The sequence below is a fragment of the Microcebus murinus genome, chromosome 5 (genome assembly GCF_040939455.1).
Source record: "Microcebus murinus isolate Inina chromosome 5, M.murinus_Inina_mat1.0, whole genome shotgun sequence".
Lineage (NCBI taxonomy): Eukaryota > Metazoa > Chordata > Mammalia > Primates > Cheirogaleidae > Microcebus > Microcebus murinus.
The window spans coordinates 24,073,293-24,134,240 of NC_134108.1; the positions used below are offsets into that span (position 1 = coordinate 24,073,293).

The 60,948-nt window shown below is 38.7% G+C and overlaps 1 protein-coding gene across 1 annotated transcript; it reads left to right on the forward strand.

Moving 5' to 3' along the window:
- The first annotated feature begins 14,620 nt into the window (after positions 1–14,620).
- Positions 14,621–56,866, forward strand: TXLNB (taxilin beta). Its single transcript, XM_012748066.3, has 10 exons — positions 14,621–14,867; positions 17,137–17,559; positions 25,706–25,797; positions 32,318–32,488; positions 39,839–40,033; positions 41,819–41,938; positions 44,737–44,811; positions 51,179–51,271; positions 53,423–53,518; positions 54,768–56,866. Exons 2-10 carry the CDS (start codon positions 17,151–17,153, stop codon positions 55,554–55,556), a joined length of 2,040 nt encoding a protein of 679 aa, XP_012603520.2. The 5' UTR covers positions 14,621–14,867; positions 17,137–17,150; the 3' UTR covers positions 55,557–56,866.
- The last annotated feature ends 4,082 nt before the right edge of the window (positions 56,867–60,948 follow it).

A 60,948-nucleotide genomic window follows, 5' to 3' on the forward strand; every position in this document is an offset into this window, starting at 1 on the left:
CCTTGGTGGGTCCTGGGGAGGGCAGGGAGAACTCTACAATCCTTGGGCTGCTGGAAACGACCTTAGCCCATGTAACTTGATATCTAGGCAGTCCCCAAGGCTGTGGAGCAGCCTGCCACTTGCCTGGCCCCAGCTCCGCCCTCCAGGCCCCAACTGCCTCTTACCTGCTCAGCCCTGACCTGACCCTCCAGGTCAGATCATCTTGGCCACTCCTAAGGCCCTACACCTAGCTACAAGGCTCTGCTCAGGAGGCCTGCTTCTGGCTCCTTCCCTATCCCAGCTCTGAGGTTCTCATGACAAAGCCCAAGTCCCCACCCCTGTAGCACCAGAGCTCTCACCAGACCTGGGACATTGTCCCTGAGATTCTAGCCCTGCACCTGGACCCAAGACCCCACCCAAGAGCCTCCACCACCACCACAGTGCCAGAGGAACTACTCCAAAGCCCAATGCCCCACCAGGGACTCCCCAGCCTTGAGCCACCATTGCAATCTGGTTTGAGCAAACACCCACAGCTCGGGAATCCATGACAACTATCTAGATATCCTCACGCAAGTGTTACTGTCACACCCATGGGGAGACCCTGGATAGAGAAATCCCCACAACAACAGGCTAAGTGAAGAAGGTCTCATCCAGCTCCCAACTCAAATATCTTACAACTCTCTGGTGCACAACCCAATACCCAACACAAACAGCATTCAGCACAGGTTTGAGCAGAGGCAATCACAGGCAAGTGGAATAATCAGAGCAGCTGCATTATAGGCTTCTAGTGCACATGCCCCTCTTCTTCCACATCAATATTTCAAAGTAGGGGGGAGGGGAAAGCACCGTCTAGGGAATGCCCCTTCTTCTAATCAAGCAGTAGAGTTCTCAGCAAGGAACAACTGCCCTGCAAACGTATTAGCTCTTGAGTTGAGAAAAAAGATTTAAGATGAGAAGAAACCAGCAAAAGAACCCAGGCAACATGAAAAATAAAAACAGATTGACACCCCTAAGGGATCACATGGAGCTACAGCAGTGAACTCCAACTACAAGGAAATTATCAAAATGACAGAAATGGAATTCAGAACATGAATGACAAATAAGATGAATGGAATTGAAGAGAAAGTTGAAGAACAACAAAAAGAAGCCAAAAAATATTTCAGGAAGTTAATGAAAAAGTCACTAAAGAACTAGACAAAATAAGGAAGGCTACAATAGAACTTAAAGAAATGAGTCATTTAGGGAATTTCAAAATTTTCAGCAATAGATTAAACCAAGGAGAGAAAAAAAAAAATCTCAGTTTGAATACAAGGGTCCTGAGCTAACCCAGTCATTTAAGGAGGCAGACAAGAGAATAAAAAAGGCAAAGCAATTGCTTAGAGAAATATGGGACTATGCAAAGCAAACTAACATATGACTTGTAGGTATCCCTGAAAGAAAAGAAGATAGAGCTAAAAGCATGGAAAATCTATTCAGGGGAATTATTGAGGAAAATTTCCCTGGTATCACCAGAGATCCAGACATCAAGATATAAAATGGTCATCAAATAAAGGGAAGATTTATAGCAAATAGGACATCTCCAAGACACATGTAATCAAGCTGGCCAAAGTCAAAATGAAAGAGAACATTCTATAAGCAGCTAGACGTAAGCAGCAACTGACGTACAAGGGAAAACCCATCAGGCTAACAGAAGACTTCTCAGTGGAAATCTTGCAAGCCAGAAGGAAGTCGATTCCCATCTTCAGTCTTCTCAAACAGAACAGCTGCCAGCCTATAATTTTGTATCCTGCAAAACTAAGTTTAACAATTGATGGAGAAATTAAGTCTTTTCGACACACAAAAAAATATTAAGGGCATTTGTCATGACCAGACCTGCCCTGCAGGAAATACTCAGAACTACATTACACAAGAATCAGCACAATATGCACCAGTATAAAATCACCCAAAATAGCCAAAGTTCAATTCAAACAACTCCTATAAAATAATAGCACAAGAAGAAAAACAAAGCAACGAGGCTTGAAGGTACCACTCAAATGACATAGGCTGGCATAATAGATGAAAAAACACAACCCAAGTATCTGCTGCCTTCAGGAGACACATCTAAACCATAAGAATGCAAAAAGGCTCAAAGCAAAAGGATGGGAAAATATTAATTCCATGCAAATGGAAACCAAAAGAGAGCAGGTCTAGCCATTCTCATATCAGACAAATTGAGTTTAAATCAACAATGGTAAAGAAAGACAAAGATGATCATTATGTAATGGTAAAAGAAAAAATTAGATAGAAAGAAGAAATAACAGTCCTAAATATATATGCGCCTAACACAGGAGCTCCCAGACACATAAAATAAATTCTACTAGAGCTAAGCAAGGAAATAAATAGTAAGCATTGTAATTTCCAGAGACTTCAACACCCCAGTGCTGGACAAATCATCAAAACAGAAAACAAATAATAAATAACGAAACAGTGGAACCCTAAATGGGACCCTAAAATAAATGGAACTAACAGACATTTATAGAACATTCTACCCAAAAACTACTGAATATACTTTCTTCTCATCAGCATATGGACATTTTCCAAGATTGATCATATCTTAGGCCACAGAACATGTCTTAATAAATATTTAAAAATTGAAAGTATTTAAAAATTGAAAGCATACCATGTATATTCTCAGACTATACTGGATTAAAATTAGAAATCAAGTCTAAGAGTAACACTCAATTCTATACAAAGTCACGGAAATTAGACAACCTGCTACTGAATGATTATTGGGTCAATAATGAAATTAAGATGGAAATACCAACAGCATATTTCACAGATCTATAAAAAATAATTCTATGCTTTGTTTGGAACCAGAAAAGAGCAAGAGGGAGGAGGGAAAGGACAAAACCCCACCTAACAGGTACAATGAACACTATTTTGGTGATGAGCACACTTACAGCCCTCCCTCAAGCCATGTATCAAAAACATCTGTACCCCCTTAATATTTTGAAATAAAAATAAATACATACATACATAAATACATAAATAAAATGAGAGTGGATGAAAATACCTCTGGATTAATAAGAAAAGATATTTGAGGACCACTGAGGAGACTTGGTTTATGCCGCTAATGGATGTGGCTTCTTTTTCATTCTCTTCATCAGGGGCTGGACTATCTTCACTTTTAGTTTCTCTGGTTTCTGCAGCATAGTCTTATTAGGATGTTGGTTAGCTACCTCTGCCTATTTGTTTCGTTTGCATTTATTTTCTTCTGAGGATTTATTTTATCCTGCTGCCTGTTGCAGCCATTGTTTCAATCACATGAGCAGGCGTGTCATCTCTTGAACTCTTCTTATACTGCCGTTTTAGTTGAAGTGACCTCCTTTTGCGCATCGTGGTGGTGTTTGCCTTTTTCATTTACCTTGAAAGATATTTTTACATGATACATTCCTTCCCATTGTCTGCATCATTTAAAAACTGAATCAGTTGAATTTTGAATACTTTCTGTGACCTTTTCCTGACATGTAGCCACAAGTTATGGAGTCTTTCTACTGATATTCCCACCTTATATCAGAAAATGCCTTTTAAGTGACATGTAGCATTACTCGTTTGTGTGTTCTTTGTGGGTACAGTAGATGAACCAATAATGCCAAATAAATAACAAGGCTCAGCAGTAATAAATTCTTCACCATCTTTTCAAATACTTTATGTTATTTTTTTCTTTTTGTTCATTGTTATAGAATCATGGCTTTTTAACAATTAAATGCATTTCAGTTGATTGGAGGATTTATTGTAACTTCTAATGGTACAACTTTGGCTAGAGGTAGCTTCTTTTAGCCATGTTCCTATGTCTTTTTTATATGACTTTATTAATCTTTGAAAGATTTCTTGCTTTCTAGCACGAGATGATTCAAGCTATCTTGTACATTTCTGAGCAAAGCAATACCTTTAGTTTCTTGTATGGGATACGACATGGGGTAACATTGTTCCTAGGTTATTTCTGTGACAAAACTATAAAATTTTCCTTCTAAAGTTTATATTGATATTTCTAATTCTGTTCTAAAATTATGTTCCTCCTTATTTGGAGCAATTCTTTAATTGGACCACTTTTTCTCTTATACGAATAAGAATAATCACTTATTTTCTTTGTTTGGTTAAGAGTTCCAAGATACCCACACCAATATCAGTATGAACAACAAAGTCCTGAACGAAGCTCAACATTTTCTATGAAGTTACTTTTGTTTTTAGAAGGGATCTGGAAAGGATATGTATTCCAACTACAGTACTTAGTTCTATTATTAGGCTCATTCCTCAGCCTTCATTCTCTGTGGCTATGTGGGTGCTTCTTTGACAGATGGTTTGTTTCTCTTGTTTCAATGCATTCAAATTTGAGGTCTTCAGCATCCTCACAGCTGCAAGTTTTGCATTCTCATTAAGTGGAGGCATTGGGCGACTACTTCTTTCTTGCACTAATAGTCACTATGGGAAGAGAATCCAAGAGCTAGTCCAGTCTACTTTGACAGGATGGAAAGAGCTTGTTTGTGGTTCACAATGACATATCGCACAATTAAAAGTGCAAATTCATTTACACAAGTTGATGCTGAGCAAATTAATTCTTCCCACTCCTCTTTAATTTTCTATTTTACACATTAAATTAAACTTTACCTCTCCTGAACTATGCTCTTATCCTAAATCTTTTAAAAGCCATCTCACTTCCTCGCCTGAGCCATAAACCCTTCCCTGTACATACCACGAAATATTTCCTTGTTCCCTCAGCAACCTAATACATCATGGAATGTTTTGTTGAAATTTTATGAACCCAAGTGAGTTGCCCAGTTAGTCCTATTTCCACCCAGTACCAGACCAGTTCAAAGTGTTTAATTTTCTGCAGGAAGATCAAGAGAAGACTTTGTCTACAAATAACATTACATGCAAATTCAGGCTTGTGAGCTTTAAACTGAAAGTCTCTCCTTTGGCACATGATCCAAAATTCATATATTTTGAATGTATCATCTGATGGATTTTCACTTCTAAAAAACACATTTGTTAATTTAATTATGGATGACAGTAGTATAGAACTCCAATTTCTCAGAGGTTTTTGGATAAATAAAAATAACCATTACTTTAATATTTTATGAATCCAAACTTCCACAGACCACTTTAGAATATCAGAAAATAAGCAGAATGTATCAAAATAAGACAGTTTAATGGAAATATTATGTACATTTACATAAGGTAATTGAATATTTCCATGTCAGTTTTTATGCAGAAATCTGAATTTGTGTTGCTTATCCTTATGGAGAAAAACACAAAATTACATTAAATTTCCCAGTTTTATTATGCAATATAGATATGATTACCTTTCAAAATTTAACAGGTTTTTAATACAAAATCACCCAATTTTGGAATAAATATTGTTGAAAACCCACTAGATTAATTTTTATTGTTGCTGGTGTTCAACCACTATCTTTCTAGAACTAGGGATTTGCTGTTAGGACAGTTGTAAAACAGTCACTTTTTTCTCTCTGTGAGGCCCAAACTTCTCATCATTTTCTTGGCCTTATTTTTCTCTTATTAGCACAAAGTTAAATTTTCTCTTTGTGAGCTTAAGTCTTCAACATACAAAAAAGTACTCATTTAAAACTGCTTAATTCATAAAATATTTAACTCTATATACATACATGTATATTGTCATCCTGTCATACATGTATATTGTCACCCTTTTAGCTAAGTATACATAGATTCATTCAAGCAAAACATTCAAATACAAATTTTTAGTATCAATATCCTTTTACCCAATAAAGCTTCATAGTATCAATTAAGTGTATTTTTTTGTTTGCATGTTTTTACCTCCCCCTACAAGACATTCATTCTTTAGATCTTGAGGTTTCTGAATTTTAAATTTTGAATTTTAAAAATGTGTAATATGTTAATAGCTTGCCAAGGATTGCTTGCTTTATTTTGTTTCTTTTGTTTTGGGGAAGAGACAAGTCTTTTTTGTTAATATGCACAGAGTTGCTTACAATTATACCTATTTGAATACTTCAATATTTATGGAGTGTGGGGAGGATTCATTCTTTTTTTTTGTTTTTTGGTTTTTTTTTTTTTTTTTGCTATATCCAGTTACTGTGACAGTAAGGTCCAGGCAGTGGAAGCACTGATTTCTGTGAACAGACATCTGGTGAGGGCTCTTTGCCCCATCCCATGTGGGATGCTGCAGGACAGCACTTCCTTTGGGGAGGACCCTGAGTATTCCAAACCTATTACTTCTAGGATATGCTCTTCTAATCCCTGGGAGACTCAGTGGTCATATTTCAGGGGCTTACTCTTCCATGCAACCTACAGAAGGTTTCCTAGCAGTCCTAGAGAAAGGCTATATGAGGGTTTGTGGGGATCTCGCAGGAAGGTAGATCTGGGGCTCAGAGCAACATTGGAGGTTGTGGAGGTTTGCTCAGGCATTCATTCACGCCCCTGGGATAGCAGGTATCATTACTTGACAGTGTCTCACTGTGTTGCCTACCTGGAGTGCACTGGTATCATCATAGCTCACTGCAGCCTCGAGCTCCTGGACTCAAGCAAACTTTACTCTCAGCCTCCTGAGTAGCTGGGACTACAGGCATGTGCCACCATGCCCGGCTAATTTTTCTATTTGTTGTAGAGATGGGGGTCTCACTATGTTCCTCAGTATCGTTACTTTTTTGATATAGCTATATTTTCCCCCCAGCAAGGTCCCTAATATAGGGATGACCAAATCACATAAGAGATATTAGGAGCAGGAAAGTCTCTGAAAGGCTAGATAGGCAAAAAGAGAGGCTCAGAAATGGCCCATTTCTGAGACAACCAAGCCTAGCAATGGACATTTGGCCTAAGTATCCCCTCAATGCAGAAGGGAGGCGAAAAAGAGACATAATCAGGAAGATAAAGAGGCAAGGTACCTGGGGCGTAGCCATTTGCTGCCTCAGTCCCTATCCTGTTGACCATCTCTGCCATTCTCGGAATCTGTGCTGTTCTAGATCTTATCAAAGCCATAGCACATTGTTGTGGAGAAAAAGAGCACGTACATAGAATTTTAAAATAGGTCCATGCTCTTTGATAAGAATTACATTGCCAAACAGGAGAAAGAGGAGTGGCCACCAGTTCATAACTAGACGGCAATGCTGTTTTCTAACACATGATAACGACAGGCTTTCCTTTAAACACAAGTTCAACCTTAGCCCCCCAGCCCAAGAATTGCTTTGTGATGGGCAGGGGAGGAGAGGCCTCATGACACTCAGGGGAGAAAAGCACTCATGACCCTCAAGAAGGAGAATCAAAAGAGCTAATGATACTAAACAGAGTAGAGAAAGTTGAACCTTGTAGTCATTAGTTAGAAAACCCCAAAAAGGCTGCTTGAAAGGGTTGCCTTTATCAAACTTTTGAAAGGGGTCACAGTGCTTGCATGGCAAAACATCATGGATTTATCATTTTTGGAGACTTTATTTCTTTATTTAACTACCAGCAAGTATTTTTGTCTTATTAGGAAGGATCAATTTTTTTTCATCAAATGTCAGGTACCTGAGGACAGATCAGGGTGGCTCTGGGACCCCTGACTCTGAAGGAGGTGGGGAGATCATCTGTGAGTTCCCTTCCTCACCAAGATTCTGCACAACCCACAGTAGCCATCAAACCCCAGGATGGGAGGAATGAGAAGAGGGGAGGGAGGGAAGAAATATCCCTGGCAGGAGGTACCAGTCCAAACTATGGGTGGCTTGGCACCCTCAAAGTTGGGACCATCGGCTGTCGACATTTCAGTTTGTATCATTGCCTTCTTCTTGTCATTAGTAAGGTTCATTTTGGTATTTCATGGCCAGAGTTCTTTCAAGTGGAACATATTTCCCAAATTTGCTGTAGGTAACATGAGCCAGAAGAAAAAGGACACCACAAAAAATGGTAACTTGTGCCCCTGGAGTCCAGCAGTTTCGGCCCCCTGGGTTATGTTAAGAGTTTTCATCAAATGCCATCTACCTAGGGACAGATCAGGGTGGCTGTAGGACCTCTGAGTCTGAGGGAGGTGGGAAAATCATGTGCGCCAAGGTCCCCTCCTCACCAAGATTCGGCACACCCGACAGCAGCCATCAAGCCATCAAGTGCCAGCAGGGCTTTCCTGCCCATGTGCCACAAGGAGATCCCTACCCAAAGGAGCGGCCTGGAACTCTCCTGGGCAAGCCAATGAGGACACATGCTTTAATCAGGACCAAGAGGAGAGACGTCTCCATTCTTCAATCATGTGGGCTTCGAGCCGTCTTACCAGCACGCAGGGGTTAGAACGGTAAAGCCTGATCCAGGGAAATGTTATGGCTGCAGTCCCTGGCAGCCACTAAACCCAGCTCAGTGGACACACTGAATGAGCAAGTCAACACACAGTCCTGTGCTCCTGAATCTCTACTACACCCAGCAAAGGCATGAGGAGGGGCTCTTCAAAGATGGGGAGGTCTGATATTACTAGCAAGCAGCACATCTTACTCTCATTTCTTTTTTGAAGAAAATATTGACATGAGCCAAATCTCCCCTATAGAATGCATGCAGCAGTACCTTGTTAATTCAGATTAAACAGAGAATCAGTAGAAAGAAGCTTAGCCTAGACTCTATCTGCATTATTTATAAGAAGAGTTCCATGATTAAATTGTTATTGTAAAATATATAAGTGTAATTTAATAAGGCTACTTAAGAGGTGGAACTCTTTCCAAGTATAAGTGTAGCACCTAATATTTATACAAATTTCAAACTATTTTATTCATGAAAGCTAGTCCACTTTATCTTTTACTAGAAACAATAAATATTGCAAATGCCTAATTCTTGCCTTGAAGTAATAAAACCAACTTCTTTTCACAGGGTGTGAATCATATTTCACTTCTGGAGGTCAACTGCATACAACCAATACAAATTAAAGAGTTGTCACCATGGGAATTGAATATTTTAACTCGCTGCATGGTTTTGTATTTAGACTAATAGAAAATAATCTCTCTTTGGCCACAAGGCTACATTTTTACCTCATTTTAGAAAAACAGAGGTGACATTTCCTGAGTAGGAATAGTGTACAAAGATTTGTGTCCCTAACCCAAGCCAGATCTAACCCAGGTCAAATACATATATACCACAACCAAGAGATGAATACAATAGACTCTCAGCCTTCAACTTGGTTTTGGGCAGCAACAGTGTGAAAATGCTATCAGTATAGGAAATATTAACTCCCATTCACAGGCTTAATTTAAACACATCGGCCGGGCGCGGTGGCTCACGCCTGTAATCCTAGCACTCTGGGGGGGCTGAGGCAGGCGGATTGCTCAAGGTCAGGAGTTCAAGACCAGCCTGAGCAAGAGCGAAACCCCATCTCTACTATAAATAAAAAGAAATTAATTGGCCAACTAATATATATATAGAAAAAAAATTAACCGGGCATGGTGGCACATGCCTGTAGTCCCAGCTACTCAGGAGGCTGAGGCAGGAGGATTGCTTGAGCCCAGGAGTTTGAGGTTGCTGTGAGCTAGGCTGACACCGCCGCGGCGCTCACTCTAGCCTGGGCAACAAAGTGAGACTCTGTCTCAAAAAAATAAATAAATAAATAAAACAAACACATCATTATTGGAATTAGTTAACAGCGATTATGTATTCATACTACGCCACATTTACTGTGTTAGTCGTATAAACAATCATATAAAATAAGTATTCCCCATTTTATACAGTAAGAAATTGAAGCTAAAGAAATTAAAATATATTTTAAGTAAAAGACATATCTGGAATTCACATGGAAGCTGCCTGATTTTAAGGCTCATAATCTTAATTATTATATGACTTCTGCTTCCCTTCAGCCCATGGTAAAAAAAAAAAAAAGCATAGAATTTATAAATTCTTCAATTGAAAGAGATCTTAACGTGAGTCATTTCATTTAATTCCCCTCCCTTCCAGAAATTTCTTCACTAGTATTCCTTAAGGAAAGAACAATCAAGTCTCTATCGCACATTCCCAGTGCTGTAGACTCTTCCTTTGGGGGATAGTTTATTTCATTACTGGACTGCTATAATGGTTAAATAGACCTTCCTGACTCCCAAATGGCAATGTGAAGATATTTCTGACTTCTTTTTACTCTAAAATTTGTCAGCAAACTACAAGAAGAACAAAAATCAGAAAAGGAAACTCTAACATCAGAAAAACACCAGAAGAATTGAGTCCATAAACCCCAAACCACAATGGATGAGGACTAGAACAAAAGACTCAGTGGTAAATGATTTAACAGAAAAAGTGTACATTGCAGGAATGGGACTGGAAGTCAGTGGGAAAGATGACCAATGATAGCAAGCTAATTTGCCTAGTAGACTCCGAAAAAAAACTAAGGAATTTGAGTTTAATACCCAGCAAGTAGAGATACTCTTGAAAGTGGTAGTAAGGGAGGAGACTATAAATAGTAGGATGTTTTAATGGATGTTGTGTTGTTTGTTTAAGAGATGGGGTCTCACTATGTTGCCCAGGCTGGACTCAATCCTCCTGCCTCAGCCTCCCCAGTGGCTAGAACCACTGGCATGTGCCACCAACACCCAGTTTGTTTGTTTGTTTGTTTGTTTGTTTGTTTGTTTGTTTTTAATTAGGAGAAGGAACAGCCAGAACAAAGAGTCCCCGATCCCACACCACAAAATCAAGTCCCCTTCAGGACATATGTAGATTGTTCTCTGGAGAAGCTTAACGAGAAAGGCTCTGCACTCAGGGATATGGAGCCCAGAGGAGGACAAGGGTGAGGAACAATGACAAAAGGGGAAGGAGGTTAAAGACATGAATCTCCAAATTTAAAAACCCATTAAGCATCCAAAATAATAAATAGAAAGACTCACATCAAATTTTATCATTGTGAAACTTCAGAACATCCAACATAAAAAGAAGATTCTAAAAGGTTCCAGAGAGGAAAACAGAATCATATGCAAAGGATCAGGAATAAAAGTAACCTTGCACTTTTAAGAGAAAAATTGAAAACTAAAAGACAGGTGGAAATGCCTTAAAAGTTTTGGTACAAACGATTTTCAAACTAAAAGTTTACATCCAGCCAAACTACCCATCAAGTAAGTAAGTATAATGATAGCAAAAAGACATTTCAGACACACACAGTCTCCAATAAATGCTTTCCCAGGAAGCCACCAGACATGTTCCACTAAATGAGGACAAAACCAAGAAGGAGGAAGAATGGGAGTTAGGAAAGGAAAGAGGTAAAGAGAATTCCCAGGATGACAGCAAAGGAAGTGCCAGGACCACAGCTGTGCAGCAGGCTTAGAAAGGCACCACACCAGGCTGGAGGAGGTCAAGGTTTGAGGGTGTTTGCACGTAGGGATGCTATCCCCAAGAAAATACTAGAATGTGTAAATTATCTGACAGATTTGACCTTGTGGAAAATTGTATGGAGAGATATTTTACAGGCCTTTTATGCAGTTTGGGAAGACAGAATATTCTCAGCACTAAGCAAATGAAAAGAAAAGGTAATCATCAACTCCAGGAAAAACAGAAAGTTGCACAAGAATGGAATGATAATCGTAGTGCTCTACCTGATTTAATAGTGAACATTATTTCCACAATGAAAACATAGAATATGAATTAAAAATTGATGTAATAAAATATGTAATTTTATTGGGCAAAGGAAGAGAGGAAAAGGGGGGAAAACTCTTCATCTGTCAATATAGGAAGATAATAAGTAATGTCAAAAATTGATGAGTGTATAGACAACAATATAGGCATTTTATTTATAAACAAGACCATAAATCTCATAAAAAATATCTACAAGGATTTAATGTTATTACATCAGGAGACCATGACAAGGTTGGAAGAAGGGGTGCAAGGGGGAACAAGGGATTATTTTTTCTTGGGATAAGCTTTTTAGCATTGTTTGATTCTTAAAATTATTTTTCTGTGGTATTTGCATAAAAATTAAAATGTTATCTTAAAAATGTATTTCTTATAATAGCTCAAAGGCTTAGAAGTATAGTTTGTAGTCAATTAAGGTTGATTTTATATTGAGTTCTGTGGATTTGTCTCTTTTATTAACCTACACTAGTGTTTTGGGCCACTATCAGGCCACAGATGGACTCTTGAGAGCCACGGTTTCGTGTGTTGGTATCCATTCCAATTGTAATTGAAAATGCACATGCCTATTCTGGATCTTCTGGGTAGCCATCTTGTAACTGTCATTTTGGTGCCTCCACTGTTATGTGTGCATCTATTCAAGCTATGGGCAAGTAGCACTACTTTAATAGTTGCGGGAAAATGATAAAGAGCACTGTCTTAGCCTGTTCAGGATGTGATAACAAAATACTATAGATTGAGTAGCTTAAAACAGAAATTTATTTCTTACAGTTCTTGAGGCTGCAAAGTCCAAGATCAAGGTGCCAGCAGATTCAGTGTCTGGTGAGGGCCCACTTCCTCACAGATGGCCATCTTCTCATAGAAACCTCTCATGGCAGAAGGGATAAAGGGTTTCTATCAGATCTCTTTTATAAAGGCACTAATCCCCATCGTGAGGGTTCTGTACTCATGACCTAATCACCTCCCAAATTCCCCATCTCCTAATACCATCACCTTGGGTGTTAGGATTTCAACTTATGAATCTTGGAGGGACACAAACATTCAGACCATAATAAGCAGTAAATGATGCATGAGTATCAAATGAAGCCCAAATGAAATCATAACAAGCCCTATGAGTAAAAATTATATTAAGAATTAGAATGGATCAAATGCTGAGGAAATTGTGCCACTTCCCAAAGCACATCATAGAAGAGTATCATGAACCCAAAAATAAAAAACCAGAAGTCAGTACCAGATTCATATTGCAAGTAACAATAGGTTTCAGGAAAACACTATCTGCCACACAAATGTATTCTTAATTTCAATTCTATTTATTGGTTTTATAGAGTTTTAAAAATGTATGCATTTTTAAATTCATGATGTATTATTACTGTAAGCACAAGAAGTACATCCTTATTTCGTACACATTGGTATAAATAATAATATAATCCTTTAAATAATTTCAACATTAAGTTATTCTGTTAAGAGAATCTGTACATTCCTCAAATTTGAGAAACACTGACTTGTTTTTTTTTTTTTTTTTTTTTTTTGGTTTTTTTTTTGTATTTTCTGAAAGATCTGATTGGGTCAGTTTGCTACAATCCAGGATGGAACACCACCACCTTGTGGCACTCACCAATACTGGTTAACTTAGAAAAAAGTACTTTTCTCTTCATCAGTTTTAATTCACCAACTTTATTATCAAATGATGTAGTAAACAGCTTCATTGTCTTCATTACTGGGATTTTGTAATCTCACCTTCTACTTGTTGGTTGCACTCACTTATATGTATCTTCTGCCTCCCCTGAACTCACAGAAAGGGATGGGAAAAAGTTCTGGGATAGAATTTAGTTTCCTTTCGCTGCTATAACAATTTACCATAAATTTAGTGGCTTAAAAACAACAAAAACGTATTATTTTCCGATTCTGAAGGTCAGAAATCCAAAATGAGTTTCACTGGGCTAAAATCAACGTGTCCATGTCCACAGGATTGCGTTCCTCTGGAGGCTGGAGAGGAAAATCCTTTTCCTTGCCTTTCCCAGCGTGGAGAAGTGTCCTGCATTCCTTGGCTCATGGGCCTGCGTCACTCTGAACTGTACTTTGGTCACCAAATCCCCTTTCCTGACTCTGATCCTCCTGCCTCCCTCTCTCATTTATATAAACACCCCTGCAGGTTACGTTGGGCCCACCCAGGAAATCCAGGAAAATCGCTCTAAGGATTTTAAAAGATCTGCAAAGTCCCTTTGGTTATGTAAAGTAACACATTCACAGGTTCCAGGGATCAGACATCTTTTGGGTGGCATTATTCTGCCAACCACAAGGGGCGCCACTATGGCCAGCCTGTCCGCAGAGCAGAAACTCCAATGGAGGAATCTGCTTTGGAAGGGTGAGAACATTCTCCAGAAACAGAAAGAAAACACCTCTCTCTCAACTTGCATTCAAGTTGAGAGAGAGGTGTTTTATGGTAAATAAGGAGGTTCTTTCTCTGAGGATGAAGGATGAAGGGTGAAGGAGCACACTGAGGATCTGGGAAGGGAGGGAAAGCTGCTGTGGAAGGTGGGAAAGCCACCAAATAAGGAAGAAAAAGCAGACTGTTTCCCGCAGGGCTTGTCTGAGACGTGAACGCAGTTACCTGCGGACGACTGTCATCCGGGGATCACGCCAGTCACCATGAAGTGACTGCATGAAGATTACACCCAACCCAGTTCCAAAATAACCACCAACATTCCTATTTCAAACTTTGCAAACAAGCCAAACAATGACATCAGAATTAAGGTGGGTTCTATCACCTCCCTGTTCTTATGCCATTGTTTGTCTTTTTCCACGATTCCTATAAGAAACCCGACACTAATTAGGCTCACACAAGAAGGAAAAAAAAACAAAAGAGGAAGAAGATGAATCATCAGCCACCCTAGAGATAAACCAAGAAATAAGAAAGGCTGATCTCTGCCCGAAAGAACAACAATGGTGAGAGACTGCACTTGCAAAAGGGGCTATATACTCAGAGTTTAAATTTTTAAAAGGACAAAATATGGAGACTCTGTCGAGATCCACCAGCTGCTTCTCTTTTCTGAGATATTTCCCCTGGAGACAGCTAGAGAAGCCTGGGTGTATTTCTCTCTTGCTGTGTCATCTGATGTTCCTTTCTCCACCCCCTCCCTCCTGCTGCCTGGTGTGTGGAAAGAGAGAGAGAGAGAGAATGTGTATGGGGTTTCTCTCTCCCTTGTAAGCACACAGCCAGCCCACCTTCTCCTGCTGTTGCTGCTCTGACTTGCTTTTTGCTGCCTCTTTCCTCTCCTCTCTCTTCTTGCTTAGCTCCTTGCCTGCTGGTAAGTATGACAAACACTCCCCCCAGCCCTGTGAGAAGATGTAGGGTGCAGTTTGTGCTGTCCGAAACTTGCAACTTTGAGGTTGCCAGTGAACTGTTGGAGAACTTTCCATTGTTGTATTTATAATTCAAACGTGTTGCTCAGGAAGGGATTGTGTGTAGGATAGCCCCCTGGGACTGCCAACACAAGTGAAAAATACTCTCCCCCTGGGGAGGGGAAAATAAGGCAATAAAGTTTATGTAAGTTAAAATTTAGAAAGAATTTATTTGCCATAGAATTAATTAATATAAAAGGGATAAATTAAAAATAACAGAGTTCTTTGACTTTGGTTGTTGTTGTTTTTCCTCTTACTGATTTGTCTCAAGGCTATTTTTAGGGATTGACTTGTCCTGGGTTTACAAGGGTTCAATTATTCTGTTTTAAAGTAAATGTGGAAAAGGAGTTTAAAGAATATCCATGGAATTAAGTATTTAAAAAAATCAATGATTGTGGCATCTGATAACGAATAAATCAAATGCAAGCAAAAAACTTGCATGTAGACTAACCACAGTAAAATTCCTATAGACAACCATTTTAAAATTCATTGTTTTGAAGTTTGGTTTACTCTAGGTTTTATTCACCTTACTATTCTTCCTAAGATAGTTTCCCCAACACTTTAAAACCCACATATTGATTTAAACCAGTAAATGTTTACTATTTTCAACTCGATTGAAAAATTATTCTTGTGATTTTCAAGGATGAAGTGCTAAATGCCATGACTCATTTTAGAATAGCTTAAAATAACTTCTGGCTGGACAGCAGGTGCCATGTGTCTTTCTCTGAGTTTAGGGAAAGCTTAAGTTATATATAGATGCGTGGAGGTCAGGGTAAAGAAATCCCAATGATGAAGACAACAAAGCTGTATACTGCATTATCTTATAATCAAGTTGGTAAATTCAAATTGGTAAAAAAAAAAAAAAAAAAAAAAACTTCCCCTAAGTTATGAGAACTTGGTTGAGCACTACAATGGGTGGCAATGTCTGTACGTTGAACTTTCCATTTCTGTTGGTGTCCAAGTGTTTAACATCTACTGCCCTGAGAATGGGAGGAGGAAGCTGTGCAATTTTTAGAGCAGTATGCTTTTATTTTCACTTTCATGCCACCACAAGAACAGAACCTGTGAATTACAAGGACCGTAGCTTCTTTTTATGCTGCTAATTAGTAACATCGCCATTAAGAATTATTTACAAAGAAGATGCACCGTAACTTAAAGATACAAGCCAATCTATTGCAACCCTAGAAATGGTATTAGCCAGAAATCGTGGCATCTCTGACTCAACTTGTGCCTTCCCCTTTCCTAAGAGCCCCTATTATACCCAAATCATTTCCCTAGTTCATCCCCTCGTTTATGAAATACTGCTATTTCTTAAAAATTATTAAGTTTTCCTAGAGCTTCTTGACTTAGAAGAAAACGTGATAATCTGTTTTTTTCTTTTAAAAAGTCATTTTTTATATTGAAATAAAAGGATACTATAGAAATTTAAGGAATTGTTATTATAAGTATCACCATGTTTCCATAGTTGGTTTATTTATGCCTTTATCCTTCCCTGTCTTATTCCAAAAATGATGCTAGTTTGAACCTCAGAAAAAAGGTTCTGTTGATTGATAATGATATGTTACGCATGTGGGAAAAAGAAAATACCAAAAAAGCAAGAAATACCTCCTGTGTTCAGTGTAATAACACATTTACATCAAAGTATTCATACTAATTAAATTTTGATTTATGGGTCAAAAGATAGTTTAGGAATGTTATTGTCATGAATAATTTTAATAAGTTCAATGATTCTTATATTATTAATAAATATCTTAACTTTGAAAGAAAACTAACAACATTTTAAATTTAAACTTTTAAAATGTATACATCCGAGTACTCCAATGATTGTGAATCTACATGGAATTATATACATAAATAATCACACAAACTGGGTAGTCTAATCAAAATGACAAATATTGCCATGAAAAACAATAGCATGAAATAGTCTTTTAATGTCAATGATAAGAGATTCTACTGAAAATTGAAGATCAACACAAAAAATATGCTAATAGTGTGACTTGATTTGGAAAAATGGCTTCCCACCGTTCCTCCCTTACTATTGTAATATCAATGGTTTGTGAAGTACATTCATTCTATGTTAAAAACCATAATTAGTTGGTATCCATTTGGGGGATATCCTTACTATTAATATGCGACTGGGTTAACTACAGAAAACCTAACTGTGCTTACCACTAGATACTACTCCCAGCATGGAGAATAATCACTCAGGACAGCTCCCAGCAGAGCCAGAGGCAACTGTCTCCCCAAGAGACAGTTTGTCATCACCCAGTCAAAATGGCCTGGAGGAGGACAGTCTTCACGCACCAGCAAAAGAGGCAAGCGGGCACCCCGATATCTCTGAAGAGTTGAATCGACAGCTGGAAGACATCATAAACATGTATGGCTCTGTTGCCAGTACCGTCCCCGGGGAAGAGGGCCCTGCCAAGGCCAAGGAGCGGCCTGAGATTGCAGAGTCACCCGACAATGAGGACGGGGACTGTGAAGAAACCAATGAAGGGGCCGAAAAAGACCCAGCTGCTCCTGGAGAGCCACACACAGTCAAAGAGCCCGTCAGCAACAAAGAGCAAAAGTTGGAAAAGAAAATGCTGAAAGGATTAGGCAAGTAGTTATGTTCTAATATATGACTTTTTGTGTGTGAATTGTTCCTAAAAAGGGGCACTTCTTGCAACCTTTACTAAAAGCCACATCTAATATCTGAATTACTTCGAAGTCTCCCTGCATTTTCTCTTGCTGTTTTCATCTCAAGCCCCTTCCCCTCCGTAGGGCTCAGGTGAACCTTTGAACATGTTACCCATCTTCCCTCTGTCCCAGTGACTTCCCAAGGCTCTTAGGATGGAGACCAAAATTCTTAACATGTTCTTCAAGTTCCTAATAGTCTACTCCTAACCAGTTCCGGTTTTATGTCACATCACTCGACTCCTAACACCCCCTTCCTGAACACTCTGCCACGATTACCACCACCACTACTGCCTAATAGCTAGTCATTCTCATCTTCTCCTAGTCTTTGAATATGCTAAGCTCCATCTGAACAAGACCTGTGCACATCTTGTTTTCTTTACCAGGAAATCTCTAGCTACTCCCCCATCCCCAGTGAATATTTATTAATTCCTAGTCTTTATGAGGCACTGTGCTAGGTGCACAAAAATAAGTAAGTCATGGCCCTTTGGTCAGGGAGCCCTGGGTATAGAGGAAAAAAACAGACATGCAAACTAATTGTCATGTAGAATAAGCAAAAGAACAGGCCCAGGAAAATTTTTAGGAGAGCATGGGGCATTGGCAGCACCAACAATGGCTATAAAAGATGGGTGAGAAGGGTGATTCTTTAAGTTATGAGTGAAAGCATGTTACTGTACATGAGAAAGTCCCTCTGCTTGTCTGCCCTGGTGGAAACACTCACTACAAATACCACCTCCTATGGGATACTTTCCCGGGCATGTCCAGGTAGAGCTAGCATCACCTTCCTTAGTTCTCCATTAATTTTTTTTTTAGTTTAGCCATCATTTTATATTCTTCCCATGCTAGATGAGGAATCTATCAAGGGCGATGGCCAGGTATTATTTATTTCTGGAAGACAATGGGGTAGAGTGAAAGTTCATGGGTATTGGAGTCAGAATTGTATCCAAACTCCAGTAACAGACAATCTGTAAACCCAGATGTAGGTCTATACTGGCAGAGGCTATTGTTCTGCAGTGAGCAGGTCTATGCAAATCTACCCCTAACGGCTAAGGGAGCCATGGGTCCAATAAAAGAGGTTGATAAATCCAATTTCTCAAAAAGAAATATTTAATAGGGACTTACAAACAGAAATGGTGTCTCAGGTGGCCGCAAGACAGTGGATCCCCACACCCACCCTCTAGAAAGCGTCCTTTACGTAGCAAGTTTTAGGGCAAAGAGACGTGCAGCTGCTCACGTCTCAGACCTTGCTGAAACTCATGATAAGCATCTTTGGGGACTATCTATGCTACAAACATTGTTTAAAGACACTGCTGCAAGACACCTTCATATGCAGGAGTCAAACTTCAGTCATCACGGTGCCTTCCCTTCCAGATGGAGTCACTCTTGCCACACAACAGGTTGTGTTCCTAGAGATATCACTATGATGCTTAAAACCCATTGCTACAATGCTTTCAAGAGGGCTAAATGACATATTCAAATAGCATCCTTGACACCCCCTAGCATAAAAGTTAAAATAACCCAGATAATACGTTTAAAGTATCTTCAAGTTCCAAAGTGCAAGGTTGGAATCACTCTAGTGTTTTGCAACATAGAGAAACATAATAGTTGTTCCATGTTGCAGAACCATTTTTTCCTTCTCTGACCAAATATCTCAGATGTGTCTCTTTGCATTAGTCATTATTAAAGTTTCCATAAGACTGTATATAAAATCTCATTCCAGAAGTGAACAACTTCAAGTGCTCCTAACCAGAAAAATATTTTTATCTTCCTAAAACTTTTGCATAGGAATCTGTGTGCGGCTGTGTGTGTGTACGCGCGCACGTGCCTGTGTGGTGTATTGAGGGGAAAGATATGAAGAAAGTAGGGGTAAAGTTAAAGATAACCAATTTGGATTTCTATTTTCTCTTCTAGGAGTTGTTTCATAATCCGTATTAACCTTATAATTACCGAATACTCAGAATTATTTTTTTAGAGTAAGAAAAAAAATCCCACCTCTCTAACTCTGCCGCTGTCTACAAGTTACCAAATTCCAACTGAATGTGTTTGACCAGAATCAATATTTGTGAATCAGAGTGCCCAGGTGGCCCACTCTAAGTGAGTGTGCAGTCTGCTTAATTTTCATGCCACTCAACATCATCAGCATATTCTTCTAAACACTCTACTATTTCAGCTACGTTATGCATTAAAATAACATTTTTAGGCTAACCTATACATGTGACTACCATTTTAAACTTTATTTCAGTTGTCTGCAAGTGGCTTTGGCAGACTTCTTGGCTATTTAACAACTAAATAGCACTGCACCATTGTCTAGCCCAGTGGTTTTCAAACTTAACTGTGCATTAGAATCAAAGGCAGAATTTGTCATAGACACTGTTCCTGTCTCTCCACATGTAGACATTCAGAATTGGTAGGTCTGGAGTGAGGCCAAGGCACCCTGGGTAATTTTGACACAGAGTGATTGGGAAAGCAATGGTTCTGATGCAGCAAAAGTATTTCATCCACTCTTTTGGAGAAAATGTAAAGTTCTGGCTGTGGTCTTCTTTTAGAACCTATTTGGGCCTTTTATAAAATTTTAATAAGTCATTCAACCTGTACCAGAAGATAAATGTTTAGATTTTGCTTATGTACTTACTCAAAGATGTCTTTAATTATTGTATTTATCAGATACCGTTTGCTTTCTTATTATGTTTGAGATGCTGAAATGTTTTGACTCCCTAATCCAAAATTTTCTAAAGTGTGTAACTTAGAATATTTGAAATTTCAGACAAAGTTACACAGTCTTTACTGCCAGAATTCTGACTATTTATATATATATATGTACACACACACTATAAATATATATACACATATATGTACAGAACATTGTATATTATAAATGAATATGTGATACACATTTCATTGAGTGAAAATCTCAAATAATGAAATTTCAAAGTTAAACAGTTACTGCCACAATTCTCTGACTTTATATATATAAGGTTGTATATGTGTGTGTGTGTGTTTGTGTGTGTATATATATATATATATATATATATATATATATGTATAGGTATGTAATGAAAATCTCAAATAATGAAGGGCATAGTTTTTATTATTTCCTAAACTTATTAGACCAACGAAACTCCTTTGCACAGAACACCTTGAATATCTGGGCAATGTCTGTACAACCCAAGCACTCAGGACTTGTTTTTCATTTGGAGGCCGTATATTCTCCCACAGTCAGCACACTATATACTGGCGCAGTTGGGGGAATATTTTGAAATCTCTTTAGCTGGTAGATGCACTTTCTTCTTGGCATCTTACCGCCATGCTCCAGGCTCACACGTGCCTTATTAATCCTTCTTTGACAACATTATGTGGGCTGCACAAGCACCACATAATAATGAGCACACAACAAGGATAAAATATAATACACCTTTTGATATGTAGGTTGTAACTGGTTGAATAGGAAATCATAGGTTTGAAGCATTAAGCCTGGGAGAAAAACAAAGCTGATCCACAGGTCCATTCTGAGCTCAGCATCCATCTAGTCAACCCATTAATTTTACAGACAGGGAAATTGAAGCCAAGGGAGTTCAGTCTGCCACAAAAGGGCACTCCACCAGTTGATGTGATTGCAAGATTAGTCATAAAGAAAGCAAGGGGCAGACGTCGTGTTGCTGACACCAAGGGACCAAAGGTGTACAGGAGCAAGCAGCGTATTGGTTGAGGAGCATTTGTGATGGCTCCGTTAGTGGATTTTGTCTTTCTAGGTACAGATGAGTTTCAGTTGTCCCTTCTGAGAGGCCTTGACCAAGATGTCAGCATTCTGAAGTGTCTTCAGACACCCATTTATTTAGTCTTCCTTTGGGTGATCACTTTCCCAGATGGTCTGTTTCATCCATTTTAGCTGGACTTCTAGTTACTCTGAGAGAGCAATCACCTGTTGCTTTGATATAAATGCTAAACTTTCTGCAGGAGATGGAAGGAGATCAGAGGAATTCAAGGGAAAGAGGAATCAGCAAAGCCGTAAAAGTCCATGGGTAGATTCACAGGGAAGCTAGGACTTAGGCCAGATCCTGACAGCAGAGAGAGTTTAGAGAAGCAGATGAGAGGGGAGAGAAAAATATCTCTTGAGCAAAATGACTAGTACTCTTTTCTGACCAGGGTAAGGAATGGATGGGTGAATACTTTACTGCTTTTTCTGATATTTTTTATTATTGCTAATCATTTAAACACACCATCAGATGACCTAATAAGAAGTCCAGGTCCACTTCCCCAACTGCGTAAGAGGCCAAAGTTCCAAATACAAATATAACAAGGTCACTAAAATACAAGAGATACAAAATGTCAGCCAAGCGAAATAACAAGGTGACTAGAAAATGCAGGCAGGGTAGTATTTTCCAAACTGATAGAAGCATTAAAACCAAGTAGAACAACCAAACAAAAACAATGACAATGAGAAGTGACAGTGAGGGGTAAGAGAATCTTTATAAATTTTAAAAGTATATTGAAACATTCTAAGATAACAAATATACCATCCAAACAATGTTGCTTTTTATGTTCTCTAAATCATGCTAAAAATGGTTAAAGCTATTTCAGTTGTGTAATCACCAAATCTTAAAGGCTAAACTCAGAATCTATTTAGAAAGAGAAACTGAGGCCAGAGAGTTTAAGAGTCTTCACAAAAGCTTACTCAACTAGTTGATGGCAGTGTCACCTCTAGAATCTAGGTTTCCTAGCCTTAAACCAGTGTGAATTTAATGATACTATACTTCCTACCTTACATACATTAATCTTATTTCCCTTAAAATATATCTATAGATGCTCATGAAATTATTTGCCTGATACTCATTATTTTTAATTATATTAGAGGGAAAACAAAATTAACATTGAAATATGAATTTGGGTCTAACTTTTGAAAGAGGACATTTATCATCTTTCCAGTTTTAAGCTTCTGCCGCAACACATAGAAATTGAAAAGAGTATAGAGAGGTACACAAGTGTGTATTCAAGACTGAATTTTAGTCCCAAAGTTGTAAAAAATAATTCTGGAAGAGAAAAAGCATAGTTTTGAACACATTAAATGTGCATAAATTGTCACCAAACTCATCATTACTCTGCTGAAAGTTCAAGAAAAACCCTGGTCCACATTTCTACAGCTGGTTTAGTTGCTTTTAAATTTAAGCTTTTTAATTTCTTTCATGTGAAAATAATTCCTTCATATGCCAATACCACTGTGCCAGTGGCCACAGCCATATGTGACACTGTTGTTCTTGCTGCACGAGTGGTTCTACTTTCATGCAGACTTCCTACCAAACTGGGCATTTTGCAGGGTGGTGGCCACATGAGCACCACATGACTTCCCCAGCTTTCATGGGGAAGAAATGAAGCTTACTTTGGAATGACCCAGAAGGGAGAAGGCAGGAGATCTCCTCCTGTTAAAATATCCCTGAATAAAGTCAGCTCTTCCTCCCGTGTCTGACACTGACACTGTCACCAAATGACCCTGTTTCCAGGGAGATGTAATGATACCCTTTCTTAGGAGATGAGCACGTCTCTCTCTCTCTATTCTCCTCCCCACCCTGTCCCACACAGCACCCTTGTCCAACAAAACCAGTGGAAGCTTAAAACTTAGGTCTCTGCTGTCACAAATTTATGAGATCTGCACAGGCTTGTCTCCAATTTCTTGGCATTATTTGTTGAAGGAAGAAATAATTTTGAAGGTATATTGATGCGTCTGAACCTTAACACCTTCTGTACAAATGACAGACTATTAGAGCAAAAAGAGACCTTAGTGAGTGTAAAGATTAAAAAACAAAACAAAATTCCTCACTGTTACGGAAAACAAACCTAAGCATACTTAATGTAGGAAGAAAGAGAGAATCACTGGACTCACTCAACTTTTTATCTAACTCCCCCTAACAAGACGTGTAATGGTTTTGTATGTCAGTGCTCACACTGAGAGGTGTCACAGCACACATTAAACGCCACAGGTGAGATGAAGGCCTGTCTTTCCTCTGGTCAGTGACAAAGCAGTTTTCAGGACAGTGTTCCTTTGATTCACATGATGCCATTTTGGTTAGGTGGTTTTGTTTTATTCTGTTTATATCAGCATTTACTGAGCACTTGCCATGATCCAAACACTGGGTAGGAGCCTGGGCCAAGACTGATCACAGTCTCTTGCCTTTGATAGATGACACTCAAGATGGTGGCCTTCATGTGGGCACCTTCTCCAGACTGAAGACAAAGGCAAAGGGATGGTCTGACCAACACAAATTCATCCCTCTGCCAGAGGAATAACTGAAGCACACACCTGGAAGGGGCGGGGGAGCTGCGATTATCAGCTCCAAAGGGTGCCACGTGGTGCCACAGGCCATAGTTGGAGAGCTGAGAGGTTCCTGGTCACACCCACTTTCCCCCTGCTTTAGGCCATGTCACTAATCTGAACTGACTCATGGGGCAAAGATAGACAAAACAAACTGTTAGAAATGAGTCATTTAAAAAAAAAAAGTTTTCTTGTATTTCCCTGGGTTTCCTTGGCATCACACTGCCACATGAGAATGGAGTGATTTAGAACAAGTAGAATAGCCTTGGGTTTAAGCTGTGGCTCTGTCAGCACTAATCATGTCACTTTGGATTTTTCTGGGCCTTAGATACTTAATCTATAAAATTAACCATTTCGTCTGGATGCTCTTTGAAGTTCCTCCTAAATCTAAAATTCTTTGATTCCACGTAAGGTTGTCAGGTTAGCAAATAAAAACATAGGATACCCAGTGCAATTTGAATTTCAGGTAATTAACAAATAATTTTTTAGTACAAGTATGTCCTACGCTCTATGATTTATCTGGAAACCCTAATTCCATGATATATCTGCCTCTTCAGGATGAAAGAAAATATTCTAGCCAAGGGGAAATGTCTGTTCTTGGGGGAAAGGTTGTCAAAGTTGTTAATATTCTTAAGCAGATATATATAGCAGGAAACAGGCTCTATTGTGTGGCTTGCTCTCCCCAGTCTGATTCAACAGTGGTTTCACAGATAGTAGAGGATGGGAAAAATGCTCCACCTCGATTGGAACGTTAGAAAAAATAGAATTAACAGTAAACATAGGCCTCAGCCTCCCACTCCTACCTCCAGACGCTCAGCCCCACTGGTTGATTGAAGACAAGATTTCCAGGCATCTGCAGAAAGGCAAATGGGCCCCTTGACCTGAAAGTTACAAAAGGAAGAACAATGGAGAAAGAAAAGAAAGAACCTGAGGCTCCCTGTTAAATAATCATGAACAGATGAATTTTTAAAGGTAGCGTAAACTCCAAGTGGGAGCAGAAAATGAAACTGCTAACAGAGTTAAGGCCTGGTTGGGAGAGAGGAAGGTCCAGGAAGACCAAGTCCAGCATCACATCACAGAGTCGCAAAAAGGCCCATGGAAAGCTTGGCTCTGTTTTCCTTTCTTATTGATTTTATTCTCTATTTGGTAGGAAATATGATCAGAGTTATTTCCATCCAAACCTAATGGGATGGGTTTATGCACAGAAAAGAGAGAATTGGTTCCTCCAAAAAGAGATACCAAAGGAACAAAAACCACAGGAAAAAACTGAGCAAACTACACCATCCCATTTCTCTGCTTTTGGCTGGAATTCCAGCAATTCCATGTGTCAACACTGGCCATTTCCTACTAGTCAGAAATTTTCATTGGCTGTTTTGCTTCTTTTTTTTGTTAATTAAAGTGGGCAAATGCATGAGTTATTCTTCCATAAATAAAGTATTTTGATTATTAGGAATACAGAGAGGAGGTAACAAGAATAGATTCTTGGGTTGAAACTTTGGGGACTACTGTTATAGCAGACATTATTTGAGAGGCCACCACGAACCTGACACTGTACCACACATTTTCACAAACTTCTCCTTTAATCTTCAGTTACTCTGTAAGGTGGGTGTCACCCTTTTTACATAAAAAGAAAATTATATCTGATAGGTTAGTGGCTTGGCCAAGGTTGGTAGCAATTAGCAAGTAGTTTAAGGTGAGACTTCAGCCCTTATCACTTGACTGCAAATTCAACACTTATTTTTTCAAATGTCTTTTTTTTTTAAGGCAAAGAAGCCAACCTGCTAATGCAAAATCTGAACAAGTTGCAAACACCTGAAGAAAAGCTTGATTTTTTATTCAAGAAGTATGCTGAATTGGTAAGATTTTTTGATTAGCTCCCTTTGTCAGAAGTATTCAGGCTCCCGTTAGAGCTGAGAAAAGGAGACTTAGTTTTTATGTGCATCATTATATAACGTGGCTAGTAACCTCAAACAAGCGCAAGCTAGCATTTATAAAAGAAAAAATTTTTAAACAAAAGAAAAGCTGAAAAATAGCAAAACAGCCAAAACGGAAGACAGCAAACAGCAAAAGGAAAAATAGCAAAACAGCAAACAGCAAAAGGAAGACAGAGGACAGAATTGGAGTTGACTCCACCTTCAATTGTATGTGTAATTTTGGGGGATGGGAGAGTGAAGTATAGATGATTGAAAATTGTGGATATTTTAAAGTTCTCTTTGCTTTGCAGTAAAACAGAAATACACTTGACATAAAGATAAATCTTCAAACTTTCGTTCAGTTCTCATACCCAGGATTTTTGAGGGGTACATAGGGAGGAATGAAAGGGGTGAGTCAATGCCACCCTCAACTCATGGCACATTCTTGTCTGGCCTGCTCTGTTTATATATTTATTCTATGTGATCCACATCCTTCTACCCCTTGCCTACAGTGGCAAAGCATTCCATGTGGATTGTTTTGTGCCTAGTTCTAAATGCTCCCCGTGCAGCCTTCCTCTGAATAAATTAAGGCCCCTGAGAGCAAGGGAATCCACTCCCAACCATCAGAGAACGTTTGAAGTGGATCGTTTCCTTACCAGCACCCTAGAATTGGCCAGTTGGAGAAAAGGAGAGGGCTTCATGAGACCAGCATCTCTGGTTTCAATGGACCCTCACAAATACCTACTGATCTGAGAATGCCAAAAACAGCGATGTCTGAGCTGATCCTGCAGATTATAAAACACACAGATTATGAGACCCACATCTGAGATGCAGCATCTTCTCCAGGAAATGGACTTCTCTTTCAATTCTGCTTCTTTTCTTAAAATTTTTTTCACTTACTTATTGCTTTTGGAGAAACAGTGACAGGTGAACGAAGCTTAACACTACACATAGCAAAAATATTCCCCCAGTCAGTAGGTTGAGCTCCCCCCAGTGAATAGATTTATCACTGAAGCTTAAACCTCAGGAGCCTGTCACTTGCATGGTCCCCTCTGAGGCCATGGACCTAATTCTCTTTTCTTCTTATTTTTTTTAAGAGGGCTTCCAAAACTGAATAAGCTTCAGGCCCACAAACCCTTCATCCCTATTGTATGGAGTAGACTTTAATGAGTGACTTGTTTTCTTTATTTTTCACTCTGACTTTAGTCCTGTGATCTTTATTTATTCTCTCCTTCCACCTTGACACATCCCATTATGCTGAATTGTCATGCGGTAGACCCAGAAAATTCTGAAACTCTGAGTGACTGGCTGATTGCTTAACTCTGCCAACAATACTTTTTAATTACTTTTTAACCACATAAACCACAATATGATGATATAAGAATGCTGAACACAGGCCGGGCGCGGTGGCTCACGCCTGTAATCCTAGCACTCTGGGAGGCCGAGGCGGGCGGATTGCTCGAGGTCAGGAGTTCAAAACCAGCCTGAGCAAGAGTGAGACCCCGGCTCTACTATAAATAGAAATAAATTAATTGGCCAACTAACATATATATATAAAAAAAAAAAAATCAGCCGAGCATGGTGGTACATGCCTGTAGTCCCAGCTACTTGGGAGGCTGAGGCAGTAGGATTGCTTGAGCCCAGGAGTGTGAGGTCGCTGTGAGCTAGGCTGATGCCATGGCACTCACTCTAGCCTGGGCAACAAAGTGAGACTCTGTCTCAAAAAAAAAAAAAAAAAAGAATGCTGAACACATAAAACAAACAAAAATATCTCTAATCCCATCATCTAAAACACAAACTTCATCTTATGCATTTTTTTCAAGTTCTACTACATATGCAGAGATACTTTTTATTATAATTACAGTCACAAGGTATACTTATATGTACCTTATAACTGTAATTATAATAAAATAATAAAATAAAATAAATAAAAATATATAAATTATATAAATAAATAATAAGTAAATAAATAATATATATAAATTATATAAAATAAAATATTATAATATAATAAAATATGTACCTTGGTTCATATGACATTTTGCCATGTAATTTACAGTCTTTATAATTATATTTTGTAAAAGTGGTGTCATATTCCATTACGTGGCTGTATCTACTAATCCACTAATTTGGAGACATTTAGATTCCTCCTACTATTTTGCTTTACCAGATATTGCTGCAATGAACATCATCATGCATGAGATTTGCTCCTTCTCCTTTGTTTTTATTATTTAAAAAAAAAAAAAACAGAAATGGGACTAAAGCAAACAAGATGAATGCTTTTTGGTTTTAAACTTTAAGGCCATATTGCTTTCCAACAGACTAGTAGAAATTTACAAAACAAGTATCAGTGTATCAATTTTATCACAACTTGTATAACATTGGCCAGTAACCATTTCAAGATCATCAACTGTTAGGTGTCAAAAGTAACATTCTCCCTCCATAGTTTGGTCCCTACTCCCACCTTTCCATACTACTCTCACCTATCCATGCTTGCCATTTTTAGTATATTCCGTATCGTTTTTTCCTTTGCCACTTTAATTCCCAAGGCCATTCATGTTTAGTTTGCAATGCAATTTTCTATACATGACTGGACTGGGCAGGATTCCACACTAGCGCAGAAAGCTGTTTGCAGTGCTGCAGTCCCATAACAGTATATTGCAGAAGAATCACTTCTCCAGTCTGACCAAGACTTTCTCTACAAGCCAGGACTGTTCCTGGGCTCAGGGAACTCTCTGCACCTATTTGTCCTCTAGCCAAGCAGTCACCCCTGCGGAGGTTATTTTTTTAGAGACTCTACTAAATTCAAGCCTTACTTCCTAAACTTTGGCATTTATATCATCTCCTATAAAACAGTTTTAAACCTAAAAGATCATTCTAGAAAAAATGAATAGGAGAAAATTGAGCCAAAAAACCCATTACATTTCCTTTTCAGAAAAGAAAAATTACAAGGAATTTTAATTTTTTACTTGGAGACTAAAGCCTATTTCCTTGCCCACTGATTTGGACATTAATATAGAAAATGTCTGAAATATAAGTGTTCATATGGAATAAATCATCAAATTCAAAGCTGTGAATTAAGCTGCCACTCCAGCTCACTCATCCTTGCACAGTCTGAATCCTGTAATACTATCTCCCATTGTAGTCATTAATAAATAAGGATAAGTTCATTAATAAATAAAGACACCTCATGATTCAATTAAGAAATGGCCTGGGAGAAACATTTTTTGCAAATTTCCTCAATTTTTATGTAGTTAAAACAACATCACTAATATGATTTTAATTTGGCACTTGGCATTAATTTTACTTTTTTAACTTAGTAAAAAAGAAAGAAAGAACAAGATAAATTGCAGATACAAATCCTATATGCCGGTTACAATTGCACACAAGAACAAGGCCCACATGCGTGCATTGTTAAATTGCAAAGCCAGCATTTGACCGAAGTTGACTCAGTCGCAACATGTTTGCTTTCGTTCATTCAGAAACTCCATGCATTCATAGGCATTCACGTGGGCCTGAAGCATTTGAACAAAATTATCCACACACTTAAAACAAAGTCAGAAAGTGAAGGGTTTTTATTTTAGAGCAAAGCAAAGTAGACCTAGCTAAATTCTAAATTTGCATGATCTTGCAGTAAAACTGAAACATTGAAAGGCCAATGAGCAAGCACAAATCATCTTTCTTCCAACTTATAAGACACGTGTAGAGCATTCAGAGAAAGCCACATAGGACCGTGCTCCCCAAACAGGGGACATTAGGCATGTCTGGAGGTACTTGGGGATGTCACAGTTGGGTGGTGCTACTGGCACATAGTGGATAGGGGCCAGAGATGGTGTTAAACAGCCTACAGTGCACAGGACAATGCCCACAACAAAAAATTATCTGGTCCAAAATGGCAATAGTGCTGAGGTGGAGAAGCCCAGACATATGGTTTAATCTTCAAAAGGTAAAGTCTAAACCATGAGGGGAACAAAAATAATAACAATATTTAAACTTCAAGAAAGGACAATAGGTCATTTAAAATCCAAATATAAGCATGAGAAATTTCACCCCTATCTAATAACTATGGTGCAAAATGAAAGGACCACATCTATCTTATGAACAGGAATTTAGCCTGGGAAATATGAAACAAAGTATCACTGATTTTCCAAGGAAGGTATCAAGGTCAATCAATATTTTTAGTAACATGGGTCTTGTTTTTTCAAATGCTAATTCCCACTAATAGGTAGAAACTGTGCATAAATATGAAGATAGAATATCATATATGCATATCCTTAGCTTAATCTGGCAAGGGTTTATAATCGTTATCTCGGTATGGGAGGAGGAAGGGAGGAAAGGAGTGAAATAAGATGTGAACTAAAGAAAGTGTGACAGTCCTGTTCATCTAGCTCAGAAAGAACAAATGCTTTTTCAAAACCAAGAAACTAAGACACATGTCCAGGTTCATGTGGTCCAGGGATCCATTTGGCTCCGTGAGGAACCGGAAGCACCTGGAGACTGATATCCCCGCTCCCCTCCCCCCACCCGGCTCTAGAGCCCCTTAATAACGTAGCCAGAACTTTAAAAAAAAAAAAAAATACACTCAGTTAAGTTGACATATCAGATAAACAACAGATATTTTTTTTTGGTAAAAATATGTCCCATGAAATATTTGGGATATACTTACACACAAAGAAATTATTCCTTATTTATCTGAAATTTAAATGTAACTGGTGTCCTGTATTTAACCTGGCAATCCTCCCCTAGAACTTTAACATCCCGAGGTGGAAAGTACAGTGGTAAATTGGTTTCATTTTCCACGCCATCCCTGATACAGTGCTTTAGTCGGGGCTGCTGGAGGGATGCGGGAAGAGCTCACCTAGGCTCGCAGGAACCAGCGTCATGATTTGTTCCCTGCAAGCGCGGAGCGGGTGGAGGTGGGTGGGGTGCAGGGCATGTCACAGATACTTGCCGTTCATATCATTGAGTTATGCAGTGGTTATTTCTGATACTTTGGTGAACACCTATCACTGCTTAGGTAGTGGAAGGCACTTTCTCTTCTTCTCCTTTTCCACACCCAAACAATCTGCACTCAAATAATCCACACCCAGAGCCCAAATATTTTAAAGAAGAGGACTTCATCTTCTGTTTACCAGGAGGCTATTTTTCTCTTTCCTATTTTAAAAAATAGTGCTATAAAAACACATGCACTCAAATGTTTATTGCAGCACACAATTCACAATCAAAAAATGTGGAATTGGCCGGGTGCAGTGGCTCACGCCTGTAATCCTAGCACTCTGGGAGGCCGAGGTGGGTGGATTGCTGAGGTCAGGAGTTCAAAACCAGCCTGAGCAAGAGCGAGACCCCGTCTCTACTATAAATAGAAAGAAATTAATTGGCCAACTAATATATATAGAAAAAATTAGCCCGGCATGGTGGCACATGCCTGTAGTCCCAGCTACTCAGGAGGCTGAGGCAGAAGGATCGCTTGAGCCCAGGAGTTTGAGGTTGCTGTGAGCTAGGCCAATGCCATGGCACTCAATCTAGCCTGGGCAACAAAGTGAGACTCTGTCTCAAAAACAAAAAAAAAAAAGAAAAAATGTGGAATCAATCCAAGTTGATTCAACCCATTAATACATGAGTGGATTCATAAAATGTGGTATACTATGGAGTCCTACACAGCCATAAAAAGGTGAACTAATAGCTTTCATAACAACCTGGATGGAAGTAGAGACCATTCTTCCAAGCAAAGTATCATAAGAATGGAAAAACAAACACCACATGTACTCACTATTGAATTAAAACTAATTGATCAACACCCATGTGCACATATGGTAGTAAAACTCAATGGAAACCAAATAGGTCAGAGGAGGTGGAGGAGACAGGTAAATTTACACCTAACAGGCACAATGTACACTTCCTTGGTGATGGGCACACTTATTACTTTGACTCAAACTGCACAAAAAGCAAAACATGTAATCAAAACATTTGTATCCCCATAATATTATGAAATATGGTAAAAATTAAAAATAAAAATAGTACTATAATCTTGTTTTGGGAAAGAATTATGAGAAATAAAAGTAACCCAGGCAGACAAACTGTTGACTATTGCCTTGTGCAAGGTATTGTCATGAATGCTGGCAGTTTACAAATTCTGAGACATGCTTTCCCATACTGGCTGGCATTGTTAGATAGACTCAAGAAAAATATTTACAGACCACCCCCAGAAAAGATTGAAGTGAGAAGAGATTAATAATAAAAATGAAAACCTATAAATGTTATGCTCTAAAAATTATATCTACTAGTACAACAAAGGTGACATTTGTGAAGTTCATTTACTTTCAGAGGGGACAGATAATAGCAAAAAAAAAGAAAAAAAAATGTATCCAAACAACCATTGAGTGATCTTTGGGTTTTGCTTGTGTTCTATCAACTCCAAAGAGATTCCTGCCATTTTCTTTCACGTTTGCACCTCTATGTCTAGCTGGATGAACATCGCACTGAGCAAAAGAAGTTAAAGCTCCTACAAAAGAAACAGGCACAAATCCAAAAGGAAAAGGACCAGTTACAAAGTGAACACAGCAGAGCTATCCTTGCTCGAAGCAAACTGGAGAGTTTGTGCCGGGAGCTGCAGAGACACAACAAGACCCTGAAGGTACATGTCACCTTGGCTCAAAACAACACTCTCTCTTGCACGGTGCACAGACATGGGACTCTGCTACTTGTGGAAAGAGTGTGAGTTTTAGAATCAGAGAGTCTTAGGTTCAAATACTGGCCCTGCCATTTGCTTACTAGTGAGGTAAAATAAACTAAGAGCTTGTTTCCTCATCCATAAAATGGGTATTACGCCAGCTTCACTGTGTGGTTGGGAAAAAATTAAATGAGGTCCCATCTGTAAGGTGCCCGCCCAGTAACTGACACGGTACAGGCCCTTCATTAAGTGTGTGCAATTCCCCTTTCCTTTTTATCACCTTGAGTTTGTTTTTAAAATAGGCCTTAGTTCTCTTTAAAACACAAATTTGTAAAGATTTGACTTTTTTTTGTATTATAATGAATTCTGCACGACATGAGAGGAATTGACACAAGGCTAGTTGACACGATAAAGTGAGATTGAGAGCCAAAATGTCAATAGTCAGCTGAAAAAAGAAGCTACTGAAAAATATCACCAAAGCTCTTCAGACTTAATTATTCAATCTAAAAATAATAGACTGATCACTTCATTCAGCCTGCATGGGTTTCATTAATTACAGCATAAGCCCCTAGCAGTGTAGTTAATTTGATTATACACAGCTCCATTCAACACAGCAAGATGCAGGGTTTTCCAAGATAATACCGTGTGCATCCACAATCCCCTTTCCAGCTAAAGATCCTAAAGCTTTTGACAAACAATAATTAATTAGACACCCCTGCCCATGTGAGGTAGTTATTATTACATGTGTCTAAAAGGAGATACTTCAAGAAACAGTCATGAAAATCATTGCTGAGGTTTTACAATGAGTCAGGAAGAAAAAAAGAAGAGAATAATGGTTTTTGATATCTGGGAAATGGAAGGCCAGTGTGATGAGCTCTAAATCTTAAATCACACATTTTAGGAGATGGGTCACTGGTATGTCTTCAACAACTGCACTAGTGGCACTCCGAGACCCAGCCTGGATTGGGGAGTCCTGAGAATGGACACATTCTCCTCAACTCAAGATATGTATCCAAGTGATAGTACTCTGCATTCACATAAATCTCCTGGCTCTCAGCAATGCAACATAGTAAAGAGATAAAAATTAAATTAGATATGGTGGGAAAGTATATCAACAAAGAGATTCAAAGAGTAGAATGATATACTTGGTCTCTTTGGGTAGCATTCAAAGACAGAATGATGGAAGTGACAGGAGACCTCATAATTGTACCTACACACCCTCAGTAATGGTTTACAGAACACACAATGACATTAAGGATCATGATTATGCCAGAGGTTGTGCAAAGTGCTTTTCCTATGTTATTTAATCTTCATGAAAACACTACGAGAGTTAATATCTCCACTTTATTGATGCAGAAACTGACAGCCATCCAAATCAGTTGACCAAGGTCATGCATATTTTATGTGTCAAAATCAGGATTCAAATTCAAAATATTTCTATTTCCTTTCTCATTTTTTCTTTGACTCATGAATTATTTAGAAGTATTTTTTAAATTATTATAGCCCATTAAATATGATCTATCTTGATACTATATGTACTTGAAAAGAATGTCTGTTGTTTAGATGTTGGATGTAGTGTTCTATAAATAACAGTTAGCTTTAAATCATTTATGTATTTATTGAATTTTTGTCTATCAATTGCTGTGGAATGAGTGTTAAAAATCTCTTAGCATAATTGTGGAATTATCTACTTTTTAAAATTATATCAAATTTTTGCTTTATGTATTTTGAAGCATTGGTATTAGGTATATATACATCTATGATTGTTATTCATCTTTGATGAATTGACCATTTTATCATTATGAAATGTCCTTTAGTAATAATCTTTACCTTGATATTCAGATTATCTGATACCAATATAGCCACTCCAGTTTTCTTACTCTTATTGTTTGCATAGTATATCTCTTTTCATCCACTTATTTTCAACCTGGGTATTTATACTTAAAGTGCATCTCCTAAGATAGTGTATAGCTGGATCTTGTTTATTTTCATTCTTATAGTACCTGCCTTTTAATTGGAGTACTAGTCCATTAACATTTAATATAATTATTGATGTGGTTGGACATATGTCTACCATTTTATTATTTGTTACTCTTTGTCACCCCTGCTTTCTGTTCCTCTGTTCTTTTCCTGCCTTATTTCTGTGCATTACCTTTAGTAGTTGTTCTGTGATGATGACATACATTTTTAACTTTTCATAGTCTACCTGCAAGTAACACTGTATCACTTCATATAGCATGTAGAAATATTGCAACTTTGTAGGTCTATTTACTTCCCCAACATTTAAGCTATAATTGTTATATGTATTACATTTACATCCATTAATAAAGCCCATGAGACAATGTTATAATTTTTACTTCAAACAATCATATGTTTCTTTAAAAATTTAAAGCAAAAACTATTTTTGTTTGTCCAGATAGTTACTATTTCTAATACTTTTTATTCATTCTGAAGCTTCAAGTTTCTGTCTTGTGTCATTTTCCTTCAGCTTGAAGAACTTCCTTTAGTATTTCCTATAGTATAATCTGATGGCAATCAATTATCTTAGTCATCTTTTAACCTTAAAATGTCTTTATTTTGCTTTTATTATTGAAGGCTATATCCATTGGATATAAAATTCTACATTGACAGGAGTTGTCTCGGGGTGTGGGGTTCCTTTCAGTCTTATATAAATGTTCTGCTATATTCTGGCCTTTAAAATTGCTGATGAAAATCAACAATATGATATGTTGAATTTGTCATTCCCCTGTCTGTGATATGTCAATTTTCCCTTACTACTTTCAAGGTCTTTCTATTGATCTTCAATTTTCATAGCTTTGACTACTCTATGGTAATGAGTAGTTTTCTTCATATGTATCCTACTTAGTATTTGCTAAGCTTTTTGTATCTGTAATTGTATGTCTTTCACCAAATTTGCAATATTTTCAGCTGTTATTTCTTTAAATATTTTTTCTGCCCCATTCCTCCCACTCTGTCTCTCTCTTTATCCTTTATTTCTAAGATTCTATGTGTGTTAGACCTTTTGATATTGTCCCACAATCTTTAAGTCTTTCTTCTTGTCCTTGGCCAATCCTTTTAGTCTTTTATCTTCAGATTATATCATTTCTATTGGGCTATCTTCACATTCACTGATATTTTTTTTTCTGTCATTTTCATTCTGCTCTGAACCTATCCAGTTACTTTTACATTTCAGATTCTGTAAATTTAATTTCAAAATTTTCATTTGATTGTAGTGGTTTCTGGTTTCTCTTTTCCTTCTTTTTTTTTTTTGTTGTTTTTTTTTTGTTGTTGTTGTGTTGTTTTTGTTGTTTTCTGTTTGTTTCTTTGTTTGTTTTGAGATACGGTCTCACTCTATCACCCAGGCTGGAGTGCAGTGACCCTATCATATCTCACTGTAACCTCCTGGGCTCAAGTGATCCTCCCATCTCAGCTTCTGGCATAGCTAGGACTATAGTCAAGTGCAACCACACTCAGCTAATTTTTTTACTTTTTGTAGATATAGGGTCTTACTGTGTTGCCCAGGCTGGTCTCAAGTTCCTGGCCTCAAGGTAATCCTCTGACCTTGGCTTCCCAAAGTGGTGAGATTACAGGTGTGAGCAACTTGTACCTGGACCATTTAGTTCCTTTTTATAGATTATTTTTCTCACCTGAAATTTTCTATCTTTTCATTTATTCAGATAATATTTTCCTTTGTATCATTGAGCATAGTTATAATGTCTGTTTAAAAATTCTTGCCTGAGCTAGGCATGGTGGCTCACGCCTGAAATCCTAGCACTTTGAGAGGTTGAGGCAGGAGGATTGCTTGAGGCCAGGAGCTCAAGACCAGCAAACCCCTGCCTCCACAAAAAATTTAAGTTTGCTGGATGTGATGACACATGCCTGTAATCCTTGTTATTCTGAAGGGTGAGGAAGGATTGCTTGAGCCCAAGATTTTAAGGTTACAGTGAGCTATGATCAGGCCAATGCACTCCAGCCTCGATGACAGAGCCAGACACTGACTCTAAAAACATTAAAAATAAATTAAATGAAATAATTAAACTAAATTAAATTCTTGTCTGCTAATTGTATATCTGGATCATTATAGAACAGGCCTCCTCTGATTGTCTTTTCTTCTGAGAATGGGTCACATTTTCTTGGTTCTTCATATGTCAAGTCATTGTTGATTGTATCCTGGATGTTGTGACCGTTAATGTGGAAAAATATGGATTCTACTGTACCTTGAAGAATTTTGATTATTTTTTTAAGCCAGCAGTTAATTTGGTTATATTTAAACTATAAATTCATCTCTGGGGCAGCAGCTCAAATCTCAGTTAAGTTCTTTTTTCTTTAGTTAAATTGCTTTGAGTCTATCTTACACGTGTGTGGTTCAGAGTCAGTCAGAGATTTGAGCTAAGTTTATTCACGGAACTTAAGGCTCTACTCCTCTGACTTTTCCTTCCTGGTGATCTTCCCTCACCTTCCAGTGGCTATAGTTGTCCAGAACTCTGTACTCTCATTCTTCAGACCAGAAAGATAGCATGTTTTCTATGAGAATTTTACCCATTGTATGCTGTTGCCAACTGCAGTCTCCCTATAAGTTAAAAGCTATAAAAAATGGGAAACTTACATTATATACAAGTGCCAACTTCCCTCCAGAATCTCTCTGATTTTGTTTGCTCTCCAGTGCCCTTAAGTTATTTCAACCAGTGTTTATAATTGTTGTCTGCAGAGGGGTCAACTTTGTAGGAGCTTCCTTGGCAATCCTGGAGAAACAGTCTAAGTATACCTGAATCTAAAATTAATGTGCTTGGAGCTTGGGAAGATATACAAAGAGAATGCATAATGAGGTCTTTTCACCACCATAAATTTTAACTTGTACTGTTCTTTATTCATATTGCTTCTTCAATGGATCACACACACACACACACACACACACACACACACACTACCTCACAATCTAGGATAATTTAGAAAAAGACCAGTGAAAGTCTGACATATGGGCTTGTTTCTACAAAATACTACATATATTTGAAGCAATAAATCTGAACCTCTTCTGGTGGATTCCTTTGCTTCAGAAAAAAAAAAAAATCTGAACCTCAAACTCTACTGAGAAAGAACCACCTAGTATGAGATGGGTAAGTGGCTCAGGGAGATGGTTTTCCTAAAAAATAAGTAGCATTTATTATCAGAATATCATAGAATTTTAATGTGGAAAGGTCTATAGGAATCATCTAGTCCAAGATACTCATATGTCTGTACATAAATTAATAATTCATTGATTCATTAAATAAACATTTATTGAATACTTATGGATTATGTGCCAGGCACAGCCTGAGTTCTAAGATGCACAAGGATGCTTGCAAAGTTTTTTTCTTAGTTATTTCAGACTTCATCCCTCAATTTTAATTGACATTATTAATTTTCACTTTGAATAATGTGTTTGATAATGAAGAAAATAAAATTTTATCTCCAACACTGTCCAAATGATTGCAAATTCTTTATCAAATTTTATAAGATTTTGTTAGATTTACTTTTATCTCATTGAAAAACAATATAATGTAAAATGCAAGATGCTGTTTTGTGAGCCAAGATTGAGTGCTATGATGATTTGACATGTGTTTAATGCCATCTTAACATCTGTACCTTCATTCTGTAGCCAGCTCCCAGTAAAAAACTCAGACTTGCTGGGGTGCATGAAGTGGTTCTTTCATTTATTCGTTCATGGATGGAATATTTGTAAATACAAATAGAATTCAGATCATGGTCTATAGTTCTCTGATTTCAAACTTGCTAACTTCTAGGCTTAAGCATGAGCTATGAGAAGATGATCACTATTATATGTATATTTAGTTGCTCTTAGCTGATGGACACAATCATTTTTAGTGAAATACATATAGTAGGTGTTAGTGTACAAAGTTCAGGGAAATAACATCTCAGTTAATCCCTTTGGATCAGAAAGTACAATATCCTTGATATCCCTGAGAAATTGCTTAATAGAAGTTTATAACATGAATAAATTATAATTCTGATGTCAGGAGGCATATTAAATTGGGAAATGTGTTAATATTGTAGAGGAAAGAGGAAATCTAATGACAAAATATTTCCAGAACATATATTTTCAGCATCAGTTTTTATTTTGATCACATTATTCTATCATAATAAAGATTTGTACAATTACTTATGTTAATATTATTATTTCTTTTTAAAAGTCCTGTTACATAATTTGAATTTGGTAGGCAATTAAATGCAGTATAATTTTACTTGCCAACAAAGAAGCAGGCTTTCATATTAACAATTAATCAGAACTGAAAGGAATCCTAAAATGTCTGTATCATCTGTCAGTAGTGTAAGTGTCTCTATCTTTGGTATGATGTAGCAAGATTAAACCCTTTTATTCTAAAAGAATGAGCTGAACAATTACAAAGCAATTCTCAATATAGATATGGAGAAAATTTGAGCATATTGTTAGTGGTTAGCAATGAATAGAGAGTTTTGATTTAGGAGAAAAAAAGAACAGAAATGATATAAAAGTTAATTTCCAATTCTTCAACGTTAACAAAGCAGAAGGGAGAAAATTAGATGTTTCATTTTAGAGTTAAAGAAAAGTTGAAACTTAATATTGCTTTCAGACTCAAAATTTACATTGAACATTTTAATTACCCTATGTGACACGTGTAATGATTGTTCTTTCAGAAACAATCTATCCAGCATGTTTGGAAAGATTTCCTTTTATAGTCTTGAATGGTTGTGCTTGATCTATATCAGTCTTAGTTTCCTTTTAGCTTTTTGATGAAAGTTTTTTATCACTAAGGGAAAGTTTATATTGTGATCACTTATATTGACACAACTGGGGTAATACAATTGTGTGGTTAATATGCCATGGTTTTTATGGGAGAATATAAGATCTATTGTTCTTCTTCCTGTACCAAACCAAAGGAGCGTATGACCTGTCTCACCAATCAGTAAAACCCAGTGGCCTTTCTTCCAGACCACAGCCAACAGATCAAAACCGCGTGACTGCCTGTTTGTTAGAAATCGCTGCAGTCCATTCACTCAGCAGGAGACCTGTCATCTTTAAAACAAGCCTATTCATCACCAACTATCAAATTCCAGGCCCTCAGAGCACCTGCTTGGAGTGACTGTGTACTCACAGCTGAAACCTTTGCTCACACATTTATTTTGGGACTGAGCAATGTTAGCTATAGAGAACTGAGAAAAAAAAAACACCCCACTTAACTCTGCACACTAATCTCCTTTCAATGACCTAATCCCGAGTCTGTAAGCCCAGGGCGCCTTTAAACCAGCATAACACAATATTTTGCTTTGTATCCCCAGGAAGAGACCCTTCAGAGGGCACGTGAGGAAGAAGAGAAAAGGAAGGAGATCACGAGTCATTTCCAGAGCACCCTGACAGACATCCAGGCTCAGATCGAACAGCAGAGCGAGCGAAACATGAAGCTCTGTCAGGAGAACACAGAGCTCGCAGAAAAGCTGAAAAGCATCATTGATCAGTACGAGCTCAGAGAGGAGGTGAGAACCACACCCAACGCCGTAGGAGACCTGTGCATAGACGCGGCTCTGGGTTGCAAAGGCGGGGAACTTGGTTAACAAGACCGTTAGGGCCAGCCCTCTCAAATGATTAATATTTAGGATTGGATTTCTTCTACCAGCCAAAATAAAGACAGATGGTATTACAAAATACCTGACTGAAAGTCATATGGGATTTCTTCAAAACTGGAATCACGGCAAAGTAAAAGCCATAAATAGAAAGTGGTGGGCTGTGGGCACAGTTATGCCTGGAAACAATATTTCTCAGTCTTTTGAAAATCCTTTCTATGCAGCCAAAAATAACTCACACACTCCCTCTTAGGAATCACCGTGTCATCTAAATTAAGGGTCTGTATTATCGCCTGGTATACCCTACAAGCCAATAATAGTATTAATGTGAATAATATAATAATGATGATGATATTATTTATTCAGTGCTTAGTTCATATCAGGCAATGTGCTAAGTACTGTACACACAATACATCATTTAATTGTCTCAACAATCTTATGCACTAGATAACAATATATTATCCACATTTTATAGATAGGAAGCAGAAGCTATGAGATTGATCACTTAACCACAGTCACAAACACCAAAGATTTTTGCTTTGGGTAGTTTATATTAGAAGGACCATAATGGTCTTTTATTATCTCAAAATTATATTTTTAAGACTCTAGATGCCCCTCAGGATTTTGATATTTCATATTCCTTTCCCCATCCCACCCAAATTTTAAATCTCTTCCTTAAAATGTAACATAGCATAGTCAAAATGGCTCTGCTGGCAACACGCTAAGATTTTATCAAGAAAAAAACAAAACAGAGCGGATAGCATATGGTTGCAGTAGTTAGGTGAATTGAGAAACTCCTCACAGTAAGCCCAAATGCCGTGCTACCAGTTCCTCTTGTCAGGACCATCAGTCCCATTCCAGAACACAGGTTCAGACTAAAGAAGAGGGAAGAAGAAGAAGGGAAAATGTCCTCACTCTTCAGAGAGATCTCAGATGGGAACAGCCTGGTGTAGTAGCTACATATTTCTGGGACTGGTTCTAGGTAAAGCCCAAGGGTAGAATTCCACATGTCCTCTTTCTATGGGACCTCCAAATGACCAGAAGTTCTTCACGCGGAGGGAGAGCTGGAAGCTTCTGGTCACCAAGCAAGCCCACAGGTGGAAAGGTGTGGAGAAGTCTGACATTCACATATCAATCCATGTGTGACCCCTGGCTCTGTCAGCCCCAACAGAGCAAGAGAGTAGATTTCAGGGGGGCTCAGGCCTCACTCCCAGACTTAGGACCCATGTTGGTGCCCCAAGGCTTTCTCATAATCCTGGAGGCAAGAATGTGGAGAATTCATCATGGTAAATTATACTAATGTTGTGATTCAAAGTGGTTTTATATTCATAGAAAGAGTCCAAATACCAAGTGGTAATACATACGGTAGCCCTTGCAGTATATATCATTGTCTGCACTGTCCAACATAATAAATAGCATCCTATCTAACAGTTAAAATATTTAGAAAGATAATGTCGGTACCTCTTGGCATTAACACTGCTGAACTCTGGTGCCTCCACCTTTCGCAGCTACTTTTGTGCAGTGCAGAGTATGGGGCGCTTCAACAATTTATGGCTTTAATATAAATGTGTTCATGTGAATTTTTTATTGTATGTATTTTTTGTATGTATGTATTGTATGTATATAAATATTGTATGTATTTTATTTTAAGCACTGAAAATAAACCAATCCTTATATGTATACTTTATTTTTCCTTAGCACCTGGACAAAATATTTAAACACAGAGAACTGCAGCAGAAGCTGGTCGATGCAAAACTCGAGCAGGCACAAGAAATGATGAAGGAAGCAGAGGAGCGCCACAAACGAGAAAAGGAATATGTACTTATCATTTTAGTCACTGTGCATATCTGCTTTGCCTTGGTGTCAGAGACTCTCAGAGAAAGTTATTTTGATAACAGTCAAAGAGAACTAGACTGAAGGAGGAAGAGCCTGAGCTGCTTTGGAGAACTAAACTGGCCATCCCAACACAAGGCACTGTACCTACACTATTTTTTACATAAAATACTCATTCACCCATTCAACACGTATGTTTCAAAGTACCTATTATCTGCTAAGCACTGTGTTAGGTGCTGGGATTTCTGTGGCTGTGGACAGAGAAGGAGCATCTCCTACCATGGAGGTTAGAGCCTACCTGGGAAGAGTCAGGCAATAGACAAGCCAACAAAGCAGAAGGGTCATGTCAGATAGTAAGTGGCTACTAAGGAAATAAGGAGGAACTGAGAAGGGGCCAAAGGAGGGGACCTACTTTAGACTGGGTGACCAGGAAGGCCCTCAGAGGGGAGATGCTTGAGCCAAGTCCCACCGATGAGGAGCTGGACGTGAAGCGCTGTCTTCAGCAGCAGCCGTCTCCAGCACCGAATCCCTGCTGCTGGAAGCAGCCTGGCATGCCCCAGAAATAGGAGAAGGTCAGGGAAGCCAGAGCATGGGGAAAAGTTTCGAAATGAAGTTGCAGAGGCAAGCAGGGGCCACACTGTGTAGCTTTGTAGGGTTTAAAAAGCCATTTAGGTTTTATTCTAAATATAATGGGAAAGTACTGGGTAGTCTTAGGGAAGGAAGTGCCATGATCTGCTTTGTATCTGTAAAAGACTGATTTGGCTCCTGGGTGGAAAATGGACTGCAGAGGGAAAGAAAGCAAGAAGACAGGAGGCTCGGAGAGCATCCAGATGAGATATGGCGATGACTTGGATTAGGGAGGCAGCAGCAGAGATGTGGAGATGGACAAACGTTGTTTTCCATGTAAACCCAACAGGTAATGGTGCAGACCTGAAGCTGGCGACAATGAGGAAAGGAGCAGATGACTCAAGGATGACTCCTGAGTTTTGGGTTGATGAAACTGAGGGGTGGTGTTTACTGCTATCTAACTCACCCAAGCACTCCACAAAAAGCTATAGGGCCACCCTACAGATGAGAGAACTGAGGCTCAGAGAAGATATGCAACTTGTTTAAGGTCACACGCTGCTAAGTGAGCAAGATGTGTTTCAGTCCCACGTGTGTCAGTTCCCAAAGCCCAACTCACTGTGACAGTGTGCCACAGTCAGAGGTGTGGTTCAGAGGTAGGAGTTAAGCAAGTGTGTGCTGCTGGGGAGACAGAGAGATGTGAGACATAGCCAATGGGCCAATTATTCAAATTTGGCCATTTAACATTTGATCATGGGCTTTTCATTTACCTAAAATCAGACCAGAATCAATTCAATTGCTTAGAACAGTAATTTTCAAATAACTTTAGTTTTTAAACATGGCAACAAAAAAACAAACTTTGGGCAACCTACTCTGGTGGGCGTGCCCACAGCATGTCGACTCTGGTGTCTACTAAGCCACTCTTGGGGTGCTTGCACATATTTGCCCCAGTGCAGTAAGATGGAGCTTACCAAGAATCAGCTCTGTGTGCAAATCTTTTCTTTCCAGTTATACTTTTATACCATGTAAATCAACAGAATGACACATAAACTGATGAAATATAAGTATGAAAAGAAAGAATTGTTTCTACAAAAACTACATTTAATACTTTGAAAGACTAGATGCAAGCAAATAGCAAGAAAGAGTTGTAAAACTAGATGTGTGAGTAGCTATCAAAAACTGGGGGAAAGGTGGAAAGCTCTGAGAATTATCCAATCAAGCTGCTTCACAAGTATTTTTAGGTTCTAGCACTACTGGTGCTAGACACACACATAGATACACACACACACACACACACACACACACACACACAACAACAACAACAACAAAGAAATCTTATATGGCCCATTATGGATGTAATTTTTTAAAACAAAACAAAACAAAACTCGGAACTCCAATCAGAAGACCCATACCCAAAAGAAAGACCACAGCCCTACATCAAAACTGATAAATACATGAACATCATCTTCAGTTAAAATTACATGTTTTAAATCCGTGTGTCCTTTCATGCCAAAATCAGTTTTTCAGTTCAACCCATCAGCTCCCAGAGGGCAGGATTTAGAACAATAGGTCAAACTTCTAACCTGGTGTTTCTCAAAATGTAATCCATGGCCCATCAATAGCCAAACCATCTTAGGTATTTGCTGTAAGTACAGATTTCAAACCCACCCTATACTTCCTCAGTCATAATTCGCTGAGAGAGATCTGCATTTTAGCATGTTCCCAAGGAGATTCCGACGCATGTCAGAAGCTCTGGGCCAGGAACCAGGGACAGACTAAATATATACATATTTCTTATTGTATCACACGCGCTATGGTAGAGAACAGTGGTCTAGGGAAGTAACTTTGGGTTTAATATAAAGGAACAGTTGCTGACGACAATGCCGCAGCCAGGAATGTTCTGGAGCTGTTCCGGCAGGAGCTGAATGATGGTTGGTCAGAATTACTGGAAAAGCTTCCAGAATTTGGTGAGAAGTTGAATTTTGTGTGATTCATGCTTGATTTGGAGACTCCTTTGCTTTCTACTTTTTTAATTGAAACCACAAGTTTTTAGTTGAGAATCCAACTTTTTAGACTGTTTCCTTAGCTTCCTTAGATTCTTTACAACATTCTGAAAAATTACTTGAGGGTTAATGAGCAAGTTATTAAGTTTTATACACAAATTACAGCGATCTAAAAGACAATCTGACAGTCTCTCCACATGTTCTCTCTTCCCATAGTTGCTGAGCCAGGCGGCAGAGTGGAAACTTCAGGCCACAGTGCTGAAGGAACAAGAGACAATTCTGCAGGCCCAGGTGAACGGGGGAGGGCGATGCATGGGTGTGCCCTCCTCTGTGGCCAGGTGACAGGGCTGGGTGGGACCACAGGTGGTCTGCAGAAGGCCTCATAAGTGGCAAGGGAGTGGGGGGACAGGACTTGGGAGTGAAGAACAACTTCACCTTTATTATTTTTAAGTGAAAATAAAAGCACAATATTATACCTACGAAAAATGAATGCTCTGCACCAACAATATCCAAAGGTTTGTTGACAGGCAAATGATGGCACCAAAGTGGTCAGAATCGCCAATGTCCAGGTTCCCATATATCTCTTCACGTTTCCTCTCTCTCCCCTCTCCCAGGACCCTGGTAAGGTAAGAGGAAAATGTAAACTGCTCAGATGCACTATCCATGCCTGGGAATTCTTAAAATGCCTTCACATTTTGATATTATTTATAATAAAAAGAAAATGAGAAAAATAGTCAGCACCCAAGTTTCTGTGCTATCAAAGGTTGGCCTTGAGGGTGGTGAATGACATGAAGTGGCAGCAAGTCAGGTACCACTTTGATTTGGCTTTTGATGCCATTTGTGTGCTTCGATCAGACTGTGGGAATTCCTTTTTCAGGCTCAAAAAAAACAAAAGTCTCACCCCACAGCTGACACTGGGGTAAAACCTGACCTATCCATCTTTCCCCTGCCTTGGGGCTCTGCCCCTTCTGGCAAATGGTCCCCATGGGTTCTGGGAGAGCCATCCTGCCATGGGCCACAAAAGAGCCCTAACTCCGCTGCCAGGCCAAATGCCCAAGTGTCAAAAAGACCGTGAGATCACATAGAGCAAATTCACAGATGGTGAGGAAATCATAAGCCTTCCAAATTGGGCAGCATTAATTTAAGATTTGTAAATGTTTATGTGCTGATTGCAGAATATTTGTTCACTGTAAAAAAATTGTTCATTATAAAAGAAAAAAAGCAAATTATACCATTGCATAGACAGAGAACGCTTTCATATCTAGTCTTCTCAAAGCTTACTTTTGTAACGCATATGTAGAATGCAACAATGAATTTTTCCCCAGTATGATCTACTCTCTGATAATATGTAAGAATAGTTTTGAAATACTAATTTCAGAGGGGTTAGAACCATCGTGTTTCTGACTATGAATAGAATCAGAGGGCCCAAGAGTTACAAGCTCAGGGTGACCCTGAGGCAGTCACGGAACCCGCTGTGGGGTGGGGGGCGGGCAGTGGGGGCTCTCCAGCCAGAAGGCAGGCAGGGGAAAGGAGGTGTGGCCCCCTTGCCTAGGGGAGGGGTCAGCCAGAATCAAGCCAGAGCCTCTGAGTCTCTCTCTGCCTCAGTCATAACACAGAGCCTTGAGGGGGACGAGGGACACTGTCTGAAGTCGTGCACTGTTCACAGCCATCTGTTACATGCAATCTCTACTCCTCTATGCTAAATGAAGATAACAAATTGAGAAAAGTAGATTAATATTGTTAAACTCTGGGCTACAGAGTGATTAATTCAACTGGCATCAGAATCTAGGCCTTTAATGACCTGTGAAATAAGAATAAAAAGGTGTGATCCAATTTCCCACCTATACTCCCTCCAACTTGAAAAAACATCTACAGGGGTTCTAGACTTGCTATCATTCCTCATTCATCCCTGAGTCCGTGCTTCAGGGGCAGAGTCCTGGCTCTTCTACTGAAAAGCTGTGTGACCCTGTGCAACTCACCTAAACCTCTCTGGACCTAAATTTCCTTGTCTGCAAAACAAAGATGCTGTAATGAATCAGTGATCCCAAGCTGGTGGCCTCCACCCTCTGAAAGGCCCATGTCTTTTCAGTATTTCCAAAACAATAGCACATAAGGCAGCAGCTACGGTCTAAAATGTAGTGGTTTCTGACATTAAATCTGCTCTTGCTCAGCATCTGTGGGTGGCACTTATCCATATGTTTAAGTTTCTAAAAGCAAAATGAGTTAATGAATATGTAATATATGCAGTTTGTTTTCAAATCATACATGCAAAGCACTTAGATCAGTGTCTGGCACATAATAAGCATAATTCATTCAACCAATACTTATTGAGCACCTACTAAGTGCCAGGCATGGTTCTAGGTTTGGAGACATAGTAATCAATAGGAGAGAGAAAAACCCCTGGCTAATTGAACTCACAATCTAGTGATAACAATAATGTCAATAAAAGTGCTAACTCTTTAGTATATGAGCTAGTATTATTTCATAGGTAAGGATTCATATGAGAAAATATGAGCCAAAGGGAGTCTTCAATTGCAAAACTGTTGAAGAACTCGTGGAAAAGGTGATCTCAAGACGCTGTATGGCTCTAGTTCATGAACATAGAGAACTTCCAGAGCTGATGGAGTGTGGCCCTAAGCTCAGTTGACCCTGCCTTCTTTTACACGGCCCACAGAATTCCCCAGTGAAGGCAGCCCTGCTAGTTGCAAGGAGCCTCCTTTGTCTTTCTCTTTTGTCTCTGAGCCACTTTCAAAACTCCGATAATTACTTAAGCATCAAGAAGAAAATAGAGGTCTCAAATCCATATTTGTAACAATATTTAAACAAGTTCCCCATAAAGTATTAACATTACATTAATATTTTTAAAACTTTTACACCTAGAAGAAAACTTCCATCACAGATTATTTTGCATAGCACTCAAACGCTCCCCTTAATTGTACACAGTCTTTAAAGGGGAAGGAATGGCAGGAGGCCAAGCCCTTCTTCCCCAATTTTAACATCTGAACAAGAGACATATTGAAGGCGTTATTTGTTGTTTTCCTAGACAAAAGTCACTTTTCAGCCACCAGACGACTGCCTGCCAGTTGGGGGCATGTTTGTCACTTGGGGATGAGATGTCTGGCTTTCAATTATATAAACCGAGGCAACAGGATAAGTGTCAGAGGTGATCAATGGGATACAATTGTCACTACAAATAGAGTATTCATTGGATCAATAAGGAGAAGACAGTAGTAGACGTGTAAAGTCAGCAATATCTGACTACACAGACACAAAATACTACCCAAGGGAAAGACCAGTGAGTAAATTGTTAAAAGCATGCAATCATAATGTTTAACGTCCGAACCTGTCACCAGACCTACAAGGGGTGAGTGGAGAGCCCTCTGTGACTACCCTTGCAGCAGGACTTGCTCCCAGACCAAACCCCACAGATTTACTAAGACAATCCTGGACATAGTTCTGTTTCCTGTACTCCATATGGAAGTTTGTAATTAAAATTTACTGCTCAGTTAAAAGAATGTGTTTGTCACTAGGCCCATTTAAAAGTGAAATATCGAGGCAATTATTGTTATTCTAACCATAGAATAGTTTGAAATAACACGACCTCTGGATATCTCTTCCATGCTCCTCTGAAATACCAAAGTGAGAGTGGGAATATGACACATCAAACCAAACCCGCACCATGTCAGCACAGTAGTCAGAGGGAAAACACTACCTAGCAAACACCCAATAAGTAAACAGGAAGTACAAATATTTACTTGTATAAGCAGAGAGTGTTAGAGTTAGTTATCTGAGAAATGTATAATCCATCCACATAGATTTTGCCACCTGACAGAGAGGTCAAACAGGAAGAAAAGCAGAATATTAAAGACTGGTCACTAGAAGGAAACAATATGGAGTTGTCGTTAAATGGGTATAAAGTTTTTATTCCGTTTTGCTAGATGAAAAAGTTCTGGAGTTTGGTTACACAACAATGTAAACATACTTAATAATACTTAACTGCACACATAAAAATGTTTTGAATGGTAATTTTATGTTACCATAATTTAAAAAAAAATTTTTTTTTAAGTTGAGGGAAAACAAAACAGTCATTAGAAAAAGCCCAGAAGAGGTAGTGATGAAGTGAGATCTTCTTGGCACTCTGGGTGTGTCTGTCTTTGCCATGTCTTCCCCAGCAACAAGAAAAAGTGGGGAAAGGGAAACAAAATCTGCCCAATTAATGCACCAAAAAGAACATTCTGTGCCTTTTTTTCCCTTAAAGCCTTTACTTTGAGACAGGATGGGAAAATCTTACAGGTACAGGTGGAAAAGTCAGACACGCTCACAGTTGAGTAAAGACAATCTAACCGGAACGCTTTAGTGCCCATCAGCTAATGTTGAAGCTGAAGTTCTGGGTGTGGTTGGTTGTTCCTGCTGACTCCATCAAGATCACATCTGCGGGATGGACGGTACCTGTGCTCACTCCTGCCCGGGCCTGTCTGCAGCCCATAATTACAGAGCTGCAAGCGGGAGGACCAGCTCAGGATGCCATAGGATCTGAGGCCCCTATGTAACTCGCCTGGAATTACTAATAAGTTGGAAAAAGAATGAGAAGGAAGAAAAGAAGGTTAATAGAAGGGACTTGGCTGAGAATACAAATGAACAGATTTTGTGATAAAAAGGTGACTGGATCTGCTGACGGTAGTTGTTCCCACCCCGGGCCAATGGATAATGTGCAACGTGGGTAGCCAGTCCCACAAGAGCTTACCCTAGGGCAGAGTGTCTCCAACTAAGAAGCTTGAACCATTCATGGGAGCTGAAATCAATTCAGTGGACCCTGGCCAGTACTTTGGAAAAAATGAACACAATTGAATAGAATATGTCAAAGTATGTTGCACATAAGAGTAAATATTGTTTTATGCACTCTGTGTGTGTGTGTTTGTATCTATGTAACCCTAGGGCAGCTCCCTGACCATGAATTCCCTGATGTCCCTTTACTCTGTCTTCTTTAATCTATATGACAGGGAACCATGAGAAACGCGTTTCAGTTCTGTTACATACAGTGCTAGTGAGTGATTTCAAAACGATGGTCAGCTGCCATTTGTTGACTTTTCTTTGGATAATCTATATTCTGCGGAAAGGAGTTATGTTATCATTTTGTTATTGTTGTTTACTGCAGTAAAACTGCCACTATTCTGAATTATTGGGGAAGAAACCATTCCAGATAAGCAATTTTCTGAGCTCTAAGGATTGTTTGATTCACACACGCTCCGCTCCCTCTTACACCCACTCCCAAGACTGGCAACTCTCCAATCTGCCAGCTTCCAGGCAGGGTGCTCTTCTGGACAAAAAGACAGTCCCACCAGGAGTGGGGGAGGGAGAAGACAGTCCCACTAGCAGTGGGGGAGGGAGAAGACAGTCCCACTGACACTCCAGTCGGTCAGTTGGTGCCTCCCAGTCGAGCGAGTGCAGCCAGGAGTTCTTGTTTATTGCTGGATGCTGCCAGTTTGCTTCCTCACACAGGATGATTTGTGCCCATGTGAGAACTTGGGTCTATTCTGGACACTCAAAAATACCAAAGGCTCATTTGAAAATGGAAGCTTTATTCATTTGAATCATCCATACTAAATCTCCACTCACTCAAAACATGCCACATTAATATTATTCTCAAAAGCAAGACTTTATTATTTTATTACTGTTGCTAACAATCAAGTATTTACACACTTTCCTTCCCTGTGCTGCCCCATTGCCACCCCACATGCAGGTGTTGGAGTTAAGGATAATGGGGAGATACAAATGCTCTTCTCTGTGTCCCTCTGGTGAGCCACACACTCAGCAATGCTAACCCGTGTGATGTTTTGTGCAAATTAGAAATAGGCATCCCTTCCTCAAGGCTCATTACTTCCATCAGTAGAAAATTGGTGTAATAAACTGGTTTTGATGAAAAGGAAACTGCTATTGGCTAGGACACTGTATTACTATGATATCTCAAACATAAATGGAAATGGCTTACAGAGGGGCACAGCCTGCATAATGGTGGCAGCACCCGTCCATGTCCAGCCTTCATTTCCTCTATCATTTGTCTACCTTCTCCCTTCCTTAATGACCAAATACAAGGCTCACCTTCTCCACAACCATGTGGCTCATGTGATCACCTGCCACACTCAGCTTTTCTGATCACCTGCTGTACTTACCTGTATTGGCACTTTGTGGGCACCATAGTCAAGTTGTCTTTGAGAACAGCTTTCCATAACAAATACAGGTCCCTTAAAACCAGGATCCATGTGTTAAGTACTTTTGTACCTATAGACTGTGCACATGCTCAGTGCTCACTCAATAGCTGTTGGTAAAAGTTTATGATACAATAAAATAGTGTTGATATATTTTATCTTTTCATTTTTCTTTTTTATAATTTTTCTTTTTTTTTCTTTCTTTTTATTTTTTTGGTCCTATTTCCTTTATATCATTTTTCTTGAAAGCAGCACCTCAATCATGCTCGCTGCTGACCTAGGTTGATCTTGTAGTAAACAAAATAACTGAACATGTTACTAACACTGTGTTGAGAATTCCTTTTCTGAGAAATCATTTTTCTTCTCAAATAATGAACAATGACGTGTTGTTTTGCTCTGGATGCATTCTGAAAGCAGCCCTAAAATACATCTACTCTTCCCCCTGTTTGCAGCTTACTCTGTACTCAGGAAGGTTTGAAGAGTTCCAGAGCACACTCACGAAAAGCAACGAGGTATTCGCCACTTTCAAACAGGAAATGGATAAAGTGAGTATTCTTGCTTATCGCCCACGAAATATTGGCATTTTCTATCCTGACAGGCAATTTTCCTTTGGTTTCATCTTTCTCTCACTAAGATATTTCAGCACATTTCATGAAGTAATGAAATGTTTATAGGTGGGATTGAGGTTTGGGCTGCATTTTTTTTTAACTGGTAAATATCTGGTGAATTAATTTGAGCAAGAGTCCAAAAACGCTAGGATACATTTTCACTCGGAGGAAAAATAATTATTTTCCTACTCCATGAACAACTTAAAAAAAAATAAGAACTAGAAATTTAACATTATGTTGTATATACTGAAGTCAAAAAAAATATCTAAATATTTTTTAAAAAAAACAACTTTTATACAAATATACAAAAGTGGGAGCTAGAGTAGGAAATACCATTGTATAAGATCCTTCTTAGAAGGGAAGATGTGTAATATGATGTAATTGGCAGAGCCCTTAATAAGAAGATGGAAGCCTGAATTCAAGTTCTGGTGTGTTCTTGCTCATCTAGGAGCATTGAGCAATTCACTTTTTTTTTTTTTTAATCTATAGAGATATTATATCTCTTGCCTACCTCACAAGATTGTGAAGTTCAAATAAATTAATGTATTTTAGAAGGGTTTTAAGTCCTTTACAAATATAAGGTACTAAGATTATTACTGGATCTAATGCTTAAATCTTGTTCAATTCAGTGTTTTCCCAGTCAGTGTCAGAACTGTGTTTCTGAGCAGACATCGACATTAATCATTTTTAAGTGTAGAAAGCATCCTTTAAACGATTTTTCATAAAATAATCTGATAAATTTCACAATTAAGTATGCAGACTTAAGAAAGTTGACATTTATTAAAAGGTATAGTTTTCTCACTCCAGGATAAATCTACCCACATTTAAAAAAATTTTTTTTTTTGAAATTACAGAGCTTCAAGATTGGAATAAATATTAGAACAGAAAAAATGTTTTAACTTCAAAATTATATAGTTTTAAGGTTAGAATAACTATTAACCCAGGAGTTCTTAATCTGGAGTTCGTTTATGGACTTAAGTAGTTGACCAGAGCATTCCCTGAAAATTAGCCACAATAAAAAATTGATGTGCATATTTGCATTTTTCTGAAGTTTACACTTCAGATTTCATCAAATTCTTAAAGGAATCAATGAACTTTAAAAGTTTATAAACTACTAACTTGATTAACACATGATCAAAGTTTAAAAACCTAGCTTCTCTGTAGAGCCAGGGGCTGACAGTCTCGGCCCAGCGTCTGGCCTTCCTGGGTACCCTGCCTCAGGCAGCTCAGCACTGAGCGGCAAGTGCCCAGGTCTGTTCCATCCAGAGAAATTGCACCCAACTGCATGCCTTGTTCTTGACTCCACCCAAGCAGAAAGGAGATCCTACAACCAAGAATGTGAGTAGTCTCAGTTAAAAAAAAAAGAACAGGCTACATCATATCACTTCTCTATCCCCTACACCCAGCCCCAGGCCTAGTGACCAGCAGAAACACAGGTGAGGAAGTTGCATTAAATAGAATAAAATAACTACAGCCCCACTGTTCTGTTAATTCATCTTAATATTATTCCACTTCTCTAAGCTTCAGTTTCCCCATTTATAAAATGGGAATGAGACTAGAAGCCTCCTTGTGGGACTGTTTTAAGGATGAAATAAATAATGTATATAATTACATTTGGTGAACTTTACCTCAATCTACAAAGACTGAGAAAACAGAAAGCTGCTTTTGTGTGGCTGCTCCTCAAATGTGCCCAGATAGTATCAACATTTTAATGGCTAAAAGGCCATGGCAGCTTTCTCACTGTGATAGTCTTCTATTCAATAAAGCAAATAGCCTACAGTACAAGCTTATCCATGGGACTCAATAATGATATTCTTTTAAATGGAAGGAAAAGCAATGATAAAAGTGTGCCCCTAATTCATTTCCTTTTTCCTGAATTGGCTCAGGTACAAATAAGTTTGCTCACCACTGACCCAGATGGCTCAGAAATAAATCATGACTCCCCTGCAATCTTCATTCTTGACATTGAGCATTTGTTTGCTCCAGCAGCTGGTAACAAAGGACATCTCTTGATGTCACACATGGAATTAATAGCTTCTTTGATATATTAACTTTTCCGGATTAACACTAAAACACTAATTTCTGCAGACAACGAAGAAAATGAAGAAGCTGGAAAAGGACACAGCCACTTGGAAAGCCCGATTTGAGAGCTGTAACAAGGCTCTCTTGGACATGATTGAAGAGGTGAGGAAGTTTTCCCCTCAGCTTTTATTCTCCATGTCTAGTCAAAATATTCATACTTGGAATATGATAACCTGATAATAGTACAAATGACTATGTTTGAAAAAGAGCTGAATTGTTTGGAGAAGTGACATATTAAATTTTAATAAAAATAATTAGAGCGAAGGTCATTTAGAATCGGGTCTGGACTCATAAAGAGCTTTGTCATATGCTTACCTGTTGATTCAATAGCTATCCTCAGAGCAACAACACAACACACCTGTGAATTCCTTAAGGGTAGGATGAGTGTCTACTTTTTTGAATATCCCACTGCCTAGCATATAACAGGTACAGAATAAGTTAATTAATTGATTTGAATATACTGAGACAAGACACCAGCCCAACCACTCAAGTGTATGTACTATTTTATAGGCAGATGTAGAAATATATCTTTTTAATTTCCCCAACAGGCATTTAAATACTGATATCAAGCAGGCTTTGATTAGGTTTTGAGACTCTAAAGGCAAAGTATTAATACCTGGGCCCTGACCTGAGTGGCAGGGCTTACAGGTGAAAGCCTGTCCATGTAAACAAGTGAAAAGAAGATCTTAACAGTAAAGAGTAACCGAAAGATAGGGGTGAAGGAGCGAGATACGTAGAAACATTTTCATGCACAGAAACACCAACATTTCTAGAGGAAAGAATTGAACAGTTTGAGCAGCCAGCATCATGAATTAGTATGTGGCGAGTTTCTATGGTTGTAATTACTGTTCTAACAATTCATCCCAAATTGCAACCAATTCCAAAGAGATAGGCTTATTACTCATCAACATAAATCAAATTGTTGCTGGGATTAGCACATAGCAGTTTATTCATAGAATAGTTTAGGCATTGCTGAGGGCTGAGTCTCAATCCATCTCATTCATCTTGCTACAAGTTTTGCTTCTGCCTTCTTAATCTTAGAAGCAGAAAATTTACCTACTTTAAGATATGAGAGGCTATGGAACAGAGCAGAAAGAAGCCTTGCCATCTTTTTTCCCCTAAAGAACAGACTATGGTGATTAAAATTCTACCAGTCTAGCACACAATGCAAGAAAGAAGTGGTGACCATGACCAAGTGTCTGTTCAGCCAACACTCTGTGGCTAGGTCCCAAAGCCTAGTAGCCAAATTCCAAAATAAATGGTTTTGCTCGTCTCCAGAGAGCATCCTGGCAATTTTGCTTCTCATGTTGGTTTATGTACATATGTGTTTCTGTGTGTTTTCAAATCCCAGAAAGCGCTGAGAGCTAAAGAATACGAGTGCTTCGTGATGAAAATTGGGAGACTAGAGAACCTCTGTCGTGCTTTACAAGAAGAGAGAAATGAACTCTACAAAAAAATCAGAGAAGCAAAAACATCTGAAAAGGATGACCAAAGTCAGCACACGTCCGACGAAGAGCCAGAGTCAAATGTCTCTGTGGATAAAGAGGTTGGTGCAGAGGAGGCCGAGCGTGTGCAGAACGCCGTGGAAAATCTGGCCACGGCCTTCATGGTAATTCATCATTCAGAGTCAACCCTACAGCAGTCACGAGAAACCCAGCCAGAATTCGGCAGTCCTCATAGGAGCAGTGACACTGCCCTCGAGGAGCCTGAGCAACCCCATCTGGTCAATTCCGGGGAGTCAGAGAGTCCCCAACCTCTCCCCACTCCTCAGGCTGAAGCCCTAGGAGGCAGCGAGGCAGAACCTCCCTCCAAGACCAGTAATCCCCCTGCCAGGTCAGAAGCAGAAGCCCAACGCGAGGGTCTCCCTGCAGGAGCACAGGCTCAGCCACAGTCCTGCAAGCCAGGGACAGAAGCTTCAGGTCAGACCCCTCGGTCCCCAGCTGAGGTCCCCCTACAGGGGGTGGAGGCGAGTGGTCCTGTGCCAGCATCCCCAGCAGATGGGCAAGGACCAGCTGGGGTGCCCGGAGGTGAGCCCAGTAGGCAGCACCCCCCAGCAGCAGCGGAGGAGCTGCCCCCAGGGGCCTTGGACAGGCCCCAGCTGCTTGAAGTGACGGACACCAATCTGGAAGGCGTAGACTAGGCCTCACCGTGCCTTCAGAGGCTCTTCTTCTCGACTCTTTGCACCTTGGTCACAATGGATTGTCTTCTGAAAGAGGCATTAATTGCTAGGCATGTCACATGGAAGAGAATTAGGATCAAGAAGATGTTTAACATTATGCAAAGCACATTCATTCAGACTTTGCTATTTGTTCTCAACTTCTGATTTAGACCTTTTCTATTTAACACTGCTTGATAGTATTATATAATTTTCCCAAATGGCAACAATACATACCAATAGCAAATTCATATTACTTTTCCATTATGATGATACTTAATTCAATGTCTCAATCAACAATAAGATTTGGTACTTAAAGACTTCTACTAAATTATATAAATTCAGAAAATGTGATGTTCTATTTATTTCCACATATAGTTTAATAAGTTCCATAGTAATTTATGGATGTCCAGATTCCATTTAAACAGTATATGTACATAATATATGTATATGTATATATGAATGTATAGATGTATGGATATATACATACATTTACACACATATAATACACACATTTATACACATTTATACACATATAATATGTGTATAAATGTGTATATTACACATATATTTCTCTCCTTTATGGATTTTTCTCTATACAAAATATTCAGATGCTAAAATTATCTCTTATACTTGGGACTCTGATAGACTAATGCTCTATGAATGAGAAGTAGGTTCAGAACACAAGTATTTAGGCTATCATTACACTGAGCAAAAATAAGTAACCCAGTGGGTAGATCAATAAATTCAACCAACTGATCAAATGACAGAAGAGCAGTTGGGTTAAATTGCAAGTCTGTGCAGACAGCAAGGACACAAAGATGTCCACAAGAGACCCTAGACAGAAAAGGGGAACAATGGCTCAGCCCATTGCGTTGCAGCCTCCTCCTGTGTTCAGGCAGCCCACTCTGTTCAGCCTCCAAGGAAGGGTTTGGAAGTGAGAAAGGGAGTGAGGGATTGAGGGGTTGAGGAACCTCAGACAGGGAAGAGGCTGTGCTCTGGTCCCCGGCCTCATATGCTACGAATGTCTCAAGGCAGAATATTCACTTCTTGCTGTCACTGTCTATATTCTCAAAGCATCTGTTTCCTCCTTCCAAACTCCCTCCTTTGCAGCTGGAAATTTTAGCCAGCCCTCAGCTCAATTAATGCTAAATAAAACTATTATTTTTCCAAAACAGAAATCCACACAGGGTCTCACCATGAGTGATGAGGCTTACAAACCAACACATTTTCTGCTTTGAGGATTTCTCTGCAGACCAGAGGACAAAGCAAAATGTAAATGGGTCCCTACAAAATGATTTGAAAAATGGTGAGGATTCAGGAGAAGGCAAAAGCTGGAAACACCTGGGGTTGTCTACATGAGTATTACATTATCATTGCTTGACAAGAACCTCTAGTGATACTGACAGCATAAATTACTCTACCTAGGGTAAAGGAAGACTGCAAAGATGAAATAAGAAGGAAGAGATGGAGGGAGAAGAGAGGGAGAGACGGAGGGAGAGAAAAGAGAGGAAAGAAAAAAAAGGTCTAACTCAATCCTACCTTAAAAGTTGAACTCCAGTAGAAAAATGGATAAAAGAAAGATTCTCTACTATGCATCCAGGAAATCATCCTTCAACTTTGCATGTGGCTGTTTGCCAAGGCACACAAAGCACTTCTAGGCAGCAGCCATATGCTACAAGAATTGTAAACTGCATACAATTTGTTTGAAGTAGACAGTGAGGGTAATAACAAAATTGCTAGGCAGGAAAAAAAATCAGGAAAAGTATGTTGCTATTTAAGAATCTGTGTATTTTTAAAGCCTTAAAATATTATAACCACAAGGTATCCAGCCAAATTCAACATTACTGGAAGTCTTAGAGATTTAAGCATTTATGTAATTCAGAGCTAAATATTCACCAAAAATATCCAGGAGGGTCTTCTTCCCCACTATTTACAGAGGCTGAACTTCCAAGAATGGTGTAAGATTAGAGAATCATAGTAAAGTCTCAGTCTGAATGTTTAGCAAGAGAAACAGACAGGAGAGGAGCAAAATTCCAGTAAATCAAATATGCCAACACCCGAAGTTCATTATGTTCATCCAAAAGGCTTTCATAGCAGCACATTACTCACTATGGTGTATATCTTGAGCAGAGTTTCAGATAGAATAACTTCCCTAAAATTTGTAAAGGCTTTGGGAGAATTATTTTAATATTCTAAGAATGTTTCATTATAGTCCTTTGTGTTAGAATTTGACCTTACTAATTATAACAACAACTTATAAAGAACTGAAAGCAGAAGAAATATCTGTTCTTTGTCAAGTGAAAGTAACTGTTTTTAGAGATGCCAAGTCTACTTTCTAGAAACTAGTGTTACCAGTTCTTGGTGTTTTATAAATTATGTATTATTAAAAGGTACTTCTCTTCCCAAATTCTTAAGTAGTGGTTTTGTTTATTTTTATTTATTTTTATTTTATTTTTGTTTCTGTTACTTCTGTGTTTCAACAATACCTAAAAATATTATGATTTTATTCTATTGTTGGTTGAGTTTGTGGTCACTGAATAGAATTACATGGAGTCAACACTTTGAAAATATTAGAGAGAGAGAGAGAGAGAGAGAGAGAGATTGAGAAAGGAAGAGAAGAAAAGAGGGAGAGAGAACATACAACGATGAGATGAGACTACAGCCAAAAATCACTGAGGTCTACAAGAGAGAGGAGCTAGGAACAGAATGCCCAGGGTTAATGAGAGAACAAAACCCGGACTCCTCTGCCAGGCTGTCCAGCCGGTGGACAATTACCACAGACTGAAATGTGTCTCTTCAGTCCCAGTCTCCCATTGAACCAGGTTTTCACAAGTTTCTCCGCCATGTTTCCTCTGAGAAACACTCTGAGGAGTGAGGGCGTGCGTGTAGAAGGTGTCAGTTCACTTTTCCTCTCTCCAGTTCTCCTGACTGCTCCAAGACTTGAAGAACTCTAACAAGAACTGAAAAGGCCCAGCTGTTCTGCCTTTTCATTTTTCTCTCTTCTCCAACCATGTTGGTCTAGGAGGGTGTTTTGGGAAAATCCCAGATCAGTATAGAAAAACTGCTCTCTAAAATGAGATGGAGCAGAGAGACCAAAGAATGACTCAGCCAAGTCTAGCATGGTGAGTTAGGTAAGTCACTGTTGGTCAGTACAGGAATCCTCCAGACATCTAGCCCTCGCCAGGATAGGACCTCTCCAGGGACACGCTCTTGGGCAGAAGTTGTCCAGAGAGTAAGATGTCTCTGCATCTGCCCATCCTGGTGTGGCTTTAAATCCCTTCCCATGAACGAGGCAGAGCTCTTGTACTGTATCGTCACGTGTTCCCACGGAAACCAATCAGGCAAGCCCGGGACAATCATCATGCATCTTCATATCACCCATGTTACATTAATGATATTATAATTCTCCCCTAGGCAGAGATTTAATATTACAATTAGCTAAATGGTATTATAGGTCAGCTAAAGCAGTTCTAAAGCAGTCAGGGCCGGTTTACACAGGTTGTCTCTCTACCTCAAAAAAGGGCTAAGACACATCTTTTGTGCCTTGTAACAATCCTTTGGCATTTGCTTAATCTATTTTGTAACAATTTTGCTGAGTCCTCCAAACTAGCACAGCACAGTGTTCTTCGTATGGTAAGGAGCTTGCATTTTTCCCTCAGAGGGGCTTCTCAACATGGCATTTCCTAGCCTGCTTGGAGAAAAAGATGACTTGGCTAGAAAGGGAAAAAAGGTTAAACCTGCCCTTGAGGCTGCTTTTTGCTCCTTTGGTATAGATACACATTTTTAAAATAGCCCCTTTTTTGGGGTTATATGTGTAATATGCATGCATGATAAAACTGAGGCTTTTTCAATAAGACTAACAAGAACAGGAAAGCAAGATTGTTTCAGGAAAATTTCTTCAGCCCATTCATTCTCCTCTAACCAATAGTTCAACTCAATAGTTAGAAAAAAATAAAATAAAATGTAAAGAATTTGCAAAAAGAAGATATGAAATAAAAACGATGCCTCCAGCCTCCAAAGTTCGTTCCCATCATAAACTGGCAAGGAGCGTTTAGAAGGGAAGTAAGGTGGAAGGGTTCCATTTTCACAAGGTTTAGATAGTTTCCATTCCTGTACTTTAGAACCTGAAAATTAAAGTTATCATTAGATCAGCCATGAGGGCTCTCCATAGCAACAGAAGCTTTCACATGATAGTAATGAAGATTTTCCTCCACTTTGCTGTGTCTTCAACACCTGAAGTTAAGTCTCCGGATAGAAGTTCCACAAATGCTAGTTGCCACTGCATGTGCATGTGAATGTACACACGTGCACATAAACACACATGTATAAAATCTGACCTAGGTTTGATTCTGTTCCTGTAGGTATTTACACCAGTATTTTCAATGAATGCTTAGCATTATCTTTCATGACAAGGACAAACTATAAAAAAGAATCATTTCCTGTGTGAATAAAGATATCTGATAGAATCACTTAACTAGCAAAATAAACCTAGAAGTTCATTGATTCATGGCACAAAAATTACTCACAGAAGCTATTTCACCTCACTGGGAGATAACAAAAGGGATAAATCACTTCAACAGCGCAGTCAAGCCCAGTTGGCTAAATCCAAGTGCAGTCCTTCCTCCTGGCTTTTAGAGCCCAAGATTTCTATTAATGCCAACGTCTAGCCCACATTAACTCTGCATTTTTCTAAAAGTGATATAATGTTCAATTACCTCATGTCATAACTAAAACATACCTACGGGTAAAACTCATTATTACAGAACTGACAGTCAGTTGATGACATTTTATGTCAAATAACACAAAAACCACCATAGAAGCCAAGCAAGAAGACATTATGCTAAGAGAGAGAAAGGAGGAGAAAAAAATGACTTTCAATTTGATAAGTATCATATATAATGTACATATATACATATGTATATTTTTTAAAGAAAATTTGAAAGTGAGAGTTCAGATTTATAGCTTTTATATAAAATGAAAAATTAAAAGATATAACCTTATGCTTACTAAGAGCATGAAAGGAAGAAGCTTATAAACTTGGAGCCTTTTGTGAAAGTGGAACTTTAATACACTTCAACACCCCAACTCCAACCGGGGGTATTTTTACAAACATGATTTTGGTGTTGCTGCTTTGTCTTTTCTTGTTTGCCTTTCTTTTAAAATAATAAATGCATTTTTTTCTTATAAAAATAATAAAATTACATTATAAAACATTTAGAAAATATAGAGTAAAGGGGAAAAAATAACCATAATTCCATTATGCTAATTTAACCACTGTTATCATTCACTATATCACAGGATATTTTAAATTAATGAAATGTCTTTTCATTAATTCATTAATTTCATTAATTCATTAGTGAAATGTCTTTTCATA

Coding starts and splice junctions, on each gene's coding strand:
- TXLNB (XM_012748066.3), top strand. CDS start 17,151: ATGGAGAATAATCACTCAGGACAGCTCCCAGCAGAGCCAGAGGCAACT. Junction 25,798..32,317: donor TCAAGAAGTATGCTGAATTG/GTAAGATTTTTT, acceptor CTCTATGTCTAG/CTGGATGAACATCGCACTGA. Junction 53,519..54,767: donor TCTTGGACATGATTGAAGAG/GTGAGGAAGTTT, acceptor TTCAAATCCCAG/AAAGCGCTGAGAGCTAAAGA.